Source organism: Papaver somniferum, unplaced genomic scaffold, assembly GCF_003573695.1.
Source record: "Papaver somniferum cultivar HN1 unplaced genomic scaffold, ASM357369v1 unplaced-scaffold_131, whole genome shotgun sequence".
Classification (NCBI taxonomy): Eukaryota; Viridiplantae; Streptophyta; class Magnoliopsida; order Ranunculales; family Papaveraceae; genus Papaver; species Papaver somniferum.
The window spans coordinates 3,644,636-3,716,724 of record NW_020622270.1 but is presented as its reverse complement, the minus strand read 5'-3'; the positions used below and the strand labels follow the sequence as shown (position 1 = coordinate 3,716,724).

The 72,089-nt window shown below is 37.4% G+C and overlaps 4 protein-coding genes and 1 pseudogene across 9 annotated transcripts; all 5 read right to left on the bottom strand.

Annotated features, from left to right (window-relative positions):
* Window positions 1-10,258: 10,258 nt before the first annotated feature.
* On the bottom strand, window positions 10,259-18,165 carry LOC113332370 (F-box/FBD/LRR-repeat protein At2g26030-like). Of its 4 annotated transcripts, XM_026578915.1 has the most exons (9): window positions 17,974-18,165; window positions 16,692-17,655; window positions 16,430-16,582; window positions 15,775-16,093; window positions 15,109-15,513; window positions 14,441-14,684; window positions 13,320-13,499; window positions 10,699-12,526; window positions 10,259-10,603 (listed from the first exon to the last, which is right to left on the bottom strand). In XM_026578915.1, exons 2-4 carry the CDS (start codon window positions 17,631-17,633, stop codon window positions 15,872-15,874), a joined length of 1,317 nt encoding a protein of 438 aa, XP_026434700.1. In that variant the 5' UTR covers window positions 17,634-17,655; window positions 17,974-18,165; the 3' UTR covers window positions 10,259-10,603; window positions 10,699-12,526; window positions 13,320-13,499; window positions 14,441-14,684; window positions 15,109-15,513; window positions 15,775-15,871. The 4 variants fall into 4 exon arrangements, with proteins under 4 accessions (XP_026434700.1, XP_026434699.1, XP_026434701.1 ...); XM_026578914.1 differs by having other exon boundaries at window positions 10,259-12,526; XM_026578916.1 differs by having other exon boundaries at window positions 10,259-12,526; window positions 14,449-14,684.
* A 10,953-nt stretch (window positions 18,166-29,118) lies between these two features.
* On the bottom strand, window positions 29,119-32,778 carry LOC113332435 (annotated as a pseudogene).
* A 631-nt stretch (window positions 32,779-33,409) lies between these two features.
* LOC113332261 (ribosome maturation protein SBDS-like) lies at window positions 33,410-35,891 on the bottom strand. 2 transcript variants are annotated; one of them, XM_026578835.1, is made up of 2 exons: window positions 35,735-35,891; window positions 33,410-34,127 (listed from the first exon to the last, which is right to left on the bottom strand). In XM_026578835.1, exons 1-2 carry the CDS (start codon window positions 35,852-35,854, stop codon window positions 33,819-33,821), a joined length of 429 nt encoding a protein of 142 aa, XP_026434620.1. In that variant the 5' UTR covers window positions 35,855-35,891; the 3' UTR covers window positions 33,410-33,818. The 2 variants fall into 2 exon arrangements, with proteins under 2 accessions (XP_026434620.1, XP_026434619.1); XM_026578834.1 differs by lacking the exon at window positions 35,735-35,891 and adding an exon at window positions 34,250-35,198.
* On the bottom strand, window positions 35,411-39,199 carry LOC113332260 (ribosome maturation protein SBDS-like). Of its 2 annotated transcripts, XM_026578833.1 has the most exons (7): window positions 39,010-39,199; window positions 38,484-38,637; window positions 38,116-38,301; window positions 36,808-36,993; window positions 36,307-36,684; window positions 35,843-35,917; window positions 35,411-35,753 (listed from the first exon to the last, which is right to left on the bottom strand). In XM_026578833.1, exons 1-5 carry the CDS (start codon window positions 39,147-39,149, stop codon window positions 36,568-36,570), a joined length of 783 nt encoding a protein of 260 aa, XP_026434618.1. In that variant the 5' UTR covers window positions 39,150-39,199; the 3' UTR covers window positions 35,411-35,753; window positions 35,843-35,917; window positions 36,307-36,567. The 2 variants fall into 2 exon arrangements, with proteins under 2 accessions (XP_026434618.1, XP_026434617.1); XM_026578832.1 differs by having other exon boundaries at window positions 35,411-35,917.
* Window positions 39,200-47,184: 7,985 nt separating this feature from the next.
* LOC113332434 lies at window positions 47,185-47,613 on the bottom strand. Its single transcript, XM_026578977.1, has one exon. It carries the CDS (start codon window positions 47,611-47,613, stop codon window positions 47,185-47,187), a length of 429 nt encoding a protein of 142 aa, XP_026434762.1.
* Between the last annotated feature and the right edge of the window lie 24,476 nt (window positions 47,614-72,089).

The window sequence follows — 72,089 nt, the reverse complement described above, 5'->3', positions numbered from 1 at the left end:
TTTAATAAGTTGTTTCATTATAAATGGTTTCAAAGAACACTATCCAACATAACTGATTTTTTTCAGTGGTTGAGGGATCGAGCCTGATATAAGGCAGTCCATGGACAAGAGTTTGAGCAAGATGATTCCTACAAAATCTTGGAAAATGTCACCTATGATTTTACGCTATAAGATTAAGCGTTTAATTGAAATGTTTGGATCTATCAATGTTACAAAAGATGTATGCTTTTTTGTTTCAATCACTGAAAATCCATTTTAGAGTATTGTGTTTTATGTTTGATTTTTTAAAAGGAAATAAGAGTTTTTGAAATTCATAGGTATTTTTCGGCTAGGTTTTCTCCATCAAGGACCTAGCCGTTTTGACCTAAACGAAGAAGAACAAAAATTATTAAATTCATGGTTTAGATAATGGACCATGACCAAACCGTAAGCATTGATCATGGTGGGTTCTTAGCCTTTCCTGGCAGTAATTTGGTTTTTCAGTAGACCTTACGACGGCCATAATTTGGTTTTTCAGTAGACCTTACGACTTGGAATTTGATGGGAAGACTGAGGGGAAATACCTAGTTACGAAAGATTATTCTGGCCATTACATGTGATTTCTAGAATGACGTATGCTTGGTTTACCTAGCCGTGATAAATCAAAATTTTCAATTTCAGTCATCAATTTATAATGTTATCATTACATAATTAAGCGCATTACATACCATTATACCTAAATGTAAAAAATAAAACTTAAAATATTACGCTTATATAGTCAAGCTTTATTGAAATGCTCAAGAAACTCTTTCGTGGTCGAATTCCATTGTTCATGCTCAAATTCATTGCAACGAATAGCTTGGTATTAGGAAAGAGCCAACACTTCCCGAAAAAACAAACCAAGATAAGTTGTTATATTACTTGATGAACAACTTTGGCACATACTCACTCCTCTGAAAAATAACATTTCACGACTTTTCTCCATCTCTTGTTCCAATTTCTCCCTTAAAACTTCCATTTCTAGGTAAATCTCCTCAAAACTTTCCTTTATTTGGTTCATTGATCTTTCATTTTTATTACCATCGATCTATGGGCACAAAGACAATAAATACACGGTTCCATTGTGAATCATTACTTTCGACCATGTTAATGCTTTGATCTTCGTCATGCTTTCTGACCGTAAGAGTCGCTCTACCGATTGCAAACATCTTCTTCGGTAATGTAGCGATCAATCATGTTTCTTCTTTTTTGTTGATAGTTTGAAGAAATTTTGAGAGTTTTTGTACAATTTTTTTTTTTGAGAATGGTATTTTTATCGCAAAAAATGACTCAACGGCTAGTTTTTTGAGAAAACCTAACTGTTTCCGAAAAACTCAATGAAACCACACACTCCTACAAAACTCCGTTGCCTTATACAACTGAGGAAACAACATTCTTCGAATGTAACTTTTGATAATGTTTATCATCCCTTGCCTTAAGATTAGGACAATCAACCCTCATCTGACTAGGTTTACGACAATAATAACACTCAATATCGTTACTTTTGGAATTGGAACAATTCTTCGACTTTGAATTCTTAGTACCATCTTTGCCTCTATCAGTAAACAAAGCCATAATTTGTAATTCATCACTAAACCCATGGTTTCTTAAATCTTTGGCTTGTAGAGTCGAAATCATATCAATGAAAGTATCTCCTTCGATTTTCCCACTCAACAAGTAATCCATGAAAGTATCATACGACAGAGCTAAAAACCATAGTGATACCATATATTTATCCGTATTTGATATAATAACACTTATATTGGATTAATATATTTGAACATATATTATTAATTCATTAATACGATCGACGAAGACATCCGAGAGAAATAAAGTCTATGGTTTCAGAAGTCAAGTCTTTCTGCAAATAGAGCTTCTCTAAGTTTTTCGATAACACCTTTGCCAAAGTTTCACTTAAAAATTTATCCATGACTTCTCTCGAAAAACATAAACAAATAGGTCATCCGACTCCTCATCGGTTCAATCTTTGGTAACACCGCTGGCTTCGCCTTGATTGCTTTGACTAGTTTCATACTCATAAGAATATCTTTTATATCAATTTTCCATGATGCAAAATTATTCTTCCCATTGAACTCGATGATATCAAATCGATGCACCTTCGAAAAAACTTCCACTTGATATGTAGAAACAAACATCTTTTACTTATAACTATGATACTCTCCACGCTCATCGCACCACTGGTTCAGATCATATCAAGAAAATAATTCCACATGCAAGACACTAGTTATATCGATAAATGTAGAACTAAAGAATAAAGAAATAAGATGCAACTAAAAAAAACAAGAAAGCAACATATTTAACGTGGCGCGGCAGTATACCTACTTTCGCAAACAGCTACAATTAACTTTTTATTATATAATTTCTTACAGAAAAAGTTAACTTTCGCAAAAGAGAGTTTCATTAATTTACCTGCACGGTAGTTAGCTTTGAAGTTTGGTTCGTCGAGGACGATAACATTTGACGTGATATTTGATTACTTGTGCGGCCTATAACTGCACGAGCAGCAGTCATCAAAGTTGCCATCGATTTCACTTGTTTTTTTTCACAAAAAGAGAGATTAATTCAAAAGAAGCTGAGCTTGGTGGAAGAAGACTAATCAGATGGAGCATTAATACAGATATATGAAAACTAAACAACTTAATTAAGAATTAATTAAATCGCTGAGGTAAAATATAAGGCAAGTGGGTGGTGGCGAATCAAATGGGAATAATAATAAACAACAAAAAAATAAAAATATAACACCTTCAGTTTTCAAAGTTATGAGTAATAATTATCTTTACTATAATAAAAAAAAGGGGGACTTTTTAACCGTGGCCGCCTTTTTTACTTAACTAATCTCTATTTGAGGAGATAATTTTAACCGTGGCCACCTTCCGTCTTCCTTAACCTATCCTAACTACCGCCGCCACCACCGTTGATGTCGCCGAAAATGGTGGTACCTTCTACTGTTCTACAGACTACAGTTACCAGAACTTGAATCACGGCTACAACGGCACAACCAAATCACCTATCAATTTAACTACACTGGAAATATCATTACTATGAGTAATATTAATAAATACATGATTGAATCACAGATTCAAATTTGTCAACAAAATAAAAACCCAAATCCAATTACTCAAAGAGGAAGAATTATGGTGCACACTCAATTAATTGATATATATAGTCCAAACTATATAGGGTGAAAATCAACAAATTATGGAAACTCATCCTGAATCTGGATTAAATTCACGTTTTGGATCTTCTATAAAAATCTGTTGGTTATATTTCAGTGAAACGGACATCCAACTACAGATCTTAATAACAAGACGAAGACACACGGAAAAAAAATCTTTCTAAATCGTTAATGGTTATGTTGTAACTGGAGACGGTGGTAATTGAAAAGTACGCTAGCTATATTTAATTTGCTATGGAATCTGAACGTTTTCCTATAGGCCACCTGTCTCTTCCACGTGTATACTAACCACGATGCAATCCCGTAGCTACTAGAAAAGAAAAAAAAAAGGCCTAAAGATTAAGTGAGGCGAGGACATTTCAGGGAAGCGAACAGGAAAAACATATACAGTACCTGATAATAGCACATTCTCTTTTACTATTCTTAATTATGAAAAGAAAATTTAGACATTTCGATGTTCTACATTTCGCAAGAGAATTTTTTTTTATATGGATTTCAGTATCTCTCATTCTGTGAGTGCAATGTAGTTGATTTCGCGTCTCGGACTGTCTCGGCTGGTCCGAGACACCGAGACACAATTGTCTCTCCGAGATAGCCAGACGGAATTCCGGAATTAACATTTTATGCCTTTCCTAATACTTGTGAAATTTATATGAAAGAGTAGATTCAGAAACGTGTCAAATTTGTGTACTCAACACTCATGCAGCCACGACACATGTATGCCCTGTGGGGAATATATTATTAGCTCTCAGTTCTGCTTTTACTAGGAAAAATTGAGTTTGCCTTTCACTCATAATCAAAACTTTCTCACATTATCAGAATGTTTCTTCTCTGTTAAATATGTATACAAACTAGTGTTTATTTCTTTCACGTTTCTTTTGAAAAGTTTGCATAGCTAGCAAGCTCAAATCATCTGCGAATAGTACAGAACTTTAATAACTTTAAATACTAGTTCGTTTGCAAAGGCACAATGACCTCACCAAGGGGAGAACAGACCCACAACAAGTCATATTCATGCAGTAACAAGTAATAACCAGCCCTACTGCAGTATTTTCCCATATAAGTGGGAACGGGATCATCCATGGTTTCAGAAACTGCACAAATGAGATACATATCTAGAGTTTGGTACTTAATCATATCTATAAAATGAACTTCATCTCAACAGAATCGCTAAATCATGTACTATAATTTATAGAGTATACAAATTCAAGGTTTTGGTTTTTTATGATGGGATTGATCATGTTCCGTAATTAACTTGATTTATCAATTGTTACTCTTTTGTGTTTTGGTTTTTTAGAATCTTGATTCTCTTCGCTAATTGATCATGCGGCCGATGAAAATTGAAGATCTTCAATCTAATTAGAGAAAATCTGTTAAACCACAATAAAGAAAAGGGAAAAAAACGAGATTTCGGCCCAAATTTTAGCCGAGATTAAACAGCTTCGGCAAAATTTCCGGTAGAATCTCGTCTCGGCGAGAATATTAATATCGGCTCCTCTATGACCGGAAACGGAAAAATCGCCGAGACGGCCGAAATCGAATACATTGTGTTAGTGATATCAAAATCTCAATGGAGCCACGGATCCACATTATTTAGGTAAAATTGTGAGGAAGAAGCACATTATGCATTTGTTTTTGCTGTAATTGAGAGAAAGAAAACAAAATAAAACTAGATATTCTTGATCGTTAAACATTATGTTAGTGGCAGGTGCGTTGCACATGCGATTTTACTAGTGAATAATAAAGGTTCTCTTGTTGACGTTGTTTAAAATTCATAATACTCTTCGTTTTTTAGTAAAAACATATTCTTGGATGGTATGTTGAACTTTTACAAGGTACCGAGACAAAATGAATTAAAGAACTGAAAATGAATTACAATGAGTCACCACCATTCAATCCTTCAAAATAATTATGTCAAACAACCTGCCAAACAATCTTAACACAAGCTTTAAAAAACAATCCTGGTATAGGTGCGGCAAGCAATGGTAAAGGGGCGGCAAAGAATAGTAAAACAAAAAGGTCATTAGGTGGTAATTCAAGTGCCCCTTATCAAATAAAATATGAAAATGACCAATTAACCTTTATTGTTAATAATCAAGTTTAGTATTTGATAATCAAGATTAGTGTGATAACTAATTTTCACTTATAATAAATCTAAAATCAGATTTTTAGAGTTATGAAAATTAAAAAAAAAAAGTTTAGAGGAGAGAAAAAAAAACTTATGTGATATTTGTGAAACCCTAGATTTTGATTCACTCAACCAAAATGAGTGATTTCAGTCGCAACTTTGAGGTGGGTGAATCTCAATATGATAGACAAAACAAGTACTACATACCTCTTGATGGAGATCCTGATATGGAGTATTTGTTGATTGTGTAGATGTTTTAACCCAAAGTGTGGTCAATCTCAAGCAATTGAAGAAATTAGCCAATAAAATGGACAACCAAGCACTGAAAATGACCAGGTATACTTCTAAACTAGTTCCCATTAGTTTTTTGTTGCTCAAAATTCTCTAAAGTACGTAAAAATATCAAACTTTTAAAATTTTCAGAAGAACATACGGTTGGAGTTGATCTCATTACCAACCGTACCTAGTGGTTACGGTTGCAAAAAAATAAGTTACCAACCGTATGTTCTTCAATTTTTGGGAAAATACAAGTTACGGTTGGTTGAAAATTTTCGATACCAACCGTAACTGATCATCTTATGCATGGCGGTATTTACCGCACCTAGTACGGTTGGTGTTTAAGAATTAGTTACCAACCGAACCCGAGGTACGATGTCTTATGTATTTTCATGACCAACCGTATATTACTCTGTACGTTGGTACGGTTGGTTAAAATTTTCGAATAACCAACCGTACCCAAGGTTCGGTTGCTAAGTTTTTATCGTTACCAACCGTACCTATAAACATATATTTGTTTTGTTGCCTAGTTTAGACTAATGTTGGTATATTTTTGTCCAGCTCCTTGTTGTACCTCCTACAATGGATGACCAGCCTTTAGCAAATCAACTTCTCACCAAAGATTCTAGCTCTCACTATTTAACCGAGGAGACATGGGAGGAGAAAGACGATGCAAAGAAGTGGGCTAGAGAACGAGGCAAGTTCATTAGGTGTATCATAGTTTGTAATGGTACCACTAATGATAGTGCCTTTCAAATGGTTTGCGAGTGTAGTGGAAAACATAAAAGTCAAAAAAGGATACCTTGCAAGTAGCAAAGACAAAGAGGAAGAATACTACTTTCAGTAAGAAGACATGATGCCCCTTCAAGCTTCAGTTTAAAAGGAACAAGGCAAACAAGTGGTTTTTGGAGAAAGTTGTATGTGGTAGTCATAACCACCCTATACCTGAGAGTTTGCTAACACACACTTATGTTGGACGCCTTACCAAAGAAGAAGAGAATATCGTGGAATCACTGACACAAATTCGTATGAAGCCGATTGATATCCTCGCTCACTTAAAGGAAAGAAACCCTCAAAATGCTTCTAATTTGGATAACATCTACAATGCAAGAAAAAATACAAGGCTAAGAAATGGGAACAAAGACACGAAATGCAACAATTAAAGCATTTGGGGGAGATGCATAACTACTCCGTATTCCACGATGATGATGAGAAAGGACGAATAAGACATCTTTTGTTGTCTAATATCGAGTTTGTGAAGTTGGCACGGTGCTCTCATCAAATCCTTCTAATGGATTGCACATACAAAACCGACAAGTTTGAGATGCCGTTGTTGAACTTTGTCGGGCAAACTTCTACCAATGCTCCTTTTAGTGTTGGTTTTTGCTTCTTGGAAGATGAGCTCGAAGAGAGCTATGTGTGGGCATTGAACCAAGTGAAGCTATTCTACGTAGAGGGATATACTCCAAAGGTCATTATTACCGACAAGGAACAAGCTTTGTTGAATGCAATAAGGAGGGTTTTCCCGGAAGCTCATAACCTTCTTTGCACGTTTCACTTGTGGAAAATTATTGAAACTAAGTGCATACCAACCGCACCCACCTTCGGTTGGTAATTCAACAAATATTTGGAACCGAACTTAACAAAAACTAAGCTACACAGGAGAATATACGGTTGGTAATTCAACAAATATTTGGAGCCGAACTTAACAAAAACTAAGCTACACAGGAGAATATACGGTTGGTAACTAGCGTTTCGATACGAACCGTACCTAAACCTAATTCTCAATTTTTTCAAGGTACGGTTTGTATTTGGTATGTTTTTCAAAATTTGCAGGTACGGTTGGTATGTGGGTTATTTCCAACCGAACCTCACATGCAAGTTTCAATTTCCAGTTTCAATTTCGATCCAAAACCCTAATTTTTCATACAAAACTAACTTAAATCAAACACAATAGACTAAACACTAACTGGGTTTTTCGAAACATACCTTATATAAGTCATTGTGCATGATTTTGATGGTTGAAGAGTTTCAAATTGATGTTCTTGACCTAATGGAGGATTTGGTTCATTAGAACCGCTACAATCTTCAACAACCTTCTTCTTCGACATCTCTAATATAGTTTCAAATCAACGATTATCAATTTTTCAACTCGCGCGATTAATCGAAGAAGAACGATGAAAATAAGTTTTAATGGTGGTGGAGAAAAGGAGAAGAAGATGAAGTTAAAAAACAAAACTGTTTTGAAAAGGGTTAATAATGGGGAAGGACAATTCAGTATTTTCAACCATAAAAGCAAGGGTAAATTAGTTACTTTGAGGTGAAAAGGGTAATCTAGTCAATTAACAATCCCCGTATGACATCCCCTAACCAATTAGAGGGACATTACTATCACCCTTGACGCCCCTCTACCATTCCTTGTCGCCCCTATACCAAGGTTGTTAAAAAATCCGTTTTTATTTTTCTGAGATACCGAAATTTTAAAACCCAAAATGATAAAAGGAGCGATATTCCACAATAGCCCGTCGGTCTCTCGCTCCATCGTTTACTGTAACAATCTTAAACTTCTTCTTCTTTTTGGGCACTTCGCCAAAGATGACATTTCCCCAAAACCCTATGTAAATTACTGCCCCCTGTAAAGAATCAGAGTCAAGTCAAATCCATGGCTACACTAACATTATACTCTAATATACAGGGAAGAGGAATGGTTAACTAAGAATGAGAGACTTACACAAAACTTGAAACCTGCATATGACTTCTCCTTCGGTGGTCCACGAGGATCTGTTAATGGCAATTAGCAAAGTAATTCAACGATTGAATACAAGGCAATTGTCTAATTTAGCTCGCGTTCGAGCGATTCGAGCCAAAGAAGAGTAGATATATGGAAAGAATAGTAATTGACTTTACCTTTACCACTAGCTAGGTTACATAGTTCCCGACGCTGGATTAGTTTCGAAGATTGATTCGCCGATGATACTATTTGATGTGATATTTTAGTAGTTGTGCCCGTAGCTGTACGAGCAAAAGCCATCCAAGATGCCATTTTCAGTGGTTTTTACAGAGAAACAGATAGGAGAAAAGCTTAGATGAAAGTCGAGACAACAGAAATTAAAAAAAAAAAAAGAAATCCATTCACATGGCTATACGCAATCTCCGGGCAGGCATATCACCAAGAAAAAAATAAATAAAAATAAATTTAAACAGGCTTTGGGTCGTTGACTATTTAGTCAACGGATTATCTTGACTTTGAACCATTGACTTCCTAACTCGAGCAACACAGGATTTTCTGCATGACGACGGAAATAAGCCAGGTGATTCAAGTACGTACTCGGCCTGCAAGAAACCTAATGTGACCTACCGGAATCCATGTTTGAGTATGATCTGGTTTCCAAACTTGGAATCCGACTCCAACTCCAAGTATAATAGTTAGTTTCAAAATCAAGAATCCCACTCTATATATAAACAAACACACTTCCTACATGCTCAGCCTTACCTTTCCACATCCTTTAAACGTCGACATTCCAAAACAACACCAAAGTTGTTCACACAATGAAGCTCAGCAAATCAATATTAAGTGTTCTCATATTACTCATTTTCTGTTTCAGCTCCTTGTTTTTCGCAACTTCATCATCATCGTCACTAACATCAACCCCAGATTTCGAGACAATATTGGAATTCAAGAAAACTGCAGACCCATACAATAAAACCTTAATGTCATGGAACGAATCATCACTAGACCCTTGCGAATCATGGGAGGGCGTCAGATGTGGTCTGGATGGCCGAGTCGAGGTACTATCACTTAAATACTGTAACCTAACGGGTTCGGTTGAAATCCCAAGCCAGTTAACTGCACTGGAAAGTCTATTGCTGGATCATAACAATTTCACTATTCCTTGAAATTTTTCATTCTCTTCATGGAAAAACATTCTGTTTCTTTCACTCTCTAATAATAATTTCTCTTAGAGTTTTCCTTCGGGTATTTCGTCACTGCAGAAACTGCGCAAAATTGATTTATCTGACAACAGATTCTATGGAGAGATCCCATTATCAGAGCTTGTTACACTACCTCGTTTACGAATAATTCACTTAGAGGGGAATTGTTTTAGCGGTTCCCTTAAGATGACACAACAGGACTCAAAAAGGTCGAGAAGAAAGAATTTCTTCATAATTCATGAATTTTATATTTCTACAAACAATCTCTCTGGAGAAATTCCAAAAGCTTTTTCATCTTTTCATGTTTCCTGGTTTGCGGGGAACGATAAATTATGTGGAAAACCTTTAGGAAATTGTTGTCCAGAGCCGACTTCCAGCAGTGTCTCATGCACTCAAGGGTACGTGCAGGATGAAGCAGAGGATACGATGCATGAAGAGGCCTTAGCATGGCAAAGGGAGTTTGACAATTTCGTTCAAATGGAGAATGAAGCGATGCAGCTAATGTACAGTAACAGCGAAAGCATGGCGGATTACATTGTTCATAAAACAATGTATTAACTTGTTGCATGATGGATAGCATGTTAGAGAGGCTCATGCATGCTGTCTTTGTATTCATTTGATTTTTAATCTTGTGCGGAAACAATTGACAATTAACAACTTTGAATTCATGCCTCACCCCATCAAAGGGATATCCTTATAATGCCGATGTTATATTTTATATCACTTGGAAAATATGTTTCCTAATTCTCTGTGATCCATTACAAGTGAAATCCAAAACAAAACGAACTGTTAACACATTTTTAGTGCAAAACAGCAATGTACAAAAATGTGCTATATAGTCTCCGCCTCCAACGAACAATCTTGCCTATATTTTTAGGAACATGAGCTTGCAGCCTTGTAAGGAGCGCTTTTCGAAGCTTCATATTTCTCTCTTGAGTTGCTTTGTCCCAGCTGAAAGTCGGATATGACCAAAGATAAAAGAAGATAAATTGTTCCAACAGGAGACCCTTGGCAACTGATTCCCCTTCCTGCTCCTGTTCAAGTTCCCGTTCCTGCCGAGTGAAGGTCTGAGCCGGCAATCTGGGGCTTGAAATTTAGAGAGAAAGAGATACGGAATATGCAGACTTGTTATAGCGCATAGGCTAACCTGATTGATAGTTTGCAGAAGATAGTCCCATAAGCCAACTATTTCTCCTTCATGTCATCCTGCTAACTGCACTCTGACCGCAGCTCTGTCTTTGTTTGCCGAAAACTTATGGTTGTTTTGGATCCACTACTCTTCCATATTCGTTTCTCTTTGGCAGTGTTTCTTCTATTGTTTGCGTCGACAGGTTTCTTAGCAATCTGCCAACATTCTTGGGCCAAGGATGTACTACTGCCAGACTATTTTTTTCTTTCTCGGAAACGATATATGGAGGAGAAGGAAAACATACTCCACGTAGTATTGTCGTGCACCTAGATGTTAACCTTAGTTTACAGATTAACTACGAAAATACTTCACTTCACTATTTTTGAAGCATTTCAACAAACATTTACTGAGCAACCCTATTACTGCACAACAAAGACCAACTCTGCCTCCCTTTTTTTTCTTTTCCTTCCTACTTTGCTAACAGGAAACAACGTATATGAAACAGGTGCACTAAATTGCTAAGCTTGGTGGAAACTAACGAACTAGGTGGACTAAACTCATAAAAAAAAAAATGGACAAAGGCTAAATCACTAACTTGGTGACTTTTTGTAAGAAAAAGGGGGGGCTACAGCCAGGTTTAGTCAACCTGTGCTTCCGCCCCTGAGGGTGGTATCAAAATAAATTTTCCTGTCGCCCAGATGAAACCCAATGTTAACACTTTGCATTTGGTAGGCACCGAGAATCACAAAGTTAGCCGCATGTTTGCCTATAGTCAAGCAATACACCCCGTCCAAATTAACACCATGATGGTAATACCATGTATTCTCTGCAAGATAGCTTGTAATCAAACCCAGAAATATGAAATATTAATGTAGGCATGAGTTCCTTGAGCTCACTCCATTTGCTTGCTTTCACACACAGCTTTTCTTTCACAATTTCAACGATAAATAACTCTTCGATCTTTTTCCTCATCACATCAATCAACTTGTCGTAAATATATTCCGGCAAGGAACTTACTGAACTGCCTGTGTCTAACAGCATGAACAGTCTTCGAGCGGAAACCCTTACAGAACCAAAGCTGACACCATTCAAACTAATGACATACTGAGTTTTATAAAAACCTTGGACATTTATCATAGGAGTCTTCTCGCCCTGGATTAAAGCTGCTTTACCAAAGCGTAAAGAATTGCTATAGCTTCTGTGGAATATCGCATTGTTTCGCCTTGGACCAAGTTAACCCTTCCTCTGAGGCAAGCAGTAGGAAAAATATTGTACTCCTAACTGTGAAACGAAGGACAATACGTGTGTATTCAAGCCAATAATGCCTGGGGGGTCCATCCCATTCCCATTGACTGTGAAAACATTATCATTTCCACAACCAAAGACAGTTTCAGGATACTGAGCTAAGCTTCCATTTTCCCGGTAGGTTGTTATAGTTTCCGTTGATAGATAGCCTGTAGAATAACCGCCATCCGCGTTCTTGGTTGTATATGGACATGTGTTGTCGGTGGTATCACATTAAGGAATTTGTCATAACACTCTTGGTGAAGACATGGCAACTTGGAATTAGTGAAGGAACTCTTCGGATCAAATATGGGTGTCCCTTGTTTATAGCATCGTTTGCATGGCTTACACTGCAGCCAGATTAAATAACTTCCAGTATCCACAAAAGAATAGGTAACAGTGCGTGGTGTACCGATTTCATAGCTCACCGTATATCCGGACCGGAATCCATTCAATGGTAGGTAATCCCGGACAACATAACTTTTACGATCCATCAGCATGGTGAAGATACGAGTTTGCAAAGAGTCGTGAAACAGGCGAATTCGTTCCTGGTCTGTCATTTCTGCAGAATAATATGGTGATTGTGGTGAATCTAACATGTGAAAAAGAGGTACTGTGAACCCAATGGTGTCATGAATATTTGGGTCACCATCAGCTAAGGAATAGTTTTTGAGAGATGTAGGGGATTGAGGAACTGCTAATGATAATGGAATAGAAAGAGAAAGTAACATGAATGGAGAAGTAGAGGAACTGCCATGGTTTAAAGACAGAGAAAGAAAAATGGAGCAGAGCAGATTAAAGATTTGATCATGTATTGGTTTTTTTTATAAATCTTCGAATTCATTTCTGGACTAATATTGTTAGCCTAGGCATACTGCGCGCATTGATCAACTACCATACAAAGTTGGCATGCTGCATGCATGGGGTACCTAACTGCTTATTCAACGTACAAATTATGTGACAGCCAAGTCTTGGGGTACCTAACTGCTTATTCAACATACAAATTGTGTGACAGCCATACCACTCCTTGAAAGGATGTTGTTTACAAATTCTGAATTTTATGCTGTTAACCTACTTAAAGAGTCATTTTTATTAGTGTCTATGACTAGCAGTCCTGCTTACATTAGCTCATAAACGAGAACGATGTTTAGTGAACATACTCAGATGTGCAAAAAAGGACATTTTTACCGATAGAAATTGCAAAGGACTAGGGTTGCAACTCATATTTGTGATCCTTCCAAGCAATATTCAGGCTAGTTCTAACTCTAGCACCTAATCCTTCCAAGCAATAATCGTGCAAGTGCTGATACTAATAATATAACGTTACGGTTATGAAGTAATGACAGAAGGATTACCATTTCTTTCAGTACATTGATTAGTTCCATTCAACTTCCTGTAGCTGTCTGAGTCCTCCTTCACAATTAGAGTCTGGTTCCACAATCCTTGGTACATTTTAATCCGACTTAGTTCAAGCAGGCAGGTGCTTTATTGATTGGATCTGTAAGCTTTTCGCAGGAGAGCGATCCTCTTTTCTACTGTCAAAGAAAAGCAGATGAATTATCAGTTAAGTGCACAAGGCTATAATCAATCATTCAATTTCCTCTACAGCATAACACGTTTGTGCATATCATCTAGATGGTTACTTTATTCAAAATGGCATCAACGAGAACCACATTACTGCAATATAGATAACTTCAGAGAATGATGCAGGATAGGTGAATAAAGAATTACAGATGATAAGCAGCATACTAGCTATCGTTATTACACAAAAGAACCATTCAGAATTACAGATCATTATCATTATTGCAGATAAGAACTTGTGTTCATTGATTGTCAGCTCCTTCGTCGTTAATATTTATCCATAACTATGATATAAACTATACCTTATGCTGAAAGTGAAAACCAAATTACTCCTAGATTTAATTATACTCTACAACTGAACTAAACAGACAACATCATACACAGTTTAAATAGTTACTCCCAACACGAAATAGAAAGATCTCTAATTAGAACTAAGGCACATGGCTAAATAGAAGTAAGGTACAAGGCTAAATAGAAAGAATCTCTAATTAGAACTAAGGTTTTGATTCAGATTTCTAACTTCTATTTTGGCATGCCTGAATGAGGGAGATTAAGAAATTTTCTTTTATGCCTAGAAAAGAGCCATTGTCATACTTGCCATGTGTCTTTCTAGCCTTTTTTTTATCACGAGACTCAATAGCTACCTAGCACAGCACAGTACTACTTAAACAGTTAAAACTTAATGTATCATTAACCTTAATCAAAGCCTAAATACAAGACCAGACTTAAATCCAGATTATCACCAAACCAGCTTAACACAATCTAAGAGAATTCTGATTGGTTGCTAGGCCGTAAAAGGCCAACAATTTTTACACCCTTCTAACTAAGTACCATTGTTGCATATGAATCAGTCGGAACTTATATCATGCACCAAGTAAATGTTTATAATTGTTACCGTAGCACCTTGAAGTGACAGAATTGAGGTAAACGGGAATGTTAAAGCAGCTCGTGAAGGATTACTTCGACGCTCTATAAGGGGTGAATGTCCATTCACATACGGAAGATTAAGTGGTGGCTAGATAGCCAATATAATGGACTACAGTCTTAGTTTGGTTTAGAACTTGAAGCTTCTCTCTCTTTCTTGGAAGTCCTTCAAAAGTTGCAATGTACTTGGCTTCTCTTGTTCATCCCACAATTTCCTAAAACGCGCGAAAACAGTGATGATGTTAGTATACAAAAGATATCAAATATTAAATGTAGAACAGGAAAAAAGTGATTAGACTTTTTATCCACAAATGTTAGCAGCACAAACTCATTAAACTGTATTTATAAACCAATGCACTAAGGAAAACATGTATTAAAACATAGCGTGCTACAAAGTCCACCTAATCTATCTTTAAATTGGTAATTGATTGCTTCTAATTGATGTCAAATACTAATGAATTTATTAGTTCCTTACTATCAGCTACATTCCCATGTACCAAGTTACATGCTGAACTTGAAAGCTGTCACCACAGCAAAATCTTATCCAATGTTCTTCTACCATCTTACAAATAAAAATAAATAAAAAATCATCTGATTCATATACGACTTCATACACAGTCGTATGGATATAAAACTCACCATTAGTGACGAAATTCCTTTCTCCCTAGCTTTTTATCCAAGGTACTACTGAAATCAAGACAAAATTTCTTCATATTCGGCAAATCATTACGAAATAGAGGGTGAGATTGATCCAGCAGTCTATCCATAAAATTTACCAACCCGGTTGTCTCAGACCAATATTCATCATCCTGACGTGTGTTCTCGTCTCTAATTTCTATAAACCGATATCGGGAGTGCCTCCGCCATTCTTGGATATTGAGAACAGGAGAAGATATCCACAAGTCCTTCCATCTTTTAGACAAAATGCAGGTAGCAACAACACATTTGAAGGGAAGGAATGAGAAGATATGGTGAAGAAGTGGGTCATGTAAGTCACTGAGCCTATCCTTTGCCACACCCATGTTCTTGTTCTGTAACTAATCCCTAATCAAGAATTAATGGAAATAATTAGAAAAAAATAGGTCCATATTTTTCAATGTCAATCCTAAAACCCCAAAACATAGCAATCCCCTAGAGAAAAATGAGGTGTGTGTGTGTGGTTTCAGTTCAGTTTATCAGGGTTTAATTGTCGCAAAGAACATAATAAAAGAGAGACTCAAACAACAAAAAGTAAGCCCACAATTTTAATCAATCAATGATTCACATACTTGTAAGAAAAATCAAAACAAGATTGTCAGAATTTACCCCAGCAGCCGGATTGATCTGAGACTGATGATTCCCATCGCGTCATCCAAACATGCTGTAAACGTCGAGCATTTTGGAAGCATCAGTATCTTCTTCATCACGCTGTCCTGCATGTATTGTGGTAAGCTTGAAGGGATGCAATTGTCATTATCTGCAGAGCAGGTGAATTCCTTAAAAAGTATTTTATCATATCAAGGTCTTCTTGTTTCCCATTTATCTCCCGTACTTCGACTGCTTTCAGATGTTGTAACAGACACTCCTGCCTCCTAGGTCTCCCACATGTATCTAAACCACGATAGTTTTCGGATGGAGAAAAACCCTGTAACAAATTAACAAGAAGGAAATAAATTTCAACAACAGCCACAAGTTAGATAATTGGACAGAGAGACAAACTAAGCCACGTCTTCCCCTATTTTCCATCATATTTTTGGTGATGTAGCATTCAGATCTCAGAGTATAAACAAGCAATATCCTGTTATAATGTAAATAATTTTGTATCTTGAACAAAAAAATTGGGTCGTATCAGGCAACCTGTAGGCATGGCATTTGCTATATGCCTATACGTACCAGTATCTTTAGATAAAATTTAAATTGATAACAGTTCAACAAAAGACGAGTATTTAAACCAAGGACTTGAGAGAGGTGAGGGACTTGCCTGAGCAATGGTAACTGATTCCAAATTAGGCACCTTAAGGAGGAGATTAAGTAACGCATAAAACATACAATGTGAAAGCTTTGAACTCACGTCCAATCGTCTCAAATTATGGAAAATAAGCATCATCTGATTCGTCTCTCCCCAGAAGAAACTCTAGCAACCATGAAACACGGTATCAGCAATACATACAAATGAAACCAGAAAGTTTATCGAAGACAAATCTCAGTTGAGAATGAAAAAATTTGTGTAAAAGCATTTATACCTGGAGGCTGGAGCCAGAAATGTGTAGGATCTTTACATTTGAAATGCCTTCAACGAGATCTTTTAGGCCACATCGTCTTTTGGAATTTTTATTTGTACGACTTTCATAAGTAATGTCAATGTGTGCATCAACTATTGATGAAAACACATGCTCTTTATTAGCATAACCCTCTGTCATGCCATTGTATGTTAGAGACTGTAGATTTGGTGCATAAATCTTGAGCTTGCAACTATACATCTTGGAGTTTGTAATGCATAACCGCTTCCATGAAGCAACTGAAATATGTAAAACCTTTGTTATCGCCATGTAACAGTTACTTAACATCAATTCTTCGAGGACAGGGGAATTAGAAAATAATTGTGCATTCAAGCTCTCATCCACAAATATCATATGCTTCAGGTGAAGAATCTTGAGCCTTGGAAATGAAATTGTTTCAGCAGCACGAAGAGTCCCAATCTTTTTGATTTTCGCTGAAAGATCCCCAGACATTTCTATCTTTAACACAGTGAGAGTTTCACAAGTGAACAAACCCATCGGCACCACAAACTCTATGGGTATACAAAGACTGATCTCCTCAACTTTACGCATCATTAGAGTATGGATCCATCCAGAAATCTTACCATTAGCATAGGTACTATCATAATCAAGACAAAATTTCTTCATATTCGGCAAATCATTACGAAATAGAGGGTGAGATTGATCCAGCAGTCTATCCATAAAATTTACCAACCCGGTTGTCTCAGACCAATATTCATCAATAAACCCATATCGGGAGTGCCTCCGCCATTCTTGGATATTGAGAACAGGAGAAGATATCCACAAGTCCTTCCATCTTTTAGACAAAATGCAGGTAGCAACAACACATTTGAAGGGAAGGAATGAGAAGATATGGTGAAGAAGTGGGTCATGTAAGTCACTGAGCCTATCCTTTGCCACACCCATGTTCTTGTTCTGTAACTAAACCCTAATCAAGAATTAATGGAAATAATTAGAAAAAAATAGGTCCATATTTTTCAATGTCAATCCTAAACCCCAGAATATTGCAATCCCTAGACAAAAATGAGGTTTTATTGGGGGTTTTCAAATCAATCTATTAGGGTTTAATAACATTTTTGGAAATTAAAAAAAAAAAACTCAAACAAGAAAGAGTAAACCCAAATCTTAATCAATGATTCACAAACATACATCCAAAAATGAGTAAACCCACAATTTTAATCAACGATTGGCAAAATGCAATTAAGCAAAATAAAAACAAGATTGTCAAAAGAAATGATGAACTCACCAAGCTAGATTAATGAATAGATCAGAGACTGATCATTTCTCCATTAAATCACCACCTTGAGGAATGATGAAAGAAGACCCCAAAACACCTTCCGCTGCCTAAACCGAAGAAAATAGCAGTTTTCTTTTTGAGACTCACTCCACTTCGCTTCGGTAAATGAGTGATTCACTGGGTGATGGCGCGGCTTCTCCGGGTTGAAAGAACAATTAAACCTAAGGATAATTCTTAGGGAATAATCAAAGAACCATATTTCGGGGACCATCGTTTTTTTTTTTGGGACCATGGTTTTATTTTGCGTAAAGACATTAAAAGTAAATCTAGGCCACCCCATCTAGATATTTATATTAATACCTAAATACCCTCCTGATTAATTTTGGGCGATGATTAGTTAGTGTTAATAATAGTTAGTGTAATGATCAGTGAGATGATTAAGTTAAAGATTAGTGAGATTAAAAAATCAGATGTTTTTTTTTCTAAAGAAATAGAATTATTGAGAGAGTAAATTTAAAGAAGATGAAGAAGGAAAACTTGAAAAACGATGGATTTTACCAACCACACCCGGAGGAAGGGTATTTGGGTACCCAGGTATGCTTCAAACTTAGATAATGTTGGTTGAATTGCTTCAAACTTTCAAAAAAAAAATGAAAAAATTTATGTAGATTTGGGCAAGTTCGGTTACCATATGTCAAGAACATGTAACCGAACATACCTGAAGCTGTAGTTCGGTTACTTTATATGAAAAACAAGTAACCGAACTCATTTGAAGCTTTAGTTCGGTTACTTGTTCCAAACACGCAGGTTACCGAACTCTCTAATAATAGATTTTTAGGAGTTACAGTGTTATGTTCGGTTACTTTGTAGTTTTAAAATTTTTTGCGAACAAACCGAACTCTATTGGCTAAGTTCGGTTATTTTGGAACTCAACGTAGTGGCCACAATAACACAGTTCGGTTAGACTGGATTTGTTTTTTTTTTCCGGTTATAAGGGTGGAGTTCGGTTACTTTGTAGTTTTAAAATTTTTTGCGAACAAACCGAACTCTATTGGCTAAGTTCGGTTATTTTGGAACTCAACATAGTGGCCACAACAACACAGTTCGGTTAGACTGGATTTGTTTTTTCTTCGGTTGTAAGGGTGGAGTTCGGTTACTTTGTAATTTTAAATGTTTCTGTGAAACAACCGAACAGAGAGTTCGGTGACTTAGTTTTAAATCCAATAGAACCGAACTGTTCTTTGTGTTCTTCATTTTCAAGAAGTTCGGTTAGTAAACTAGGTTTTTTGGAAAATCGGCCTAACCGAACATGGCTTTGTAACTCCTATTAAAACCCTATTTTGATGATTTCTATTCGATTGAAGCAATCAAAATCAAATTAAAGTGAGGGGTTTGTTGGAAATAACCGAACTTAATTGTGATTGCATTGATGTTGTTACATTTCTTAAATAGGCGGCGGTGGTGGTGGTGGGAGGAGGTGGTGGTGGTAATCGGTGGTTAGTGGTGGTGATAATCGGAGGTGGTGGTGGTAATCGACGGTGGTGGGCGGTGGTGGTGGGAGGAGGTGGTGGTTAAGGGTAGGTTAGTCATTTCAACGTTTTAGGACACCCCTTATCACTATAGGGAAGGTGGCCTAATAAAACCATGATCCCCTCAAAAAAACCATGGTCCCTAAAATATGGTTCCAATTAAACCTAAGGATAGCATGGGCTCCTGCGTTATGCTCTAGGCCCAGAAAAATGGAATTGATCTCCGGCTCCTGATGGTTATGTAAGAATCATTTTTTTTTGGGACTACTCCTTTTTGTGGGGGGACTACTATGGGTGGATATTTGAAGTAAATTTGAGCCATCCCTTAACTTAAGTTTTTATAATACCAAATATGTCCTTGGTGATTAAATTAGTTAGTGTAATGATTAATTAATGTTAGTGTAATGATTGATTAGTGAGGTTAGATTAATTAGTTGGGTAACTTTAGTTAATGTTGCTTGAATTGACAAAAAACTTCCGAAAAAATGATAAAATTTCAAACTGATTTCGACCATGGAAATGAAGTTCGGCTACGACATCCGAAGAACAGGTAGCCAAACTCATCTGTAAGTGTAGTTCGGCTAATGGTTCTGAAGACACAGGTAGCCGAACTCAGCTTTAATGGAGTTTTTGCTTTCAGAGAAAAGTTTGGCTAGGAAAAAAAAAGTTGCGACGTAACCGAACTAAAAGTTCGGCTGGGACTTTTTTAATGGAGGTTTTTCAGAGTTTGGTTACTTTTCCAGAAAACGTTGCCGAATTATTTGCTGAGAGTATACAGTTAATAGTTCGGTTTGTCTGAGTTTACTATTTCTGTTGCCGATCATATGGTTCGGTTTAGTCGTGTATATTAATTTTGTTGTCGAACTCTTGACTTCGGCAATGTCGCAACCTATTTATAGTGAAAAGATAACCGAACTAGGAGTTCGGTAATGCCGTTAAAATTTGTACATTGCCGAACCGTTTATTTTCTTGTTTGTGGTTGTCATTGACGTTGTGTTATTTCTCGTAGGTTGAATGTGATCCAATACCAATGGAAAATCAACCTTACCCAGTTAAAATTTTGTACGAGGACACATCCCCTTACTACATGAGTGACTTGTATTCGAAGATCCGGCGGAGGCAAAGAGTTGGGATAGACAACATGCACTAAAAGACATGTACGTATTAGTTTTGAATGGGAATGAATCAGCAACTCGCTTTGAAATGGTTTGTGAGAGAGGCGGTGATCCCGAAAAAAGCCACAAGAGGAAGGGTTATATTTATAAGGGAAAGACAAATAGGAAGAACAAAAATTTCTCAAAGAAGATTAATTGCACATTCAATCTATCATTTAATCATAACAAAGCTTTGGGTGGATGGGTTCTCTATCGGGTTATGGAAGGCCGTCATAACCACCCTCGTCCGGAGCATCTTGAAGGACATTTTATGGCGGCAAAGCTAACTCCTCAAGAGATGGACAAGGTATCTAAAATGAGGAAAATGAATATTTCACCAGTTCAAATGCTCCAAATACTAAAGGAGGATAACAAGGATAACCACTCATCTTTGTCCACCATTTACAATGCAATTGAGACGATTAAAAAGAAGGAAATGGAGAGATATAAAAGTGACGCAACAAAGGAAAAGACTACGCGGTTCAAAAGGATGTGGATTCCGACGGAGAGATAACACAACTCTTCATTGCGCATTCGACGAGTGTTCAATTGGCTCAATGCTTTCATGAAGTTCTAATAATGGATTTCAATTATAAGACAAACAAGTACGAGATGCCATTGTTGAATATTGTTGGGCGTACTTTGACGAAGTCACCGTTTACCGTTGCTTTTTTTTCTTCTAAAGGACGAGAAAGAACCAAGTTACACTTGGGCGCTACGAAAATAGAAGGCCATCATACCGAGGTGATGATATTCCCGGGGTTATAGTGACCGACCGGTTGGGAAATCAAGACACTTGGGAAATCAAGCAACAAGTTTGGTAGAGTCGGCTCACCACCGGTTGAAGAAGAATCTCTTTGGATGTGTTTGATAATTTTGTAACCGTGTTGAATGCGATGGAAAATTACTTCAAGCGCTACTTTGATAGAAATAAAGAGAAGTTCCAGAAAAGCCGTATATTCAAAATGACGGGAAAATATGCTAGTTACAAATTTTTCAAGGGAATCCATTACAACGTATCTCAAAAATGTATGAAGTTGTTGATTATAGAAGTCGAGTTGATTGAAAAGTGGGAAACCAAGCCGGATGAGGTGTGTGTTTGTAACATGAAGAAGTCCATGGTACTCCCTTGTCGCTATATGATACTCAACTATGAACATGGCGTAATCTCTTTAAGTGATATTGATTCATTTTGGAAGCATCTAAGTTTTATCCCACCTCCAAAGGGAGAAGAATCCGGAGAAGAGTTTGGTGAAAACGAAATTGAAAGAACCGTAATAGAGATATATCAAGGAATGAACAAACTCCAAAAACAAATCTTTTGGGATGACATGAGGACAATCATATATCCGCAAACTTCGGAGAATGTTCATGAACCACAAAAAGGCAAAGGGAAAGGTAGGCCACGTTCGAAAGAAACAAAAAAGCAAATTAGAGAATATGCGAAGGTGTTAGCTAAGAAGAAGAGTGAGAAAAATGCAACTACTATAGATCCTTGTGCACATGAGTGGACCAATGCAAAGTACTTGGAGGAATCTAAGAAACGTGGTAGGTGTGTTGCGGAGAAAGTCGAAACAAGTTAGCGAGATTTGAAGAAAAAAGGTCTGATGTGTCCATCGCCACCAAACCAACCAACTCAATTGCCACTTAGTCAACCATCTTCTTAAGACGTGAATGTTAAGGCTCCAATGTACCCCATACAACAAAATGCTCAACCAAGTAATGGTAAACCGACGGATACTTATAAATACTACTTAGGAGAGCTACCTATATACATTAGAGAATTCGTTATATCCTCCGAAAATGTTCCTCCGGATGGTAATTGGGGTTTTCATGTTGTATTACAACAACTAGGGACTTTCATCGAAGGTGCCAAGCGATATAATGGGTGTGAATCACGCACGTAAGGCAAAGGTTGTTGTTTAAACTAAAGGAGAATCAGGCCTTTTACAAGACAATGTTATGCGGAGAGGGTAGTACCAATAAGAAATTTGTGAGGTATCAAAGTCGTCTTCATGGGGGCCATCTGATCACAACAGATTATTGGATGAGCATGCCGATATGCGGACACTTAATCGCCGAGGCATTCAATTGTGTAGTTCATTATTTCTCAAAATATGCTAGTTTCACATTCACCCCAAAAACAACGGTATGTGTCGAGCAACTCAAACGAAGGAGATGTGTGATTGCGTTGATTGAAAACAACCACTTTATAGGTCTCCGGTTACAACCCGATTGTCCATCTCCATGTTATGCGGAACCTCTTATTGGCCTTCATTTAACCCCGATATAATATTGGGTTGGTGTATTATGTATGAGCATAACATGGAGATGTGGAAAGCTTTGAAGAAGTCGGAAGAAATTGTACATGAAGGTCAAATTTCAATCGAGGATGATTAAATGACACTTGTAATGGTACTAAATATTGCACTTGAGGATGAGGATGATTAAATGACCTTATGAATCATATACTATGTTTTTTGAAGTGTGGTATTAATTAGTGTGTTAATTTTAGTATTTTATTGAGTTGTCAGATAATAGTTCGGTTAGAATAAGATTACAGGACGTCGCCGAACTCCACGTTTGGCAAACAACTATTTTTCAAGGCAGTTCGGTAACCTGTAAAAAATAACCAGGTAACCGAACACCATGTTCGGTTATCTCGTAAAAAGTTTCAGGTTACCGAAGCTTTTGATTCAACAGAGAAGAATCCTCAGAGAAGAATTCGGTAACCTACCGTAATATTGTGAGCTCACCGAAATACGCAGTCCGGTTACCTAGTAAAATAAGGAGGTTGCCGAACCCTTATCTCAAGGCTGAAACACAAACTGAACACAAATATGATACACAAACCACTCTAAGCAAGCCTAAGAGTGCAGTTATCTGATTTCTGCATCAAGAGAATGATTTTCCAACTTGTGGAAAAATAAAATTTTGAGTCCTCAGAGAAGAATTCGGCAACCAACTAAAATATTGAGATCTCACCGAACTATACAGTTCGGTGACCAAGTAAAATATAGAGGTTTCCAAACGCTTCTCAGAAGACTCAAAATTTGTCACAGTCTATCCAACCACCAGTTCGGTTGCAGAGAAGTTTGGGGCACATTACCGAACTTAAAATTCGGTTATCTGAATAAAAATATTAGGTTGCCGAAATATATGATGTAGCCAAAATTTCAGCCTTATTTAACAAGGTTCTAAAACAAACATAAAATTGAAAACACAAACAAGGTTCTAAAACAAATATAAAAGTGTTTTTTGAATCTAGAACCATACAAAATCAATAACGACCACTACGCCGAACCCTTTTACGTCCTTGTTTACCACGAGTTTTAGGTTGAACTTCCTCATCACTTGGGATTTCATCTCCTCGACCGGTTTCTTCCACCGTGGTAATAGCTCGACTTTAACCTTCTTCTTGTTGTCGACCCCTCTTCATTTTCTTACGACTTGGCTCTACCATTCTTTGAGATATAATCTTCTCCCACTGGCTGTGGTAGTCGATTTTTTCCTTTGGCGACATCGACTCTCCACTACGGATTTTAGTCATCCATTTCTTCAACAATTTCTTACCCTTCTTCACCTGATTCCAATTTTAATCACAAGTAAATATACGTTCAACAATTTTTAACAACTTTAAGTATAAAGAGAAGACATGTACTTACCACATTATCCCATAACTTAATGGCTTATTCTCCACAAATAGGCATCTTCTTCTGAGCTCTCTTAGCCTCCTTCTCCTTTGCCTTCGCCTTCGCCTTCGCCTTATCAGCAAGAGCTTGTTGTTGTCTATTTATCACAATAGGATGACTGATTTCTTGATAAAACTCCATATAATCTTCTTCATATGCATTTACATCTTCACCACAAGGTACACAATCACCAAGAGGTAAGTAGTACTTATTGTGTTCATTCCAATGTTTTATCGTAGGAGTTGGTTCATGTTTTGGAATAAAATAATTCTCGGTGTTCTTTGTTCCTCTAACCACCGAATTGAAATTTTCATTCTCCACGTCGGGATTCATTTGGACACAAGAAATTTTTCTTAGAATTCTTCTTGGATTATATATTGCGTAGCCGTCAGGATGCCAAATTGGTCCGTAGTAAGGAGAAATGGTTGAGTAACCATTCAAATCGTCTTCATCTACAGGGACATCATCGGGTACGTTGTATGGATGAAATACCACATTGTTCACTGTTAGATTATCCAATCTCTCCCTCAACAAAGTCAACTTCTCTTCTTTAGACTTCTTTTGTGCATCCAAAAACACCCATTTTCCTGCTGTAGGTAAATTCCAGGGATAATTGGCCCTTTTCTGAGCCAATCCCAATGAAGGGAAGTGTTCGTAGATCCAAACCTATGTGAAAAAACAAAAATAGATGAAAATTGAATTGGAAGTAGAAAATCTTAACGAATAATTTGCTAATTAACAATATAGAAGGTCACCTGAATAAGAGTTAAGTAACCTCAAATTTGAGTTGTCTTAATTATCGACCCTTTGCTCATCTCTCCTAAAACAAAGGCAAGCACCCCAGTGGCCCAAGAGTAGTTGTTGATCTCATTGAGGTCCTCCAAAATCTATAGATAATGCGCATCCACCCTATTTCCAGAAGTGTCGGGAAAATAATAGTTCATAGCTGATATAACCAATAAGCAGCGACATGGTGCTTAAGCGTCTCCTCGTCTATCACCAACTTTCCATTCTTCACCTTCTTAGATGTCCCTCCAAATGCTTCCTTCAACCTTACCAACTTGAATTTATTTAGCATATTCTTGAAGGCTCCATTTATTTCCTTGGGATTATACTCATCGCAAATTTCAGGCTCCTTCACAGAACGTCTAAACTCACATTGGGCCTTTCTTGCATCCCATCCGAGACACTTTAGAGCCAATGCTTCAAGAGCTTCATAACACATTGAGGGGTTGTATTCATCTCGAAGACATTTACCTTCCACGGGTAGGCCGTTGATTCCCATCTCGCAAAACGGAAGATGCATTGTATATGTCTCGGGATAATGTCTCTCGAGAAATGCGGATACGACAACAGTGTCAAATTCCACATGTGTGTTATCAATAGATCTCCATAACACACATTCTTTAACATTCTCTTGAAACTCCAAACACTCCTTGGAAAGATCCCATTCGGCCGCCTTTTGACGACGAATAAGACGAATTGCATCATATGATCCTACGAAAAGAACATCACACTATTAATACTTGACGAAACATGACCAAAAAAAATAAATTTGTTAGTTAAGAATGAACATACCTTTGTCGCATAAATCTTCGCAGCCCATGAGTGTTTATAGCCAAATAATGTTGCCCCTCCATCATTTGGAGTACCATAAGTTGGGCTAACTGGAGACAAACACAAAAAAGGATGTGGAATATGTGCATATATAGCACAAGGCGGCTTCGGCTTATTTTGCTCTTTAACATGAACAATTTCTTGCTCTTGTTCTTGTTCCTCTTCTTCGGATTCATCCTCTTCATCCCTTTCTTCCTCTAACTCTTGGCCTTCTTCTTCTTCGGACTCCTTCTCTTCTTCTCCTTCTTGGCCTTGTCCTTGTTGTTCTACTTCTTCCTCTTCATCCTTTTCTTCTTCCTCTACATCTTCATCTTGTTGTCTTTGTTCTTCGAACTCTTCATTTACTTGGTCTTCATTTCCTTCCTCTTCATCCTCATCATCATTATCTTCTTCAATAACATTATCAATTATATTCTCCATCACCTCTTAATTGACATCTTGGATTACATTCCGAACATTATCTTGGTTCACTTCCTGTAACGATCCCCCTCCATGTTTAGCATTTTTAGTATCACGGTTTCGGAAATCCAAATGTATTCTACCACGAGGGGTGGGGGTTCTCAAATATTCATCTAGGTGGAAATTAGATCTTTTTCCTTTTTTTCTAATGAATGAAAACCACATTATTAGCTAAACAAAATATTTTCTAATCAAATAAAATTGAACATGGGATTACATCATACACAAGATGTTACCAGACTAAAGTTTGGTTATCTGGTATGTAAGTTTGAAGTAACCGAACTAGGCGATCGGTGACCTAGTGTAAGTTGGGAAGTAACCGAAATACATGTTTGGTGTTTGCAGACAGAGGTTTGTCCCCCAAGAAATTGCGAAGTAACCGAACTGTATAACAGAAAAGTTCGGTTACCTATGTAAATTTATCGACTACACCGAACTATAATTTTCCCATATAAAGAAGGAGTTCGGTTACAAAAAATTTTCTTGCGAGATTACCGAACTAACAGTTCGGTTACCTAAAAATTGATAAAGTTTGCGATATTGCCGAAGTGTTCTTCATATTGAAAGTTCGGTTACAAAAAATCTAGGGTTTTTGAAATTCTCCTAGCCGAAATGTTTACTGTAACTACCATTTTCAATGGGCGTTGATGATTTCTAATCGATTTCTTCAAAAAAAAGCGAATTAAAATGAACGGGTACGAAGGAAATTACGCTCGTATTTGCATTTCACTTGAATCAGACTTCTTGGTTGTTGGATGATTGATTTTGCCTCTCAACTTTGCTTCAAGTTGTTTATCAATTTGCAATTCTTTTGGGAGATTTACTATATTTGCGAGTCTCGGACTGAATCCTGGAAATATGGGTGTCTGCTTGGTACGCATTGCTTATAAAGATGGATTAATCCACGATGAATTTTTTTCGAATCGACGATTAATGTCGATGTATACGAAGAAGAGGAAAATAAAAGAAGAAGAAGAAGAAGAAGAAGAAGAAGAAGAAGAAGAAGATGAAGAAGAAAAGGGAGAGAAGTGTTTTGAAACTGATTTTAATCAGTTTTGTTTTTGAGTTTTATTTTAATGGGTTAGATTAGTGGGTAGTGGTTAAATTAGTAAGTTATTAGGATTAGTTATAACCTTAATTAGGATAAAGCCAGATTAGTCTTCCCTAATTTTTAGGACACCCCTTAGAATGTAGGGTGGACATTCATATCACAAAATAGCCCCCAACCAAAATGGGCTAGTGCCCAAAAAATCGTTCATAATTAAATGCGTTAAGATGTTATGGATCTCGGTCTTACATTCGTTTAAGGATTGGGCTTTCCAAGGCAAGGTCACATCACATGCCTCAAAGACGCAATTCGTGCACAAGGAAAAGGAATCGGTTTGGAGCTTAACAATGAAGCTGAGACAGTTGGTAAAGGCTAGTTTTCCAGGTCCTCGGCATTGAGAAGGGTAAGAGAGAAATTAGTACATAAATAATGAAACAGTGATCTTAGCAATTTCATCTAACCAATTAACACAGTTAACGGGTCCGGTCATGCAAAAGAATATTTTGTGGTCCCTAACTTAAAGAATGTACTTAACTATAACAAAGTTAACGTTTTTTTTTTTCATTTTTAATCGATTCAATTGAATGGATATTGGTTGTTTTTTCTTGAAATTGAGTCAACAATCGGAGAGTTATCGTCCCCGACTACTGATAAGAGCGATGAAAACGAATGGAAGTTGATCCGATTGACGGCTAATACGACATGAAAATTGTCAAAAAACCGTCACCTAAACTTTTAATTTTAATCTTGATCGTCCATTGCCAACAAAATTCAGCCATCAGATCTAAAACTGTTACAGAAATGTTACAAAATATGTTACAATATAAGTGTTAGACGAATATAATACTTATAAATGTTATAAAATCACTATTACAGATATTGTTGCAAAAACTGTTACAAATTTCATCACAAAAACAACCACCCCCTACTTTGGTCGTCCCAGCACTGCTAAAGCAGTCATCTAGTATATTCTAATTATTTCTTTTAAAATTCTCTACAATCAAAAATTGAAATGAAATCAATTAAGGTTTTGATTTTTTTCCTAAAATCAATTATCTAAAACTCCATAAGTATTATTATTCTATAAAAAATTATAAGATGATCTTCTTTTTTCTTAATCACGATTACATTAAATCGAGTACACTTGAAATTATCAATTATGTCACAAATCTTACATAAGTTTAATTATGAAAAGTATATAATTAACTTTTTGTTCTTTTTATCTGATTTAGGGATTTGTAATTTATTCAACTATTTTGGGGTATATATAAAATTGTGTCGAATTTTATGGGTTATGTTAAATGATATAAGAATATATTTGGTTAGATTAATGACTTATTTTATATGAGATATGGTTAATTAAAACATGGACTGTATTTAAGAGAGAGACCGGTGAGTCAAAACTTGAAGAAATGGGTGAGTGAATCAGACTGAGATGAACCAACCAAAAACACATCAAGTTTTTTCTTCCCCTTCAAAAGTAGTTACCGTAAACGTACATTTTTTCCCATCGTAAGATGTTACATTCTCAACGACATTACCATTCTCATTGTGTGCCCATACATCTTATTTACTTCCAGAGACAGTAAACAAAGTCGGAGGTTATTCCGTACATACACTAAGATAAGCAAAAGCAAACACACTAAGACAATACAGGCCCGCAAAGTTGATGCTAATTATCCATTTTGTAGTACTTTACGAGTAGCTCCATACACGAGTACATGCATTTTATTTTTTTTTTGGCTTAAAAGGATAAAATTTTATTGGAAAAAGAAAAAAGAGAATTACAAAAGAAGAAAGCACTAATCAAGTGCCGCAAAAGGTACTAGATTAAGGCCTAGACACTCCTTAACATAAACTAACAAAGGCATAAAATTCCCAGCTCCAAAGAGCTTAAATTCAAAGACAAAAAGCAAATGCCGCAACCTGTTTCTTCCTAGCGGGGGTTCTTTTCCCTTTACCAAGCATATCATTGTTTGTAACCCAAGGCCAATTGAGTTTTGCAAGTTCTTTTTCAGGATTTAGCTTGGATTGCCTTTCTACTATGCCACCGAAAATATTCTTCATGTCGGCTTTCTTTCCTCCAACACCTAACAAAGCACTAACATTCACAAGATTGTAAACCTTTTGATCCTTAGTCATAGGTTTCCTTCTAGGTATTTCTTCTAGAGTTCTCATATTCTCAACTTCCATACCTTCATTATCTGTTTCATATTCCGACTCTTCACTAGAATCATCACAAGATTCAATTGTGACTTTGTCATCGCTGACTTCCTTGTTACCCACTTGTTCTTTGATTCCTTCTTCTCTACTCCCTCTCAAAGATTCATCTAACTCTGCATTAACAATTTCAGCATCTGTATCTAAGACAGAAAAAGGGTTCAGGGAGCAAGGTTGAACTTGCGAACTACCTTTTCCGCTTGATTTCTTCTTCTTTGTTGTATAAGCAGTCCAATTTGCTGTTCAAGGTTCCACTTACTTTGATTGACTCACCATCTCCAAGTCTTGTCGCATAGTTGTAATCACTTCAGTTGTCTCCCCCGCACTAGTCTCATGAGCCTCTGTTGTGGCTGTTGCAGCATTACTAGTCTTAGGAACCCACTTCTTTTTGTACTTAGGTGCAGGATTGGAACCATATTTAGCACTTGAATGCCCAAAACTCTTACAAAGAGAACATAAAGTAGGCTTCCATGGATATTCAACCCTCACCTTATACTTTTTATCATCAATTTGATAAGGGAGCTCACAAGGGAAGGTGTAGGTTGAATCAATTTTTACACAAACTCTAGCATAGGACATTCTAGTCTTCAATGTTGTACGAATACCAGTCATAATTGGAGTTCCTAAAAGACTACATATCCTAGCAAATCCAGTAGCATTCCAAAGATGAATTGGTAAAGCTCTAATTAACATCCAGGTTGGGACAATTTTAATTGCACCAATATGTTGTTCAATAAATGGAGACCAGGGACGAATTAGAAATAACTTACATGCAATAAACAGAGAACCCATAGATCGTCATCTCAAAATCTCCCTTTTTTTTCCACTGAGCAGTTAAATTCTCTTTCACTAAGGTGAAATCCGGCCTCTTACCCACAAAGTATTCCACCACTAAAGATTCATTTAATTCAATACGTGGTTGGAGCTCATCTGATGAAAAGAAAGCAATTGGATCTCCATTGAAGTTTTTCGGTCCATCAAAAGCAAGTTTTGTAGTTACTGACGCTCTAGCTTGATTATTGAGACAATCCTTCCAACTTTGGATACCAGCAGATCCGGGATTTGAAACTCCATTAATAGCGGATGTAGCCTTTAAACGAGGTAATAGAGGAAATTCTTCCAAACCAGGATTAATATTGGCGCTAGCAGATGAAACATGAACAATTTCTCTCTGGATTGTTGGAAGGATTGTATGGATTGGTGGAGGATTAACGCCTCCAGCCATGGAAATTTTTTTGACCTAAAAACCCTTGTCATGCCATTGCAGAGAAGAGAGAGAAATTTTGTGAACTAATATAAGTTTCTTTGACTACATGCATCTTGAAATTATTAGACATAAAGTTCGTGAGGAAGGCGTGGAGTGAGCATAACTCCGAGTGGTGTGGCTTTAATTATATTGGAAAAACCGACAGCTTCGGTCATATCGATAGGTGCATCGTAAGCTGTTTTGAACTCGAATCCATGAACCAAACGAGCAACTGTCATGTTCAGCATCTGAAGACCCAGTGAAGTTCCAGGGCATGATCTTCTACCGGATCCGAAAGGAGTGAGCTCAAAATGTTGACCCTTAACATCAATGTCTTTATGGGCATCAGTAAGAAATCTCTCGGGGCGGAATTCCGATGGATCCGACCAGACTCGCGGGTCACGTTGAATCTTCCAAGTATTCACGATTAATTTTGTCCCTGCTGGAACGTCGTATCCAGCAACAGTGCAGTCCTCTGTGGATTCAAGCTGACGCATGGACACTGGATATAGACGCATCGCTTCCTTAACTATAGCTCGGATGTACATGAGGTCCTTGATATCGGATTCATCAACTTGCCTTTCTTTGCCGACATGGTTGTCCAACTCATCATGAGCCTTCTTCAATGCATGTGGATTATTTACTAGCAACGCAACCGCCCACAGCATGGTAAACATTGTCCAGACGGTACCACCTGCAATAGAGCCTGCAAGAATCACCAACAATAGTATGCTTTTTTTAGGTGGTTTTCAATGCATAATACAACATGCAGAACGTTTAAAACTGATTGACATACCGCACATGTAGCTTTGTTGATGGTATCTGCGTCAGAATAACCATTTAGCTTTGGATTTTCCTCCAGCATTAGATCCATCCAGTCCTTCTCATCTGACCCTGATCTCTTCATTTTCTGTTCTTCCAACCATGCAGTTAATATACGATCCAGATCCTTTCCAATACTCTTCACCTCTCGTCTGTTTCCGTCCAAATCCAACGATCCGAAAAGCGGTATTGAGTCCCCCAGAGAAATCAGACCCATTACATTAACAAAGCGTCTCAATCCCTTTCGGCACTTCTCTGCATCTCTGCCGGTAGTAGTAGCATCCCCAAAGCATCTCTTCCCTGCAATTATTCTAGTAGTCATATCAAGGAATAAATCACCAATCCACTGCTTCAACTCAACAAAACTGGAGCTCCTTTGATTCTGCCAACACCCCAGTTCGCATTGTATAACTCTTTGATGGACGTATTAATCTCAGATTGCCATACTTTTCTTACCACCGCAAGGTAATTATTGGAAAGGAGTTCAGTTTTCAATAATCTACGAATTTCGGCACAATATTGTCCATCAGAAGAGAAACTCAACATGGCGTTGTCGTAACCTATATATTTCCCTGCTGCTGTGCGTGATCGAGAAACAAAGATCTTGTCGTTGGTGGTAAAACATTCTTTTGCTGCCTCCCAACTGCTCACTACAAGTGTCGGATGTGCGCCGATTTGGACAGTGAAAACTGGTCCGTATTTGTCAGCCATGGCTCCCAAAACTATGTGTTGTGGTTTCGATCGGTCGATTAGATGGAGATGACCAATGAAGAGCAAAGAACCAGCTGGTTCTGGTGCTTGGTGATGATTTTTCAGTGAAGATTTTGTATTTGGTCTCCATACTAACAAATAGTAGAGGACAAATGGGAATAAACTGATAATAATATTTGTTGCAGAGAACTGGTAACTGAAAAGAGTGACAATAGAATACTCCATGGTTTCAGTATACTTAAAGATGAATATTATAAGATTTGTGAGATTAACTGCGTTTTTCCTGAAATTATTTATAATTCACATATTGCAAGTTGTGGTGTTTTTTTTTTTGTGTGAAATTATTAACAAGTTGCATAGTATAGACCCACACTTCAACAATTATTTGTTGCAATGCCGGTTTCAAAGTGGCTGAACCACATAGCGATGATAAGCATATCCAACTCATTTATTTTATTTGTCGAAAATCAAGGGAAGTGATTTTTGACCATTGAAATTAAAATCACTAGATTGAAAAATTTAGTATTTCGAAATAAATTTATTTTTAATAACCCCAAAATATTCGTTTAAAATTCGTTATCATTTAATTTTTATTTACAAAATACGTCTAAAACATAAATATGATAATAAATATGTGAATGGATCGTCCTCTTTATTCATAGAGTGCCCTTTTAACTTAAGGGTTTTGGAGATGTTTTTCCTCGGAGGCGGACAGTTCCACCAATCTTTTGAGTTTATGCATAACATTATCTTCCCGGAACGTGGAACACAAGGATAATCCTTTACCAAAAAGGTGATAATCAATTAAAAAATAATTCAGCTAAAATAGAAATAAAATAAGAATTTGAATCCTAAAATATATCTAGGAGAATCGGTGTCCCAACATCCCAACCCCTTGAAAGGCAACTCGTCCTCGGGTTGGTTCGATGACCTGGTTTAAAAATTCCAAGTAGTGGCAGAGCCAGACAAATGACAGGCCATTATTATCAGGTTCTCAAAAAGTTTGGACAAATGATTCATCTCTTGTTAATATCAAATTTATCAACAAACTGTTCTTTTCACAATTAGCTCCCATTTTATAAAACAAAGTAGGGGAATTACATGTTGTGGTTAGTATCACTGCCAAAGATGAACAGATATTAAGATGTATACTCTATCAAATCATACTTCGAAGCATTCGCTACAACCAAGGCCATCTCTTCCACGCATTCATCGGATGTGAGCGGGGGGAGTTCCCTTGTCTTTCGCCTCAGATTATGCGTATGCCATGAACTCTTAAAGTGTTCACGGTATTGCTTAGCATCCCCCACAAATGCATTGCACGTACTACATTTTCTTTGCTTCACCTCAACTACTTCAAGTCCAGCACTTCTTATCAGCGCCATCATTTCTTGTGGAAATCGACTGTTTCTTATCGGCTCCATTTCCCGGGGAAATGGCCTGTTTCTGTGATACCTCACTTAACTTGATCTCATCTAATTCTTCAGTGCTTAGTGGTACTAGAGGATGATGACTTGGTTCAATGACGTCCCAGTGGTCATCGTAATGCTCAACATTGGTATCCTTCTCTAAGTGCACTGATACAGCAAGTATTTCTAACCTACCGTGGAGTCTCCTAACAAAAACATCATAGTCTCCGAGTAAAATAGGCTCCATCTCACAGATCTATTCAGACATAAGGAGGATTAAACACCAAAACAGAACAGGATAGAAATCCAACACACATTCTCCAAAGAAAAGGATAAATGAAAATTGCATTATTCAAAGTCCAGAAATCCAAGATTTACCAAAGACAGCTGATTTTTAGATTCAACTTTCGAAACAATTTCTGCATTCCATGCATTGAGCTTTTTCATAAGAGAACATGCATTCTCTTCAGGTATGGTGAGCCGTAATCTCATTGGGGCTCTTTTAATGGGATAGCACCTCTGAAGCTCACGTATAACTCCCATGGCCAGTGAATGTCATAGCATAGCATATATTAGAAAGAGGTAGCAACCCATCGAACTTTCGGTAAAAGAAGAACTAATTTAACCTATCTCAATAAATTTTTTACTTTGGAATAATAAAGAAATGAGTCGAGACTCCTGTCACAGGAAAGAGAACTTTGGTTGCTTTAAAGAATAGCAAGGTAGCGAACTGTGACTAATTAAGCGCAGAGATGGAGGGGAGAAGTTTACATATTAGCATACTCCCACATGCAGATGCAGAAAAACCTTATCCATACACACTATTCACCAACATTTCAGAAAATTATTTTTCCAGATCAAGCTCCTCCGAGTATGATGATATGACTCCAACAAGAAACACTCATGATAAACCCACATTAGCTTAAACTCGGAATTCTAAGAGGTATACTGAGTTTGAAATTTCTGTTATGTGCGAGTTTAAGTAACTGGAAGACAGATGCGGCAGCAAAACTCACAAAGTGCCACTTAAACCTTAAAGAGCGAAATGGTTTATTTTGTTAATTTTTGGAGATGAAATTATTTCTGGGTATAACAGTAGATTAACAGAAGTAAAGAAGTAAACTTATTCTAGCAATTGGTAATTCGAAGACATGTTATAATCCAACCATGTGATTCTGGAAAATGTTATTTCGGAAGACTGTGAGGTTTGGAAACTGGAGATACAATGAGACACCAGTTAGAGGCAAAAAGATAGTTCACATATAGTTGAAGAAATCACCTAGATGGCAAATCCACCATTAGCAACAAAAAAAACCTGACTTTCCTAGCTAGGTGTTTCCATATGATAAACCTCATATTAAAAGTAACCGAGTACATGAAGTTGATGCTACATATCTGCGAACTCCTAACATGTTCAGGAGCGTTTAGATTTCTAGTATAAATAAACTTACGCTAGCAACTGGCAGTAAAATTAAAGCCAAGTCATGTGATACTGAAGATTTCAAGCAAGTACTCGACACCACAGATACACAACATACAAGGACTACAATAAAATAAATCTGGGTCAGTTGAAACAAACTTCACATTGTTGCAAAGAAAGCACCTTGGTGGCTCAATGAAAACCTAATTGAGCCTAACACCGGGAAATTAAGTGTGAAATATGGTGCAATAGTTCATATGGCTACTGTTTCGGGTGCTAGATAAACAAACTTCTATAACCCAAAGATCAGGTTATAGAAGTAAACAAGAAAGTACAGTATCATCCAAATGTAACCAATGACAAGAACCCTAAGATTACAGAAATAAACAAACTTCTATACCATAAAAATAAAAAGCTTCGTAGTACCTGGAAGCTGAGAATACCTGTTTCTTTGAGTTTGATCTGTTATGAGGATCAACAGAAAAGTGAATTCCATGCATAAGTTTCTCAATCATACTTAAAGTATACGGACGTTTAGTTTCTGGATTAACCGTTTTTTGCATGATTATGGCTGCAATATCCCGAAACTGCCTTGATAACTGAGATTCACTTTGAAGCTCTCCATTCTGTAAAATCCGGTATCATCAACTACATCAGTTAAAACAATTTAACAGAACACATGCTTTTAATATCGTTTAACAATTTCGGAACAGTAAGTAGGTATCAGTATTTCCTCAATTCATTAAAGAAGATGGAAACCCGTAAACTACTCAACCTACAGGCATTCAGCAAAAGATGAATAGATCTTAAAATGTATACTCTTTCAAATATGACTTGGAAGCATTGCATCACGCATGGGCATATTTTCCAAGCATTCATCGGCAGTGAGGGGGGGGGGGGGGGGGGGGGGGGGGGGGGGGGGGGCCTCACATTTTGCTTGTGCCATGAAGTGTTCACGGAACTGCTTAGCATCCCCCACGAACACATTGCACATACTACATTTTCTCTGCTTTACCTCTACTACTTCGACTTCAGCACTTGTCTTGTCAGCTCCATCATTTCTTGTGGAAATCGATTGCTTCTTATCAGCTCTATTTCCTGTGGAAATTGACTGCTTCCGTAATACCTCACTTAACTTGATCTCATCTAACTCTGGAGTAGTTAGTGGTACTGGAGGATGATGACCTGGTTCGATGACGCCCCAGTGGTCATTTAACGCTCCAGCGTTTAGTGGTACTAGACCTACTGGTGGATAATGACTTGGTGCAACGTCATCTCAGTCATCGCAATCGTCATCATTGGTGTCCTTCTCAGCAAGGATTTCTGACCTACCATAGAGACTCCTAACCAAAGCATCACAGTCTCGGAAAAAACTAGGCTCCACCTCACAGACCTATTCAGATATAACGACGATTAAAACACCAAAAGAGAACAGGAGAGAAATCCAACACAAATTTCCCGAAGAGATGGACGATGAAAATTACACAATTCAAAAGTCCAGAAATGCCATACTTACCAAAGATAGCTGATTTCCAGATTCAACTATCGAAACAACTTTTGCATTCCGTGCATTGAGCTTTTCCATAAGAGAACATAAATTTTCTTCAAGTATGATGAGCTGTAATATCATTAGGGCTCTTTTGACGGGATAGCGCTTCTGAAGCTCACGTATAACTCTCAAGCCCTGTGCACGTAGAGACTCCTGTCATACAGATAGCAGATTTACTTTCAGAATAATAAAGAACTGCATAGAGACTCCTTTCATATGAATGGGAATTTGGTTACTTTGAAGAATTCAAAGTGTCCAAAAGAATAGCAAGGTAGCAAAAGGTGGGTGCAAACTGCGACTAATCAAGCGTAGAGATACCGTGGGGAGAAGTTTCCATATAAGCATACTCTCACTTGTAGAAGCAGAAAAACCATATCCACATACACTATTCACTGACATTTCATATTGACTCCCACAAGAAACACTTGTGATAAAACCACATTATAATACTCAGAACTATAAGAACTGGACCGAATTTGACATTTCTGTTATATGCTGAGTTGAAGGAATTGGGAGACGGATGCAGAAGGGAAATTCACAATGTGCCACTTAAACATAAAAGGTAAGGTTGAAATGGTTTATTTGATTAATAGTAAATTCGTAGAAGTAATGATGGATGGGTATAACAGTAGATACATAGAAGTAAACTTATTCTAGCAATTGCCAATTCAATTACAAGTAATAATGTGATTTTGGAAAAGCTATTTCAGAAGATTGTAAGGTTTAGAAACTAGAGCTACAATGAGACATCAGTTATGCAGTAAAAAAATAGTTCACAAATAGTTGCTGAAATCACCTAATGATAACTGACAATGCAAATCAAAAGTGCAAACTCGTAACATGGTCAGGAGCGTTGCAATTTCTGGTATAAATAAAGATACTCTAGCAACTAGCAGTAAAATTAAAGCCCAATCATGTGATGCTGAAGAAGATTATTTCAAGTAAGTATTTGGACACCACAGCACAACACATACAAGAAAATAAAATATGGGTCTATTGAAATAAAATTCAAATTGTTGCAAAGAAAGCACCTTATTGGCTCAACTAGAACCTCAATGAGCCTAACCCCAGAAAATTAAGTTTGAGATATGGTGCAACGTTTCATACGGCTACTGTATCGGGGTAGGGCTAGATAATCCATCATATTATAAGAAAGTACAGTATCATCCGAATAGTAACCAATGAGTCAATGGTAAGAACCCAAATTAATGGAAATAAACAAACTTCTAAAAAAACGAAAATAAAAAGCTTCATAGTATGGTAAACTAGGAATACCTGCTTCTTTGAGCTGTTATGAGGATCAAGAACAAAGTGAATTCCATGCATAAGTTTCTCAATCATACTAAAAGTATATGGACGTTTAGTTTCTGGATTAAACGTTTCTTGCATGATTATGGTTGCAATCCCCCGAAACTGCCTTGATAACTGAGATTCACTTTGAAATTCTCCATTCCGCAAAATCTGGTATCATCAACTAGATCAGCTAACACTAACTAACAGAACACCACATGCTTTTAATATCATATAACAATTCTGGTACAGTAGGTGGATAGCAGTATTTCCTCAATTCATTTAAGAGGATGGAAACCATAGTCCTCCATTGGAGACTCTATAAAAGAATCAAGGCAGCTGATTCAACTAACCTCGATGCAAATCTTTGACAAGTCATCTGTCTGAAATGCCACAACCAAATCTTTCGACTTGGCCGGAGTTCTTTTTGAAGCATTAGAGTAAACAATATCTGACCGCACTACTTCATTTATATCTTCCTCGCTGCAATGCGTCTTAGCATTTTTTCTACATTAAGCACCATCAGTAAATCAGATCACATACTCACAGAACCAAAGTAAAATTAAAATAAAAAATAGCCAAATTCATACATACAAATTGTAGACAACACAATCTAACTAATTCAAAACCTAGAACCATAATTTATCTGCCACAAAGTATATTTTGCCTTCTTTTCATCGCAATTCATTAAAATCTATAATCGACACAGCTAATTAAGCAAATCTAGACAAGACATGGTTTTGTAAGTTTTTGTAATTAGTGTTTAGATAAGAAATCTAACGAAAGCGGAAGGAAGAATTAATTATTACCATATTTCCGAATTAAAACGATATACGGATAGAGTTAATGAAACAAGAGAGAGATGAAGAAGATGATTACAGTTGATGACGCCATGAGAGGGCATGGTTAATGAAACAAATAATCTCGAATCGGAATCCATGTTTCTTCAGACTAACAACCGCAACGTCCGTCAATCTGCTTTCCCTTCTTAGGTCGAAACCCCTTCCTCGAATAGACATCTCCCGTCCCGGGTTTAAAGTTTGGATGAAAGATCCAATTTTTTAACGAGAGTAATTTATTAACAACCTTGGTATAGGGTAGCAGGGAATGGTAGAGGGGCGGCAATGGTGATAGCAATGTCCCTCTAATTGGTAAGGGTGTCTTATGGGGTTGTTAATTGACTAGCTTATTCTTTTCGCCTCAAATGGACTAATTTATCCTTGTTTTTTTGATTAAAAAGACTGAATTGTCCTTTCCTATTTTTAACCCAATTAAAACTGATTTTCAAAACAGTTTTGTTTTTTTTAACTTCATCTTCTTCTCCTCTTCTCCACCACCATTAAAACTTATTTTCATCGTTCTTCTTCCATTAATCGGCGAGTTGAAAAATTGATAATCGTGGATTTGAAACTATATTAGAGATGTCGAAGAAGAAGGTTGTTGAAAATTGTAGCGGTTCTAATAAACCAAATCCTCCATTAGGTCAAGAACATCAATTTGAAACTCCTCAACCATCAAAATCATGCACAATGACTTATATAAGGTATGTTTCGAAAAACCCAGTTAGGGTTTAGTCTATTGAGTTTGATTTAAGTTAGTTTTGTATGAAAAATTAGGGTTTTGTTGCGAAATTGAAACTGGATTGTAGAAGTTACATGTGAGGTACGGTTGGTAACAACTCCAATTCCAACCGTAACTATGGTATTTGTTGAAGATACGGTTGGTAAAAACTGAAATACCAACCGTATGTTCTTGAATTTAAGAAAATTGTTCAGTTACGTTTTTTATTTGCAACCGTATGTGGCTTACGGTTGGTCTCATGTCTTCAGTTACGAACCGTATATTGTTCTGTAACTTATGATTTTGGTTTTTACAGTTTGTAATTTCATCAATGTTATCAACCGTATTTGAGTTACGGTTGGTAACTCAACATTCATTACCAACCGTATAACATACTGTGTGTTAGTATTTGGCCAAAGATAACTTACGGTTGAAAACTAAGATAACAATACCAACCGTATAAGTGGCACGGTTGATATCGATACATCAGTTACCAACCGTATCTTTGGTATGGTTGATATCGATTCACTAATTACCAACCGTATGAGTGGTACGGTTAGTATATGTTCATCAGTTACCAACCTTATTTTGTTTTGTTTTTTGTTGTCCATATTATTTGTTTTACCCTTAGTAAATCAATCAATTGTAATGCTTGTGTAGGAAGAAAAAGAGAGGAAATGACCTAACCCCGATTGATCATACGCCCACCCCTCGCTGTGACAAGCATTTAGGGGCATATAATAGAGGTATCCACAAGAATGAGAAGAAGATGGAGAATAAATTTGAAATTAAGTTGAGGGAACAACCTGTGGCTGAATCTGGAGTTGAGTTTGAAACTAACCGTGAAGGCAACGAAAATGAAATTGTGGAGGAAGAAACTTATAATGATGAAGAACAATCTAAAGAATCCGATGATGATGGAGGGGAGGAAGAGGAAGCAAATGATGAAGAGGAGGAAGATGAAGAAAATGATGAAGAGGAGGCTGATGAAGAAAATGATGAAGAAAGGGAAGAGGTAGAAAATACCAAGGGAAAAGAGGTAGTTGTAGCTTCACCTCCAAGGCAAAAGAAAGAAAAGAAGCCGAGAAAGGAGCCCGCACCGAAAGCGATACATATTCCTAAAGACAAAGAATTGTTGTTGCCACCGAAGAAGAATAAAATTCTTTGGGGCGAGGCTCCAGATAAGTCTTCAATCTTATTTGGGTATAAAGATTCCTGGGCCGCAAAAGTATGTCAGACAAGGGTATGATTTTTCTTATTTTTCTTAGCATTCAATTTTTAACTGATTGTGATCCATTTTGTTTGTTTGTTTCAGTTCACCAATATGTGTTTATATTTTTGTATATTTGTGTTTTTAGGACCATGCAAGATGCACAAAATTGCTCAAACGTCAAAGGGCTAAACATTGGGCATTAGGTAAAGAATGTGATGCGGTTCGAGATCTAGTGACTAGTACAGGATTAGGGCCCGGAATTCTTCATTGCCAAACGGAGTATGATAGTGTTGTGGTCTCTGCCTTCAGGGAACGATATAGGCTTGAAACCGATACGTTTCATCTTCCATTTGGAGAGATGACAATAACACCGGACGATGTGAAGCAAATTACTGACCTTGAAGTTGAAGGACAATCAGTATTTGAAGGTTTCAACAACAACATGGCTTGGTTTGACCTTTACGCTCTTGTTGAAGAAACACTTGGGTGGGGGAAAGATGAAACTGAGATGGAGTTTAAGTTGACTGGTGGTTATGACCAAAATGAACCACATAAACAAAAAAACCCGTTGAAAAAGCTAATGTTGAAGAATCTGAGGAAAAAGTTTAAAGGAACGTTGAAGAGGGAAAGGCAGGTGAGGTGATTGATGAAATCATAGTTAAACGTACATCCACAGCTTACTTGTTGTACTCTCTTGGGACCATATTCTTTCCCGATAACTCGGGAAATCGGATGAATGTTCAGTATCTACAATTGTTGAATAATTTGAACAACACCAAAAACTATTCGTGGGCCACTGCCACCCTTGCATATCTACTTGATAGCCTTAGAAAAGCCTCGAGGGTTGGAGCTACTGAAATTGCCGGGAATGTTGCGATTCTAATGGTAAGTTTGGTTACATTTTTATTCAATTATATGATGGTTTGTTATATTTTAGTCATGAGGCAATAGTTTATACTTAATTTTTTTCTAGGCATGTGTTTATGACCACTTTCCTAGCCTGGCCCCTCCTACTAATTGGGAACCACATGATTATGGCCTTACGGGAAAGAAGTTCATATTCACTGGTAGACAACAAAGGTTCAAAGACGACAAGCTCATTAGAATGAGGGAGCAAATAGATGCTTTCACTGTTGAAGATGTTATCTTTGACCCTTATGTGAGGATCGAAAATGGAGTTGATGCTCGTAGGCTCACAGAGTCCGCAGGCTACAACGGACCATTGTATCATCCCACAAGTTACGTTATGACCAATCCTCGTCGCATTCTATGCCAAATTGGTCCTATTCAAGTAAGGGCTATCAAGAAAAACTTTAAATTATCCAAGGAAGGATCCGAGACAAAATTCCCCACCATTGTACTCAACTACCTCCCAACTCCGACGGTTGATGCTTGGAACAATCGCCATGAAGAAAGATACCAACTCACAGTGGGAGAGGCAATTCCTTGTATCAACACGAAAGAAGCCGCTGCTGATTACATGACTTGGTATACTTATTTTGGTCATCCATATATGATCAAATAATGATCCGGAGGCCCAACAAAATATTCTAAAGGCTGTAGCACAAAGGAAGGCAGTTGATGAGACCAAAGAGAAAACGGGTCTATTTGGTTTGTCTTGGAAGAAGCTATACTTCATGTCGGTACGTAATTTTGTTATCCTCATGACTTTGGATTTGAAGATTAATGTATATTATGAAATAATCTCTTAACACTCTTTTTGACATGTCAATAGAAAGAGAGAGGACAAGCTTTGGCAAATAGCATGACTTCATGCATACGTAGTAATGGTGTGATTAAAGCTCCTCAACAAAAGATCTTGCAAGAGCAAATAAGGAACATGCATAATCCAAATATGGAAGAATTGTACGAGGGGTTGGTCATGGAAGAGCGAGGCTCAAGAGGAGTAGAAACTCTCTTGGAGGTGCGAGTAGTAGCGGTCGCCAACCTTCACCTGGCAGCGAAGAGACAAATGATGAAGAGGAGGAAGGCGGGGTGGGCCATAGCCGAAGATTTGGTCGCGGTCGCGGTGGTCGCGGTGGTCCTAGAACTCGTGGTGGTGGTCGCGGTGGTCCTAGAACTCGCGGTCGGCATGCTTAGTTATGGAATTTAGACTTATGGATTTATCCTATTTGTGTGTTGTTAGTTATGACTTTCGACTTATGGATTTATCCTATTTGTGTGTGGATGTTATGAATTTCGACTTATGTTATGGATAATTGTTTTACGTTAGTTATGGAATTTAGCTTATGAGCTTATATGTGTTAGTTATGGATTTGAACATATGTTTGAACTTGTTCGGTTTCAAAATTTTGTTGAATTACCAACCGTATCTATGGAAATCAAAAAAATTACAGACATACGGTTCATATTTGAATTTCCTTTACCAACCGTATATTGTTCTGTGTATGTTTGAAGTTGTTCGGTTTCAAAATTTTGTTGAATTACCAACCGTATCTATGTAAATCAAAAAACTTACAGACATACGGTTCATATTTGAATTTCCTTTACCAACCGTATATTGTTCTGTGTATGTTTGAAGTTGTTCGGTTTCAAAATTTTGTTGAATTACCAACCGTATCTATGGAAATCAAAAAAATTACAGACATACGGTTCGTATTTTAATTTCCTTTACCAACTGTACCTGGGTCCGGTTGGTAACTTAAAGTCCTTTACCAACCGTATATTTTTCTGTGTATGTTTGAAGTTGTTCGGTTTCAAAATTTTGTTGAATTACCAGCCGTATCTCTGGATTTCAAATTTACTCAGAGGTACGGTTGGCTATTTTCTGTTAGTTACCAGCCGTAATTCTGGAAATCGACAACTTTACAGACATACGGTTATTAATTGTCTTTCCTTTACCAGCCGTAACTCTGGAAATCAAAAAAATTACAGACATACGGTTCATAATTTTCTCTCATTTACCAACCGTACCTGGGTGCGGTTGGTAAGTCCGAAAAAGTTACCAAAAGTAAGTCTGGAATTCAAAAAATTTGAAAAGTTGGTTGCACTGACATGTACTTGTGCAATTTGAAAATATATCCGTTGAGACTATCAATAACTTCAATTTCAAAAAATAGATCCGTTATTGAAGATATTTTTATATATATATATATGCTTATCCTCCTTGCTTAGACTTACACCTCCACTTGAATTCCAAAAACAGATCTCTAACCTTAAACTATATTATGGATCCAAACCTTGAATTCACTTTGGAAGAAGATTTATGTATTTGCCGCAACTTTGTTCTATGCTATCCAAAAAGAGGAGAAGAACGACGTCGATGTGGTTTTGTGAGTACAAGTTATTTGAGTACTCTATTTGAAAAAATTTGTTCCGAAACAGGTAACCCTAATAACCGCAATGCAATTATGTTGTATGTTCGTTATGGAACTAATCGGGATAACGTTCAAGAATTTATGACATTAGTTCGTATTATGGATGAAATATTTTTAAGGGGTGAAACTGACGCTGAAGTTTTAGAGAGCTCTATTCAAGAATGGAGGCGATGGAAAAGGTCTAGTTTTCAATACTTACCTCATTTCAACATCCTTAAAGACTTATATCGCACTCGTATACCCGGATATTAGTATCATTTTAATGAGTTGTAATTTCATTTGTATTTGTAATGGTTTCATGGTTGTAGTGTTGGTTTAGTAATGAAAAAAATACTTCATTCATTCTTGGTTTAGTCAAAATACAAAATACTTTCAACATTCTTTGAACTACTTTGAACATAATACTTCATTCATTCATTCTTCATCATTGCTCATAAGTACGAATTGCTTCGGCATAGATTGAATGATGGCCTTCCATAATTCAATCCTTTCCTCAAATCGAATGCACCAAGTCTTGGGGAGTTCACCGTCACAACCAAATTCCCTCCACAATGGAGGTAATGGACTTCCTTCATGCAATCGGTGGCCAACGTAATGATTTCCTTCCACATGCCCCATTACAACTGTTTTTTTAATTGACAAGTCTTCGTCAAACGGAACTCTTGTTGGTGCAAATGTAATGCTCAAGTCTCTGGAGATTAAATGGATAACGCAATTGAATGCGTTGGCGAGTAGTTGGCCACATATAGGCATGCACATCCAATATTCACTTGTCAAACATACGTCGCCGGTTAACAGTTTTTCCATTTCCTTGAAGCTCTCATTTAACACCTCATCGGTTTCGTTTCTTTCAACTCTCATCATCGGCTTATAGAAGTCGCGGTAACCATGTAATTTCATTAAGCTTTTTTGCCTTACGTAAGTAACTTGGTCACAACCCCACCCTATCGCGTCTTCAAAGGGTCCAAGTTGATCCACGAAGACGTGGTAACCACAATTCCCATCACCATGAACATCCTCCGTGGCCTTGATATAACCACGAATATAGTCGGGGAAAAAACGAAGGTAATATTCATAGAAAGTGTAATGGTTCCGGCTATATCGACCATTCTCGTCTCTAGGTGGTGCTTTAGGCAATCCTTTTAGATGAATCGTCTCCTTTTCCTTGTCAGCACTTGACGGAATTATTTCAACCATCGGACTCTTTCCATTGTTCCTTGCTAATTGTTTAACACCAACTCTACCAACAAGCCTTTTTATTGAACTATTTTGGGAGGAAACCTCGGGATCGACATTGGAACATTTACATTTAAATTCATCATCTTTTTCTCCACTTTCTTTGCAACCTTTTCCTTTATCATCAACTTTGTTTCTTTGTTGTTCTTTAGAGCGATATACCGGACCTTTTCCTTTAACATCAATTTTTCTTGTCGTACTTTCTTGAGTAGGAAGCTCGGTACATCTTTCTTGTACATTTCGACGGCTTGGTTCCCCTTTATCCCCTTGACCTCTTTTTCGTTTGTTTCTACCTTGCACATCATCCTCTTCCATCTCATCCTCCGCTTCATATTCCTTTCTCTTCTACAGCTCTTCCAATCTCGGTATCGGCAAACGTTCCTAGAAATTGATCATCAAAAAAAATTTCACGGAAGGATAATTGTTTCCAAAAGGGATCAACATCTTGAATAAGGATCACTTTGTCTTGGTACGTGGCTATAACATGCCGACATGGGAGTCCAAAACTTGTCATGTTTGGACAAACACACTCTTCTTCATAATCGCCCCATTCATAATGTTGGACTTCATACATTATCTTCTCAATTGCTTTGTGCGAAACTTGATGTGTAATTCCCCTTAGCCACTCATTGTCTAACCATTTGGTGTGTTGCTTGCACTTTCTTTTTTTCAAAAGACTCCGTAACTCTATCGTGATCACGGAGGAAATACGAATGCATGGCTTCGAATAACGTAACTAACCCACCATTACAACTATGAAGCTTCTTCTTCAACCGGTTGTGAGATGACTCCGCCGTACTTGTAGCTTGTTTGTCATAGTGCTTATATTGGTTAGTGAAAGCCGATATGAACTTCTCTTTGTGCGGATCCAACCAATTATCCAATAAATACTTCATAACACTTGGATAACCTTTTCTCCAATGAGCCACTAACATACGAGCTTTATCCTCATATTCATCCACGGTGATAGAATAGGTCAAGGCTTTCCACTCCGTTTTAAAACTTTCCCATTTTTGTTCCGCCAACTTGTCATCCTTCTTAAACTTCTCTTTGGCATCCTTTTGTTGATGTAACTGTAGCTTCTTTATTCTTTCCATTTCGCTCTTTTTGGTTGGACGGACAAGGCGCATGCACTTAGTTTCAATACTTTTCCACAAGTGGAACGTGCAAAGAAGGTTATGAGCTTCCGGGAAAACCCTCCGAATTGCGTTCAACAAAGTTTGTTCCTTGTCGGTAATAATGACCTTTGGAGTATATCCCTCTACGTAGAATAGCTTCACTTGGTTCAATGCCCACACATAGCTCTCTTCGAGCTCATCTTTCAAGAAGCAAAAACCAACACTAAAAGGAGCATTAGTAGAAGTTTGCCCGATAAAGTTCAACAACGGCATCTCAAACTTGTTGGTTTTGTATGTGCAATCCATTAGAAGGATTTTATGAGAGCACCGTGCCAACTTCACAAACTCGGGATTAGCCAACAAAAGATGTCTTATTCGTCCTTTCTCATCATCATCGTGGAATACGGAGTAGTTATGCATCTCCCCCAAATGCTTTAATTGTTGCATTTAGTGCCTTTGTTCCCATTTCTTAGCCTTGTATTTTTTCTTGCATTGTAGATGTTATCCAAATTAGAAGCATTTTGAGGGTTTCTTTCCTTTAAGTGAGCGAGGATATCAATCGGCTTCATACGAATTTGTGTCAGTGATTCTACGATATTCTCTTCTTCTTTGGTAAGGCGTCCAACATAAGCGTGTGATAGCAAACTCTGAGTATAGGGTGGTTATGACTACCACTTACAACTTTCTCCAAAAACCACTTGTTTGCCTTGTTCCTTTTAAACTGAAGCTTGAAGGGGCATCCTGTCTTCTTACTGAAAGTAGTATTCTTCCTCTTTGTCTTTGCCGCTTGCAAGGTATCCTTTTTTGCGCAACTTTTATGTTTTCCACTACACTCGCAAACCATTTGAAAGGCACTATCGTTAGTGGTACCATTACAAACTATGATACACCTAATCAACTTGCCTCGTTCTCTATCCCACTTCTTTGCATCGTCTTTCTCCTCCCATGCCTCCTCGGTTAAATAGTGAGAGCTAGAATCTTTGGTGAGAAGTTGATTTTCTAAAGGTTGGTCATCCATTGTAGGAGGTACAACAAAGAGCTGGACAAAAATATACCAACATTAGTCTAAACTAGGCAACAAAACAAATATATGTTTATAGGTACGGTTGGTAACGATAAAAACTTAGTAACCGAACCTTTAATACGGTTGGTTATTCGAAAATTTTAACCAACCGTAGGATAGGTTCGGTTGGTAACTAATTCTACTTTACCAACCGTACTAGGTGCAGTAAATACCTCCATGCAAAGGATGATTAGATACGGTTGGTATCGAAAATTCTCAACCAACCGTAACTGATACTTTTCTCCAAAATTGAAGAACATACGGTTGGTAACTGATACATTATCAACCGTAACCACTAGGTACGGTTGGTAATGAGCTCAATTCCAACCGTATGTTCTTCTGAAAATTTTAAAACTTTGATATTTTTACGTACTTTAGAGAATTTTGAGCAACAAAAAACTAATGGGAACTAGTTTAGAAGTATACCTGGTCATTTTCAGTGCTTGGTTCTCCACTTTGTTGGCTAATTTCTTCAATTGGTTGAGACTGACCATCACTTTGGGTTAAAACATCTACACCATCTAACAAATACTCCATATCAGGATCTTCATCAAGAGGTATGTAGTACTTGTTTTTTCTATCATATAGAGATTCACCACCTCAAAGTTGCGACTGAAATCACTCATTTTGGTTGAGTGAATCAAAATCTAGGGTTTCACAAATATCACATAAGTTTTTTTTTTCTCTCCTCTAAACTTTTTTTTAATTTTCATAACTCTAAAAATATGATTTTAGAGTTATTATAAGTGAAAATTAGTTATCACACTAATCTTGATTATCAAACACTAAACTTGATTATCAATCACTAATCTTGATTATTAACAATAAGGGTTAATTGGTCATTTCCATATTGTTTTGGATAAGGGGCACTTGAATTACCACCTAATGACCCTTTTTGTCTTATTAATTTTGCCGCCCCTCTACCATTCCTTGCCGCCCCTATACCAAGCTTGTTTATTAATGTATTCTTATGATCCTAAAAATTATGGGTTTTACTCTCTTGATCTCGGGGTTATTTAATAAAACTTGCAAATTATTCTAGTGGCCCTGAAATATTATAGGAAGTAGGATTAACAAAATAGCCGATGTGCAAATTGCCTGCACATAAAATCAGTGTGCATATTGCCGGCACATTATAAAAATATGAAGAAAATTTTAAAAATTATTTAAAAAAATCAGTGTGCATATTGCCTGCAAACTATAAAAATATGAAGAAAATTAAAAAATATTATGTACAGAAATCAGTGTGCATATTTCCTAAACGTAAAATCAGTGTGCATATTGTCTGAACACTATAAAATATGAAGAAAAGTTAAAAAATTTATTTAAAGAATAAAAAATTATGTGAAATGAAAATTTGATAGTTGTATTTAGGCTCGTTGTGTAGGTCATTCAAAAAACTTTCCAAATATATAAAATTTGTCGAATTCTTACGTATGATGCGTGAGACATGTTATGTTTAAGTAGGCATGACGACTATACCCTTAATAAAGGATATAGATTATTTGATAATATCATCAAACATATTATCCAAATGACCCTCCTTCTTTTTTAAGGGTCATTTCAATAAAATTGGTTAATTTTTTTTAAAATAAATTTTAAGTAAAAGGCCATTTGAACAAGAAAGAATGAGGGGATGACCATACACTTAATTCCCACTTTTAATAATAAAATACTCGTGTGAATAGATACTATTATAGGGTAGAAGTTGACCATAACCCTCTCATGTATAGGACTATAGGTATGGCTTTGACTGTGATATGTTTCCTTGATTACTAATACCCAAACAATTATGGGACAAAGACGTACCACAATCTAAATGGTTGAGAGGAGAATAATTTTAACATTGTAATTAGTAACGAACAAAGAGATGGAAATGATTAAGGGTCTAGATTTATGGTCCCAAATTTTGACCATAAAATTTGTCTCGTGTATAGCGTTTTCGAATTTATAATTATGAGTGCAGTATATCAGCTGCTACTGCCTTAAACTGAGAGTTATGTGAAAATTTTGGCATATGCTTATCGAGGGAAAGGGAATTAGTTTGAGAGTTGAAGAAATTAACAAAAACTAATTGTCTTAAAAAAAATTATCTTGTGGAAAAAGAACATAATTGAAAAATAAAGAAAATACTAATAAAATAAAAAGCATCTTTTAAATTTCAGGGATTATGGGGAAATGACCACCACGTTTATGGGTGTGCAAGAAGTCTAGAACCGCGGATTTCACTCGTATCCGTCCGTAAAATTACAGGTAAACCCCAATCCACAAGATCTATGGGTCGGACGCGGATGAGATTTTCAAATCCGTATTTTTAACGGTTTGGTTGGACTTTGAAATCCGTGAATTTATCCGTACCCGCAATAACCATAAGAAAAATGAGAGGAGGAGGCTTAGGACATCCATTGTAGGCGTGGTAATCCAATAAATTGATTCTTGTATTGTAGTAGGAGAGGAGGCTTTCGCATCGTATGTAGGCATGGCCGGGTCATCATTTATGGTTCTGGTCGTTGAACTGGTGCCAAGTGTTAAAATATCACACGATGTTAAATCATCAGTTAAATGCAATAAAACTAGCTTGTATTGATTTTCTGTTGCATCGAATCCAAACCCAGTCCCATCTCTCTCATGACTAATCAGTGTAAGATGTTTGAGTTCTCCTGTTGCTGGGTTGCATATATAGATGAAATGCTTACTATATAGACAGATAAAAGATTTGCATGAAAACATATGAAATTCTTCTTCTTCTACAGTATGCTTCAGAAATCTTGATACTTTTAACTCAGCTCTCTGTTCCTTCACATCTTTGGAACTACAACCCTCTTCAACAGATGTCATACTCAATGTCTTTTCGGGGTATCGTTCCTGTAGTTTGCAATAAGTATGGGACATAATAGCAAAGGGAAAGGAGGGCACTCTGGTAACAAGAAGTAGAAAAGCAGTACATGAAAAGTATATAGGTAAAGACATGTTTTTTTTTGAAAGAGTAAATATGTAGTTAATCCACATCACCGTTAATTCGCGGGTGATTGGGCCGGACACGGTTGGATTTTCCAAATCCGTAACTTTGACGGATTGGACACGGGTGAACCCTAATCTGTATCTGTCCGTCCATTGCACACCCCTAACCACGCTAGTGTTATCTTCTTGATCCAAATTGAATCTCATGATCTCCTTAAGCTTGTAAAATCTACTTAGATATCACCTTTACAATCTTAAGCTTGTAAAATCTACTTGGACATCACCTTTATAATCTTCACGTATCCATATTTTGAAGCCATGTAAAATAGGTTCGGTAGGTTTTCATTCATTCTGAAGCCATTTAAAATAGGTTCCATAGGTTTCCATTCAACTTTGTCTCAAATTCACGGCATACTCTTTATGACCTATTTTCTTATTACTTGACGGCTATCACGATGTAGCAATTTCAAATTCGAGCACAACACAACATAGCATATGATCTGGCATGGCAGGGGAACAACATGTTAGTTTAGTGTGTTGTACCGCGTCAGAAAAAGAAGCACATAGGCACGACAAGGCATGCGAAGAAAGCACGTTGTTGTTTTTGGAGGAATTATTTTCCTAACTATATTTTGGAAAGTCCTCAAATGTGAGAGCCGATTAATACTTTTTTCTAAAGTACTTATTAATACACATGATAACTTTTTTTGTTCAATTGTATCATGTAATGTTCTTATTTTTGGTGGCTCTGAGGGTAGCTTTTGTGCATACTATCGGTCCAACCATGGGTGACAAAGCAAAGGAGTGATCAGTTCCTTAATTGGATAGGGTATTTCTTACGGTATTGGACTTCGAGTATTGCACATTTCCCTTCTCGCCTTAGTTTTGTGCATTTATGGGCTTGGTTCCTTAATCGTGTCCAGTTTAGGTAACACTTGGCCCCTTGCTTTAGGTGATCAGGTGTTTGAGTAAAAAAAAATTAACTATTGTTTGGAGGGAGATATCTCGGTCAAGTGATTCTTCCCTTAGCCAAAGACAAGTTCCTCGATTCTGGATATCTCATATTATGGCAGGACATCATCCGATTTCTTGATCGTGATGGCATTACCTTAGATTTGTTTCCGTCTTAGGTAGATTAGGGTGTACCCCGCTTCATCTTGATTCATAAGGCTATATGGCATTGCCTTGGGTCTATGTGTCCGTCTCAGGCAGTTTAGGTATTTTACCCTTCCATTCGACAACGAATAGAAGGTGTGGCTAGCACCGTGCCATAGTGTTGATGGGCTTCGAGTATAATGCAATTATGGAATGATTATTCTACATGTAAGTGCAAGAAATGATGGAAAAAATTAAAGAAAAAATTTAACACAAAAATCATAGGCAGACAAGTAATCAAACAGATAGAGAATAAAAAGAAAGAAATAATCAAAGTAAATAAATAACAAGTGAGCAAAAGGAGGAATTTTATTATTCTCAAAAGAGGGTTTATAATCCCTTAGTACATTTAGGTAAAGTTTCATGACCTTTTACAAGTAGGGATTCAAACCCTATTTTCATAATTTGACCTTCTAAGCGATAGGTTGTAAGCAATGTATTGCTTGAGGTACTTAATATTTCATGGGCGTTCCAGTTCTTCCCCATTAGGTTTGAGCAACATGTATGCTCCATCACCTTCCTTGGCGCTGACTGTGAGTGGTCCTTCCTATGTGGGTGCATATTTTCCCGACTCGCGTTGGTATGGCGGGATCTCGTGCCAGACTTTATCGCCTGGGCTAAATTGCCTCTGATGAACACGTTTGTTGTATTCTCGGGCTAACCTTCCATGGTAATTTTCTATCCTTGAAGAGCTATCTCTCTATTTTCCTCGAGATCTTCTAGCTTAGCGATTATCATGTCCGAGGTTAGGTTATTTTCCGAAGCCTCGGTTTTAGTCGTTGGGATCATCATTTCAGTCGGTATGATCGCTTCCGTACCATATGTTAGAGAGAAGGGGGTCATCCCTGTTAACTCTCTTCGAGTGGTCAGATAGGCACATATAACATTGTGAATTTGTTCGCACTATCTAGCCCCGTGTCCATCCAACTTCTTTTTTAGTATGTCGGCGACGGTCTTGTTGGTGGCCTCTGCTTGGCCATTACTCTCGGGGTAGATGGGTGTAGATTTGTTCTTTCTGATCTTGAAGTAGTTGAAGAGGAGATCAATTTTTTTCCCTTAGAGTTGGGCCCCATTGTCAGAGACAATGGCAGATGGGATACCGAAGCGACATTTGATGTGCTCAAAGAGAAATTTAAAGACATCGTGGTCTCTGATGTGCCTGAGGGCCGACGCCTTTACCCATTTTGTGAAATCGTCTGTGGCAATGATTGGGTATTTCCTCTGCCCTGTACCAGCTCGTAGGGTACCTATGATGTTCACTCCCCACTTGGAGAATGGCCAAGGGCTTAGTATATATTTTAAATCCATCGAAGGGGCATGCCTTCGTTTATCAAAATTTTGGTATTCTATGTATCGTTCTGCCATTTTTTTTGAATCTTCGTTCATACGAGGCCATAAATACCCTTACAATATGGATTTGTGAGCTAGGGATCTTCCCCCGCTATGGTTTCCTGCGTAGCCATAATGTATTTATTTTAATATCTCCTAACCTTCAGTAAAGGAAAGGCATCTAAATAAAGGTCCCAAATATGACTGCCGATATAGTATGCCCTCCCTGAGTTGGTAGTTTCCTAATCGTGATACCACTTTGTGTGCAAGTTTTTGGTCACTTGGGAGATCGCCATTGGCTAGATATTTCATGATCAGGGTTCTCCAATCTTCTTCGGGCAAAGATTCTCGGCTTGTGCTTATATTGAGGAAAGTAGTAACCTCTCGATTCTCATGGTTGTAGCCTCTGGATCTATCGTGCATGTTGTTGTTCCTGCATAGGCGCCAGAAAGTGATGTTAGGTATCTTCCCGATATAGTGTTTGGTGAGTTGAAGATATCGCTGCAAACATGCATCAGAAGCCTGATATATTCTAACTATTTATCGTATGACAAGCTGTGAGTCACTTGTGAGTCTCACTTCATCAATTTCGAGTGCGATTATTACTCTGAGAGCATGTATAACTTCCTCATACTCGGTTATGTTATTTGTGGATGGGAACTCTAACCTCAGGCTGTAAACGATCCTTCGTCCTGTCGAAGTCGTGAAGACCATTCCGATGCCAGATCCTTCCGAGTTACACGACCCGTCAACAAAAACTTCCCATCGCCTTGGGTTTTCTGAGCGAAGCAGTTCGGGTGGATCTTCTAACTCGTCCTCCATTCCTAGGATTTCTTCAATCTCATCGGTATCGTCTAGGGGAAAGTCGGCTAAGAAGTCCGCAACGACTTGAGTTTTTATGGCGGTTTGGGATTGATATTTTACCCCACACTATTTTATTTTGGCTCCCTATTCGGAGATTTTTCCTGCTCTATCGACATGGTCTAGGATAGACTCTATTGGAGCCTTTGTAATAACAGTCACAGTGTGTGCGTGAAAATATGTTCGCAACTTTGTGTCGCATAGACCAAGGACAATGCGATTTTCTCGATTTTCGAGTAGTTCTTCTCCGTAGAGGTCAGAGTATTACTTATGAAGCAAATAAGTTTTTCCACTTCTTTGTCTATGCGAGTTAGTACCGCAGTGATCGAAGTGTTTAGTCGCCGATAGGTAGATGTAAAGGTCTTCGTTTGGGTTTAGTTTTTGTAATACTGGCAAAGTGGCCAAGTGTTCCTTGATCTTTTGGAAGGACGCTTCACACTCGGCTCTCCACAAGAATTTTTCTCCCTTTTCAGAGTGTTAAATAAATCCTTACATTTGTCGGACGATCTAGCTATAAACCTTCCCAGGGCTGCTAGCCGACCATTTAGTCTCTGCACGTCTTTAACTGTTGCATGCGAGGGAATCTCTAGTATGGCTTGCACCTTGGCCGGCTCGACCTCGATGCCTCGTTTAGTGACCAAGTATCCCAAGAATTTTCCCGAGGTTACTCCAAAAGAACATTTTGCTGGGTTGATTTTCATGTTGAATTTCCTTATTTGTTCAACAATTTACTTAAGATCGTTAGCATGGTCCTGTGGGAGTTTGCTCTTGACGAGCATATCATCCACATACACCTTTAAGGTTTTGTGTATCCAACTGTCAAAAAACATTTCCACCATTCTATGATAAGTCACGCCGGCGTTTTTTAGTACGAACGACATCTTAGTATAACAGTATAGACATCGGGGAGTGAAGAAGGCGGTATGCTCTTGATCTTCCTTGGCGAGCGGGATTTGGTTATAACCTAAACCCGTCCATTAGGGGTAACAAACCGTATCCATACGTTGCTTCTATGATTTTGTCGATATTGGGGAGTGGAAAGCTGTCCTTCGGGCAGGCTTTATTAAGATCGTCGTAATCGATACAGATTCATACTTCTCTATTTTTCTTTCAGACCATCACCATGTTTGATATCAATATCGGATATTGTACTTCTTGGATAACACCTGATGCCTCCATCTTATTTAGTTCGTTTTGAGTTTCTTCATGATACTCTGGTGCCACCTTTCGCATCTTTTACCTCATGGGTTTGTTCTTTGGGTTAATTTTCAAGTGATGGAAACAGACCTCTAGGTCTATCCCAGGCATTTCTTCCATGCGCCATGCAAAGACATCAGAATATTCTTTTAATACTCGCACCAATTTTTCTTCTTCCTCTCTGTCGAGGAGAGTTGCGATCTTAATCATACCTGGGGTTTTCGGTTTTTATGATGTTCACTTCCTTTATAGGTTCCAAGGCATAGAAGTTTGACCTAAGCACTCCGACATCGGAGAGGTTCTGTAATTGCTACAAGGGCTCCATGGGTGAGTCCGAGGTTGGGACTGGTACATTTTTCGAGCGCTTTGCTTATTTTGTTTCTGCTATGTAAGCATTGATTTCTTCTTAGCTCTTAGCATTCTTAGCTCTTTTCTTCTTTGTCTTTGGGGAATTTACTCTATTTTTTCCATTTTGCACGTCCATATTGTAACAATACTTTGCCTCACCCGAGTCTCCAATGATCTCTGCGATCCCATGGGGTGTTGGAAACCTTAGTCTCTGGTGGTAAGTTGATGCGACTCCATTAATCCCGTGGACCTAGGATTGCCCGACATTGGCAGTGTAGGGTAAAATTACATCCAATACACAGAATGGAGTCAAGGTCAGGATTTTACCTACACGGATTTCTAGAGTTACCTCGCTCCTTGGATGGGTAGATGAGCCATTGAAGCCAAATATATTATATGTGGAGGGTATTAGACATCATCCTTTAGACCCATTTGCTTGAATGTCTCGTAAAATAAGATTTCGAAGGAACTTCCTCCGTCGATCAGTATCTTAGGCATTTCCCATGGTAGTGCCTTTGGATTCTCTTCCTTGTACTCGTGCTCAGGGAGCGAGATAGCCATCATGACCACTAGGGGCTCGTTGTGGCTCCTTCCTCCATCGGGTGCCTCAGAGGCTTAAATGCTGATAGGCTATTTCATCCACTCCTCCATGGGAGGTTCTTTTTCCATACTGAAAACTTCATCATCTTCAAAGTTTCGCTTGTGAATTTGTCTTGTGATACTTCCTTCGGGTGTAGGAGCAGTGATAACCGAGTGTGATATCGTATTGCATCCCAAATACTATGCCTCGCGAGGAATTTCCACGCGATGTACGGGTGGTCCTGCCACTAGTTGGGTCGCTCCTGGAGTTTATCGTCATCAATCATGTCGTGCACCATTTTTTTCAGATCTCTGCACGAGTCTGTTGGATGGCTATAGAACTGGTAGAATCCACAGAACTCTGTCATGTTCTTAGCCCGCTCGGGTTGTTGTCCTCTGTTCCATGGGAAGGTAATCTTACATTTACCGTCGATCTTCTTGAAGATCTAGGATATAGGGGTGTTTAGCTTTGTGTAGATTGGGTCTACAAAACTTCCTTTGTTTTGCTGAGCTTGGTCTCTCCCTTTCCATTCTCCACTTCGATGTTTATCTAACTGTGTGTATCCGTTGTTTGATCTCCCGACTCCTTGGCTCTACCACATTTGCTCCTCTACTGTTTCCTCTGAATAACTTATCGTAGGTCCCATCTTGGAGCTCTTCAAGGTCTATGTAGTCCTGCTGAATTTCTCTCAATTTCCTTACGCAGAGTGACATAGTTTGGTACATGCTGACGAATATATGATCTGTTTTCCTGAGACTTTTTTTCAAGCCCAATATCGCATAGGCTTCTGGGACCCTTCCGATCTCGACACATAATTTTCTTCAGCGAGTTACAAGAGGCGGAGCGACTCATTTGGTCCTCGAGCTAATTGGAACAGCATGTCGATCTTTGGTTTGACTCGGCTGTTATGCATGTATGCTTCTAAAAATAGCTCGGGTAGATGGGCAAATGACTTAACCGATTCTTTCGGAAAATTATTGAACCACATTAGGGCCTCGTCTTTTAGAATTTTTGGAAAGAACTTACACACCATGACATCATAGTGACTCAATTGTGTCAATGTCATGCGGTAAGACATGAGATTCTCGATCGCATCGTCAGTCCCACTGAAGGGAGTCGCGAACGTTGGTAGTGAGCATTTCCTTGGAAATGGTTGAGCCAAAGACTTTCCGACATGGGAGATTGTCCTTCCTCCTGCATTACTTCCGCCAACTTTTGACCTCCTTGTCTTCCTCTAGCCTCTCTGCACATTGCCTCGAGTTGGCATAGTCGGACTTGCAATTGATCGTCAATATCCCTTGTTTTGGCATTAATTATTTTCCATTGCTCTCTTTCGGGCGATAAAAAAACTTCTGGGCGACGATATATTGATCGCCCTGAGTCCTCGTTGGATTGTTCGACGTACGAAACTATCTTAGAGCGAGTTGACTTTGAAGTCTACCCTCGTTTAGGGTTTACGGCTGCGGGATTCTCGGCCACGCAGTTTGTTTTAGTTTCGTATTATTTATTCTTTTCTCATTTATGTTTAGGATCGACAACGGACGACCCTTCGGACGGGCTGTCCTCTTTGTTCAGAACTCCCCTGCTCCCCTTACGAAAACTATCCTTTGTTTCCTCATTTGATGTGTCAGGGATGTGGACTCGCTCATCGTCTTGCAAATTCTCAAAATGATTTTCCTCCTCGGGGATCTCCTCCATGATAGTGAGTGGAAATTTTTTCTTCGTTCTGCGTTTCAGCTTACGGTTTTTCTGTTCTAGCCTCTTGTTACGTCGTTTTAACTTTTTCATTATTTCCTCATGCGCCTTTTGTGCTTTCATAATGGCCACAAGAGTTGCAATAGTGTCAACGAGGTTAGAAGAATCATCCTTCTTTTCCCCGTTGTTTAACATTTGTCTCGGCAAACGGTTCAACCCTCCTGGTTGAGTTAGATGAATATCTTCTTGTCCCTCGAAGGTCGAAGGGATTTTTATCTTCGTCAAAGCTAGAGTTTTTTGTCAACCCTTCACGATATTGGTTATCGGGATGTCCGTATCCTTGGAGTACACCATTGTGTATATCCTCGCCTGGTTCCATATCGTTTAGTCCTTCGAGTTGGGTTCCGCCGGTTTCACCTTGGCTCGTGCGAGCGGATCATCTCATCACCATCGCCTTACCTGCGATATATGAAATAATGCTAATTGAAAAAGCGGGGGTACAACAACCACAACCAATATTTCGTTTAGCAATATGAATCGACAAACTCTAATATACTTTCAAGAGAACCAACTAGACATTCAGACACAATCTAGAAAAAGTATATCAAATAGTTTATATCTCTATCTCCTAATTCAATTCGCAATCAGCAAATAGGAATTTGCGAGCCCGATTGAATATAACTTAAATAACTTGAATGGTACCAAAGACCAATGTTCAAGGATCAATCAATTTCCAATCAACAACCAAAGGTTGGATTTACCAATTGATCAATTCAATGAACATCCAGTGATATTTCAATTATATAAAAAACATAATGCGGAAAGGAAATAACACAGACTCCAGAAATTTTGTTAACGAGGAAACCGAAAATGCAGAAAAACCTCGGGACCTAGTCCATCTTTGAATACCACACTGTATTAAGCCACTACAGACACTAGCCTAATACCAATGAACTTCAGACTGGAATTTAGTTGAGCCCTAATGAATCTCACACTGATCAAGGTACATTTGCACTCCTTACGTCTCTGAGCCCCAGCAGGATTCTACACACTTTATTCCCTTAGCTGATCTAACCCACAACCAAGAATTTCTACGACCCAAAGTCGAAGATTTAATAGACAAATCTGTCTCACACAGAAAAGTCTATTGGAATAGATAAATTTGTCTCCCACAGAAATACCTACGATTTTTTCTCTGTATTTTGATATATCAAGGGGAACAAGAACCAATTGATATACCAGACCTATATTCCCGAAGAACAGCCTACAAATATCAATCACCTAACAATAATCTTAATCGATTAACGAAACAAGATATTGTGGAATCACAAACGATGAGACGAAGATGTTTGTGACTACTTTTAATCTTACCTATCGGAGATAAATCTCAAGAAAATATTAGCAAATATAATACTCAATCACGATAGTAAAAGTAAGATAAGAACATGCAACTACAGATAAAATAGTTGGGTCTGGCTGCACAATCCCAATGAATTCTTCAAGTCCTTAACCTACAGGGTTTCGTGAAAAACCTAAGGTTAAAGGAGAATCGACTCTAGTCGCAACTAGTATCACACATAAGTTGCGGGGATTAGGTTTCCCAGTTTCTAGAGTTCTCATTTATATAGTTTTCAAATCAGGGTTTGCAATCTAAGTTACCTTGGTAACAAAGCATTCAATATTCACCGTTAGATGAAATCCTGATTAGATTCAAGATAATATCTTTCAACCGTTAGATCGAACTTATCTTGTTATACACAAATGAAATGTACCCTCATTTAGGTTTATGTAACCGTACCTAAACGTGTACACCATGTTGGCTCAACAACATTTAACCGAGGTTAGATATTTGAACATTCTCATATCAACCTTATTCATCTTAACCATAACTAGTTCAAATGACTTAAATGAAACTAGTTAAAGAGTTGTTCAATTGTTGTATTCTCATATAAGTATACAAGAACACAACTGAAGCAAAATCGGTTTGATTCACTTGAATCAATTCATGAGCATTATAGCCATAGTTTGCAAAGAATGCATTCCTTATTATATAAATGTATTTGTTCATGACATAACCGATTTTAGAACTTTAACCACTCAAGTATGCAAATGGGTACGCATAATTGAATAGCCGTACCAAGTTTGGTTTTCTCAAGTATGCGAACAGGTACGCATACCTCCAAACCCAGCAAAATTTTCTGGTCATAAACCTACGCCAGTATGCGTACGGGTACACGCACTTAGGTTCCCATACTTCTCAAACCAACAGGTATGCATACTATGGTTCCCGGACATGGATCCCATATATGCAAGAGTGCACAACATGTTTATAATCCAATGTTGGTTAAGTGTTCTAAACACTTATTTCAATCATTGAAACTTTCTTAGAGGATGACAATAGCCGTTTTCACACACTATTAGCATCAAAGCAATTTTCAAGATATTGAAATAATCATAAGGAAGCATTCCAAGTCTACACCAAGTGATTGTATCACACAAACCATGTAAGATGTTACTCGACAATTTTCATAGGATTATCTTTTGAATCTCGTCAAGAATATAAGATGAACTTGGTTGAAGCGAAAGCTTACTAACACATATTTCGAGAAATATATAAGCGAGTTAAACTCAGCTCGAAATCTCAAATGTGCATAATCGAAAACCATATAGTAATTCGACTTATGTCTCAATACAGGAGATAGAGTAGAAATAGACTTTCCGAGTGACAGCTGAGTTTTAGTCTCCACATACCTTTTGTTGACGAAGTTCCACAAGCTCTCCTTAGTAGTTCTTCGTCTTCAATCGATGAACCCCCTGAAGTCTAATACTCAACTACACAATCTATCCTAGTCCGAGACATCACTATAAGTAGACTAGAAATCAAGACTTATAGTTTTGATCACTAACATTGACAAACAAGCTTGAGATAGCAACGCTTACGAGTTCGACCGAGCAGTCCTCTAACACTTAATTTGTCTTTTCTTTCAGAAAAGCGGGACCCTAAGTTTGCATGCCATGTGCAATTACTAAGTCATAGTTCAGACTGGACAGTTTTGCTACATGAAGGCTTTTCAGTGAAATTTGGAGATATGTGGTGATATTAAAACATTCCCCACTTGCATAAAGTTTTAGTGACAGAAAAAGGTGTTTTGTTTTTATCTCTTTTCGAGTAAACTACCTCCTTCCACACGTCGTACCTTTAATGGGATAAAACCGAGTTATGACGATTGAGCACGTTTTCCCATTTTAGGAAACCGTTCCCAATATCTTTAAACTTTTGGTTTAAACAAAATTTGAGTTTGATGAATGATTATGTACTCACTAACCTTTCCCTTTGACTTAGAGTTGGATTTCTAAGAAGAAGATTGTGGGTTATCTTGAGTTTCTTAAAAGATGAAGAACACCATGAACAATTCGTCTTTTCAACTTTCGTAGGATGATTTTCTCTCTATGAAGTTTACCGACTTAAACTTCTTCCCAGCTATTTCGCGGAGGAGATCGCCCGAATATCGTTGCTTTGAAGTGGTTTAGACTTCATTTTCACTCCGATCTTCAACTCTCATGAGCATCTTTAGGAAGGCACCAGAAATCTTAGAAGATCAAAAATCTTAAACAAAGCGGGTGAAAAAGTCTAGATCTAGTATTTTTGAGGATCTTCAGGACTTCACCGATCGCATAGATTTTGTTGCTTCCTAGATCTACTCACGAGTTTCATAGAAATCTACACAGTGGTGTGAAAAACCACTTCTATTTGAAAGATTATGAAAAAACTATAGAGCCTTTACTAGGGAGGTAGATTAAATATTCATACCTCCCTATTTCTAGCGCCAAAATGTAACTGCATTTTTTCTGATGGCTACACCCAAGTATATCTAAGGGCTATAAAACTACTAACATTGAAGATTCAAAGATAAACAAGATGTAAAGAACATGAAAGTAAAGATTAACATAAGCATATAACGTGGTTCGGCCATGAAGTCCTACATCCACGGGAAAGAAACTATCTTCTTTATTGATTAAGGTCTTACCCTTGAAAGAGTTATAAATATCATTTAGACTTATCACTCTCTATTTCTCTAAGTCTCTCTATAGAATTCTCTGTAGAAAGACCATCTAAGATCACATTCCCATTTCCTTCTACATGGACTGGTATTTATAGACAATCTAAACTCGTGAAGGTATGGCCCGATCTCTCCAAGTTGATGGGGCTACCATACATCTTCTTATTACTTCAGAAGAATTCTATACTATCCCTCGTGATGCTTTTCTCGGTTATCCTTCCGAGTTATCTCGCTTGGTGTATTTTCGTACTGCTCCTCCTTGAGGGACATCGTACTGCACCATTCTCGGGTTATAGTATAGATCGTCCGAGCCTTCTGATGCGATGTACATTCGCCAACGCCTCTTCTGATCCTTCATTAAATGCATTCCTTCTTTCTAGAATTGACCGTATGATTTGATTAGACCACCCCTCACACGCGTCATTCATGTAGCGTTGTAGCAGGCATTTTGATTCAGACGAAATCACCTTTTAGAGTATGATTTGATACTTTTATCTCATTATCTTATCATGAAACCATCCCTTAAGATGTTGACACGCGAAGATCGGATATTTTACCCTCACAAGTGAGACATGATCATATGATCATAGTATTAAGGAATTAGACTACGAAGTATAACGCTTATCTTTTGAACTTCGTAGATATGACATCAACATAATCGTATGAATGTTATTGTGATTATGTGTATGGGTAAAGGTGAAAATTTCATCCTAGGAAATAATGTATACATTTATTTAAAGGAAGTACATTCATGAACTTGTTTTATGAATCGAAAGGGAAATCGATAGGATTATTGGTATTGTTATTCATTGCATATCTTTGGATTACCAATATGTGTGAATTAGTAGAACCGATCATAACTTGTTATGTATCTTGGTATAACTAATCACAGTGCCTGACTTATGATTTGGTATAACTAGTTTTTATTAATTAGTATAACCGATCGTCCTAAGTAATCACCTGAGATGGTATGATCGATATTTCTAATTGGTGTGGACGATCCCAGTAATTGGTGTGATCGATCACAAAATAGTTGTGTAATCGATCCTTGTAATTGGTATAACAGGTCCTAGTAATTGGTGTAACCGATCCTGGTAATTGGTGTAACAATCCTAGTGACTTGTATAACCGATCACAAGCAATACGATGAGTATATGGTAACCAGTCCTGGTAATTGAAGTAGCCGATCCTGGTAACTGACGTAACCAGTCCTGGTAACTTGTGTGTCCGATCACAAGTAATCCATATTAAGGTATAACCGATTCTAGCTATCGGTTGAACCGATTGAACCCATGATTGCGATTCGATATTTGATCAATCACATAGTTGTCTTGGAATACAAATGAACCAATTCTAAACTTGTCTGCAAGTATGGTATAATCGATTCCAAGATTGTAAATATGAAATACGAATAACAAAGAAAAGATATCAACATACTTTGAACACGAACAATAACTCTTATCTTTTATTGTTCAAAGATATTCCTTAATTACTCAAGGAGATCCCGATCCGAAATAAATTAAGTATCTTTTGATTAAGGTTGTTAGTTTTATATACTTTAATTACCAGCAATTAAATGCATATCTCTAGAGAATAAAAATTAGTAATGTGTATTTACTAATTGGAGATTTTCTATTGAGAGATTTGGGAAAATATTGGACAAAGCATTTCCAGGAATTATGAAAACCGATTTGGGAATTTATTGCATATCTTAAGAATATTTTCGGTTTTGAAAATTCCTTGCTGTCCAAACATCCTTGGTCTATTAAATACCTAACTTTTCATTTCTAGCAAATTATCCTAAGAGCCAGGAAAACTTCATCTTTTTGTTGTTTCTAGTGGAGCCGTCTATCCGGAGAGGAAAGTACCCTAATTAGGCGAAATCTCTTGCGACCACTCGTTTAAAGACTTATGTGGGATCATGAAGCTATACGAGTACCGTTGGTGGGAAACTAGATAATTGTAGTTTATTAGTTTTCGATTGACTAACGGTTGGTGAATCTTGATTGCACCTAGTTTGTTTATTCTTGAGAATCTTCTCTTCTAATATAAGATTCACTCAAACTAGATCGAAGCTTCGACGACATATTTAGAACTGTTTGTAGGTCTAAAAACATCTTGTGATAATCCATTGTTAACAGACAATGAACAGTGCGTGATTGATCACAAGAGATTCAAGTGGTGTTGGTGAAGGTTTAAATAAGATTTGAAGACGCAGAAGATTTCTTATTGGTTTCTCACATCTTTTTGTAGCACAAACCTTGATCGGCTAGGATCCAATTAAAATAGGATTTATTTGATTGATTAGTTGTGTGAGATCAGTAACACCTAATAGGTCTCTTGAGTTATATTTTGATTGTTACAAATCCGAATCTTATTACTAAGGTAATAGAGATTGGATTGATCTAACCAGGAAAATGAGTTTATTAGTTTAAACGGAAGAGCCTTTGCATATGATTTGAGATATTTTTATCTGGAAAGAATCAATAGAGTTGTTACCAAACATATATGTTGTTCCTTTTACTGTTTGGAATATGATCCAAAGGAATTGTTCTAGTGCGTGCACCTATTGAATGTCAAAAGCGCAGGGATACTGAAGAAACTAAGTGAACTAGGTTTAGTTGCTTAGTCTCAACTATACAAAGTTGGTTTATATTTTGTATAGCGGCTTAATTCTGAGAGTATTCAATTCTGGACTTGGTCCCAGGGTTTTTCTGCATTTGCGGTTTTCTCGTTAACAAAATTTTGCTGTGTCATTTACTTAATTATTGTTATTATAATTTAAAGTAAATTACATAAACGTTAACTCCGTATGACTTGATAGTGATCCTATAGAGTTTGGTTAAGTCCGAACCTATTATCAAGTAATCACACTTTGATTGTTGTATTGTCTCGATCTCATATGCATAGACGATCACAAAAAGTGTGATTACCGATTTGCCGTATTTTCTCGATTTTGTCCATAGACAATCATTTTCGGTAAGAGGACTTATAGTTGGATATTTTAAAGATTATGGTGTATTTTGGTACCCTCATCTTTTCAGGGCCGACTGACTGAGCGAAGCGAGGGACGGAGGACCTTCTATATAGTCACTTTTTTGTAAAATGTAAGAGATCATTTGACACAAAAATATAAGAATGGTCAGGGTTGAAAAACCGAAAATACCCCTCCCTTTAAGTCCAATTATTATAACCCCTTGAGTATCCTATTTTTCAGGGGTATAATTGGCAAGCAAATTAGAATATTCCCCCCGTTCCACTTTACTTGATGTTTTAGGGTTTATTTTCTGTTCCAAAATAGATGAGAGTTTTAGTATTTTTTTCCAAATTCTCTCTAATTTACCGTTGATTTGGAATTACACCAGAGCATAAATTCTCATCGTAATTAACACATAAACAATTAATATAATTTTCAAATATTTCCCATGGAGGATATATAGTTTAATCTATACAAATTTGGTATATCCCAAGTAAATTACAATGGGATCGGTAACTTTCCCTAGAATCTAGAAACTAAAAATTAGGTCATTTAATATTTTTTTAAGGTATTAATATGGGTAGAATTGGAAAAATTTGACTCTTTCTGATGTTCCTTAATCTACGTTAAAAACTCTACAACATCAAGTAAAATGGAATGGAGGGAGTATAGCATATCTAAAAACCCGTGCCCTAAAATTTTACAAATTTTGTCTCGTCTGAAAGGTTTTAAAGAGATCAACACAATAACTACAAACAATAATATCAAATTTAAAAGTAAAAAAAATTACATTATCGTTTAGGCACAATTATTGGGCTGACCGAGCGAAGCGAGTGGGGACCTTATATGACCACTTTTTTTTGTAAAATCTAAGTGGTTAATTGACACAAAAAGATTGAATTTGTTTTTGGAAGTCACTTCTTTTTGGTGTGCACCTGAAAATCCGAAAATGCCCCTCCCTTTCAGTCTGATTTATTATAGCTCCCTGTGTATCCTATTTTTCAGCGGTATATTTGGAAAACAAACTTTAATATAACATATCCAAAAATCCGTGTCTTGGAATTTTACAAATTTTATTTCGTTGGAAAGGTTATAAAGAAATCTACGCAATGAGTACAAATAACAATACCAAATTTAGAGTTTTTACGAAAAATTCGGAGGCATTTATCATTTTAGACACTTCTTTAGAAAATTAAATGTATATACATTGTGTAAACCACCACAAAGGATACATAATACTTTATGTAGTTATATTTTGGTTTATGCATCAACTAATTTTCAGTTGCAACTAATAAAACGATATACTCCATCCGTTTCAAGAAAAGTGATACTTTCACTTTATGCACAATTCACGAAAATTGCATAGCCATTGTGCAGACCACCACGAAGGATGCATAACACATCATGCAACCACATTTTGGTTCATGGATCGACTAATTTTCCGTTTCTGTAAAAGTGATACTTACACATTCCGTTTCAGGAAAAGTAATACTTTCGTTCCGTTTAGGAAATGTATCATTTTTTCTGAAATGGAGCGAAAATATCACTTTTGTTTAAACATAGTGAAAATATCAGTTTTTCTGAAACTGGATGAAAATAGTCACAGACAAACTCCATCTTCAGATTCTTCTTCGGTCATCCCTTCCACTAGGACTATCAATGGATCCGGAACCTCCCGAGTACCACTGGACCCGGAACCAGACTCTACTTATAAAAGCCGGGTCTGGTTCCAAAATTTGTTGATCCAGAACCGGACCCGCTAAACAAACCGAGTACCCATCGGTTCCGGGTACCCATTAGGTATTAAGAAAACACACAAAAAAAGTTCAAAACCTTGATATACTTCTCTTTTTAGCTTGAATCTAACTTATATTTATCAAAATTTGTTATTATTTTTTTATTAATGTACTAAATAAAAGTTAAATGTAAGATAAAAATGAAAAGTGAAAGAAAAGATCAAAGCCAAAACTAGCAAAATACTAGTATTTTTTGCTTAGAAGAAGAATAAAAGAATGAATTACTGGGTACCCATCGGATATTATCCGTTTGGACTTATTAAGATTTGGGTCCAATCAGATAATTACCCGTCGGATCCCAACTTGTTAATGGTTATTATCTTAGGACCCGGATCCGGATCATATTCGACCGGATCCGGTTCCAGACAATGAGTACCCATTACAATCCTATCTGACACGGTGACGGTGGTTGTACTAGTGTATGATTTGTCCTAAAGTGAAAGCCAAATGAAGAATGAATGAAAAAAATCAACTCGACAAAAGTAAGACGAAGGGTATCAGACTGCGTACGACCCACCAACTGGGACCTCGTCGCGGGACCCATTCCATTACTCCTTCATTCTGAAGTAGTTTTTTGAAATTTTCGTCCAATGAACTGAAAATTCCAAGTGCGTAATAAAGCTCTTTCCCGACTGTACGCCATACGGTCATCATGTATTTAACAAGGATTTGATGGATGGATGAAAAAGTGGGAGAAGGTGATGCCAATAAGTAGATGGGTAGATTTAAGGCCACGAAAGAAATATGACTTACTACCTGTTGGAATTTTAAGTCATCACACGTGTCACGAGATATATAGTCGTCTATTTTCAGAGGTGTGTATATTGAGAATATTGACACTCCAAATATAAAAAGAAAACATTTTAATTTTTAAATTTATTTTTTAAAAGAAAATCAATACGTGCAAGGTGCTGCCAATATTTTGGCTTGGCAGAAGAAAATTAGTTGCGGTCATTTCTCGTCTGCAATACGTGTGCTTTTTTCATCTGGGGTAGCTCCACACAATGTGGGTACGTACCTTGATTTGCTAGATAAGCACCCACCAGCATCCCCTCCTGTTATTTCTGTTGACGCTGTCACAATAGACCTCATCACGGTGGATTTTCGGGCTGTTTTGGGTGCTATAAAGAGTTTCCCAAAGGATACTTCATGCGAACGTGATGGCTTACGTGCGCAACATTTAGCTGATGTGATGAGCGGTGTTGTAGCTGCCTCGATTATAGGGGTTGTCAATCTTTGGTTGGCCGGTAAATGTCCCAATAGTTTAGGCGAGTTTATTGCCAGTGCGCCCTTGACTCCATTACTTAAACCTGGAGTTGATATTAGGCCAATTACGGTTGGTACGACTTGGTGTAGACTGGTTTCCAAAGTAGTTGCTTTCTACGTTTGAAATGACATGCCTTCGTATTTAGGTGACTATCAATTTGGAGTTGGTGTGCCTGTCGGGGGAGAGTATTTTACACGCTGTAAATTGCTTATTGGAGATGAAAAGCCACTCTGATAAAATGTCAATGCTGCTTATTGACTTTTCCAATGCTTTCAACATGGTGAGTAGATCTCATCTCATCAGAGAGGTTCGTCTTCATTGTTCAGGTATTTCTCGCTGGGTAGAGTTTTGTTATTTGTGACCCGCTAAACTCTATTATGACCAATATATTTTGTGTTCTGCACTCGGGGTTCAGCAGGGGACCCCCTTGGTCCCTTGCTGTTTGCTTTGACTCTTCATCCTCTAGTGAAGACTATTGCTTCTCGATGCACTTTTGATTTACACGCTTGGTATCTAGATGATGGTACCATTATTGGTGATACATTGGAGGTAGCCAAGGCCTTGAGTATAATAGAAGCTGAAGGACCAAATCGGGGGTTACATCTTAATGTTAAGAAAACGGAAGTCTTTTGGCCTTCTATTGATCCCAGAAGTACAGTTGATGGTGTTTTCCCCCCTGACATTTGTAGGCCCTCTAATGGTGTTAAGCATTTGGGTGGACCTGTGAGTTTGGATTTGAACTTTATTAGTGATATGATGTTGACCAGGGTGAATAAAACTGTTCGACTGATGGATGCAATAAAAAAACTCAAACACCCTCAAAGTGAGATGTTATTACTTCGCAATTGCACCGGTGTGTCTAGATTATATTTTGCAATGCGTACTATCAATCCAGCAGCCTTGCAACCAGCCACTGATCTCTTTGATGACCATCTACTTAAATATTTGAGACTCTTAATCACTGGTGATAGAGCGGGGTTTGGACTATTATAGCGGAGATTGGCTATCTTTCCTATCAAAGATGGTGGCCTTGGCATCTACACCATGGCAGACACCCGCACCTACTGCTACCTTTCCTCTCAGAATCAGATAGCTTCAGTACAAAAGATAATTCTTAGTAGCTTTTTCTCAACAAATAAGGCTCTGCTTATCAGTTGGCTCTTCAGAACTTTATCCAGGTATGTGGATTACCTCCTTATTGTGTCGATGATACTTGCCCCCTTCCATGCAAGTCACTTATTTTGACGCAGTTAAGAAGCAAATCCCAAACCAATTTTATATGTCTGCAAGATATTCTGTTTTGTGGAAGTGTAACCGTGTCAAGCACCCTCAAGATTATTTATTAGTTGTACCTATCAGTGGGATTCATCAGTGTATTGGGCCTAGACAGTTTTGAGTCTTGCTTTGCTATCGTCTTGGTATCCCACTGTTTGTTGAGAATGGATTATGTACAAGTTGTAACAGATCTATCGACACCTTTGGATACCATGCGCTTCACTGTGCTAAATATATTGGGAGTAAGTTCCGACATGATCTTTTCCGTGATATTTGTTACAACGCTGGTGTACCTGCGCGCAAGGAAGTCTCTCTCGGCATTCTTTCAGATGAGGATAAAGTTGAGGCCCGCAGATATTCTTGTCCTCAATTGGGAAAATGGTCAAGATGTTTGTATGGATGTCACTGGTGTCTCTCCCTTTAGTGGTGAAGGTATGTGCTCTTTTGTCCCAGGGAAAGCTATTTCTAAGGCTGTTTCAAGAAAGCGTACTAAATACTTAGACAAGTGTACTACACTTGGGTATGGTCTGGGGGTCCCAGCTTTCTCTACTTGGGGGAACTTGGTGAAGACACTTTATGTTTTTTAAGTGTCTGAAGAACTGTGTTGTTAATAATGATGCTAATAGTGATTTTGGTAGTTTTAACAACACAGTTCTTCAGACGCTTAAAAAACATAAAGTGTCTTCACCAAGTTCCTAAGCTTCCAACCAATAGCTTTGTATGATTTCGTTATCCAAAATTTAAATAACATAAAGTTTGGAAAAAGACCGAATGACTTTTTGGTCAATTTATGAAACCGGAATAAGTATTGTAAGGTTTGATGATGTTTAACACAAGACCCCGATTTTTAAAATAAAATACTACCAAAATAAACGGACACACCACACGTTAGGCAGTCATATTTATGTATATGTATCAATTAGGTTTTTCCTTACAACTAATAAAACGATGTGTTTGTCTAAAAATAGCATTGCAATAAAAAATAAGATGTATAGTAAAATTTCGATAAATTAATAGTGTTGGGACCAAGAAAATTATTATTTTACCAAAGTTATTAATTTATCGAGTTAAAATTTAGCTTATCCAAGCCTAGTTGGGACCAGAGAATTTTATTATCTTAGCGAAGTAATTAATTTATTTCTACAGTATAACGAGTTATACAATCAGCATCGTTTTGTTTTTCTTCGGTTGACACTCCCTACCATGGCAACGCTGTTTTGGTACCACTTTTTAATATATAAATAATTTCCAAATGAAAAATGAAACTAGAATTAAGTAATTATTTAGTATTTGTTTTTATTTTTATTATTGACGAATTAAATGAAAGGGTATATAAAGAACGCCTGATTGCGGGATATAATTACTTCCCCCAACCAATAATGTCTGCTAAGGGGTGTTTTTTGGGGGTAAAAATACTAAAATACCCTTTCCTCAAAATAAAAATAAAAAAACTTAAAATAAAATAAAATAAAAAATCATATCCCCTATTTCCATTTACACTTCTTATTAATCTCTTTTAGGGTTAGGACTTTGAAACCTAAATATTCCCCATTCCATTTCAAATTCTCTTCTCCTTCTCTGCCGGCTCCTCACTCTGAAAACAATTTTTTATTTTACATTTGGAAGTGACGAAGACCATACTGGTAGTGATGGAGACCATGCCGATAGTGATTAAGACCATGTCGGAAATTAATTTTTTTACATCGCCGGAAGTGATGAAGACCATGCAGGAATTGATAAAGACAATGCCGGAAAATGGTGCCGGCATGCTTGGTATCTAACATTCGATGCCGTAACTAAATGCCGACATGCTCGATAGAAATATATCAATGCCGGTAGTCAAGTGAAAAAAATCAATTTTTTGGATACTTTATATCATGTGCCGGCAAAGAAATTTAAGTAACATAATATACCGTTAGTAGTCTCGGCATGCTCGAGAATTAACTAACTGTGCCGGAAATGGACTGATTAAAACAAGAAAAAAATTCAAAACAGAATAGGTTTTGAATTTCAAAACCTTAAAAAAATTCTACGAGACGTTGGGAGGGGCTACACCTCCGGACCCCATGGAAAACATTTATGAAAATTTCCAACAAATACCGGCATGGATGAACGATCGACAACAACGCCGACACACTGTGTTGGTGTGCCGGCATTGATATAACTATGAATACCATGCCGTCTTGAATTTCAAAATGGGGGATAAGCTCGGTGCCGGCATGAACGTGGTATGATTATCATGTCGGTATTGCTGCTTCCGGCCTTGTATTCATACCACGTCCATGCCGGCACCGAGCTTTTTCAGCTGCAAAAATGGTGGATTCAAAGAAAAAACATCAAATTTTCAACCTCTTAGCAGCAATTCTCACTTCACAATTATCCTCCATTTTCACCAAAAAAAGTTCCCTCTCAAATTTTTTCCCCTCCTTCTACTCTCACCTCACTCATCCAAATACAAATAAAAATATACACTAATCATTTATCAAATAATCTTATGAATTTACTAATTATAATTAATCACTATACCTGATTAGTGAGGGGTAGATTAGGTATTAGGTAAAATACTTAAATAAGGGGTGACCCTGTTTTAATATTTGGATCCGGTTTTTGTTCTTTTCCTCTATCCCCCAGTTAGTTTTAGTATCCCCCAATCGCGCGTTCTATATAAAATAGTTTGAAAATAAAAAATGATAATATTTAAAGAATAAAATATATAAAATAAAAAATTGATTTTATATAAATTTAAGGGTAATTTTTGTCAAACATTAAATTTAGTTGAGATCAAAGATTATGCTTTTGTAGCTCCTCCTCCCCGGCCTTTAAAAGTGGAAGAATTAAAAAAAAAAAAGTTTACCAATATTAGCCAGGGTTGGCTAGGAAGAGGAGTTCGTGATTTTCAGTCAGGGTTAGTCTTGAGGAATGCTAGTTC

Bases quoted from the DNA above. Each gene is read 5' to 3' on its own strand.
- LOC113332370 (XM_026578914.1), bottom strand. From the start codon at position 17,633: ATGGGTGTGGCAAAGGATAGGCTCAGTGACTTACATGACCCACTTCTT. The intron at 16,583-16,691 runs GTATAAATGCTT...CATGGTTGCTAG, and splicing joins TTTCTGGCTCCAGCCTCCAG to AGTTTCTTCTGGGGAGAGAC. The intron at 16,094-16,429 runs GCAAGTCCCTCA...AATTTGTTACAG, and splicing joins AATCAGTTACCATTGCTCAG to GGTTTTTCTCCATCCGAAAA.
- LOC113332261 (XM_026578834.1), bottom strand. From the start codon at position 34,414: ATGGGAGTTATACGTGAGCTTCAGAGGTGCTATCCCATTAAAAGAGCC. The intron at 34,128-34,249 runs GTAAATCTTGGA...ATGTCTGAATAG, and splicing joins CTAAAAATCAGCTGTCTTTG to ATCTGTGAGATGGAGCCTAT.
- LOC113332260 (XM_026578832.1), bottom strand. From the start codon at position 39,149: ATGTCTATTCGAGGAAGGGGTTTCGACCTAAGAAGGGAAAGCAGATTG. The intron at 38,302-38,483 runs GTTAGTTGAATC...TGATGATACCAG, and splicing joins TGTCAAAGATTTGCATCGAG to ATTTTGCGGAATGGAGAATT. The intron at 36,685-36,807 runs GTAAGTATGGCA...ATATCTGAATAG, and splicing joins CTGGAAATCAGCTATCTTTG to GTCTGTGAGGTGGAGCCTAG.
- LOC113332434 (XM_026578977.1), bottom strand. From the start codon at position 47,613: ATGGATGACCAACCTTTAGAAAATCAACTTCTCACCAAAGATTCTAGC.